Source organism: Populus alba, chromosome 1 (assembly GCF_005239225.2).
Source record: "Populus alba chromosome 1, ASM523922v2, whole genome shotgun sequence".
In the NCBI taxonomy this organism is placed as follows: Eukaryota; Viridiplantae; Streptophyta; class Magnoliopsida; order Malpighiales; family Salicaceae; genus Populus; species Populus alba.
The window spans coordinates 10,036,970-10,107,762 of record NC_133284.1 but is presented as its reverse complement, the minus strand read 5'-3'; the positions used below and the strand labels follow the sequence as shown (position 1 = coordinate 10,107,762).

Here is a 70,793-nt window from a genome sequence, read left to right as displayed (position 1 = left end):
TTATGGGTCCGCTTTGAACTTCTGGGCACGGATAATGAATGACTCGTGAGAGTGTTGAGATTCCGGTTTGCTCTTTTTTCACTAACGGAAGTGAGATTGTGTGCTGCTATATATGCTTAGGATCTCTGTGGATGAGGATGCGAGGTAAACACGAACACGGGATCGGTTAACTTTGACTGGTCTTGATGGGTCCTATTTTACTTAGCTGAGCAGATAATGTGTTAACCACGTGTGTCATGTGGGGTCATATGCCTCCTAGAAGACGAAGTAACATTTCCTCGAACTTCTTCAATTACGGCACTTGTTTGATGACTTGTTTCACTGCTGAAGCTCCACGTGTCCCTTTTTAATATCTTATCCGTTGATGTTTTCTTTTTCCCTGCAGTGACGAGTTCCTTCCTTTTAATTTAATGCATTGACAAGGGAGCCGTCAAATGTTTGTGAGCCTTCACTTCGATTCGTTCACACTACTTATTCTCACTGTTAGAGCATCCCCGATGCATAAAGTCAAATTAAAAAGTTAAATTAATAAAATAGTTTTTTGAATAGGATAAATATAACCTTTTTAATTATATACATTTTAATGGTAAAAAACTATTTAGAAAAACTATTTATATTTTAATATATTTCATGTTAAATTTATTTTTATATAATTATGTAACTAATTTAAATATTTTATATATAATATAATTATGATGTTATTAATTATATAATTAATATGATTAATTTATAAAAAATAATATAAAATTTAATGAAATAATAAAAAAGTTAAAAGATATAATTTAAAATTAAACTTAAAATTTATTTATATGAATATTTTTAATTTTTAGTTTTATATGTTACTGTTAAAAATTTAATTTTTTAAAAGTAAATTCAAATTCAAACTTTAAAAAAACCATCAATATTTTAAATTTTGATTTTCAATTTTTTTTAAAAAAAAATTGATGCTTTGAAAAAAATTTAAAACAAGAACAAGTTTCTTTCTCTGCTTTTAAAGAAGAAAAAAATATTGTTAACCAACGACTATAAAAATAACCATTAACAACGTTACTTTTTTTTTTTTTTTGCTATTTCTACATAAACATGTAGAAAATAGCTCCTCTTAATTTAAATAGTAATTTTGGCTTTCCTGTTGGCTGCTGTGTTGGAATGGTTAATTAAAGAAACAAAAGCTAAAAAGACATCTTTTTAACTTTGCCTCTTCATTTATCTCTCCGGTTGAAGATGCTCTTATGCCGCGAAGTCAACTTAATTTAATGCATGTCTTTTAGTAAAATAAATGAAAACATGTGATTGTTGATTTACTTTATTTGATATTTTTAAAAGTTACTCACACTAATGATGAAAATATTATTTAAATAAACAAATTTAAAATAGCATTTTTTTTAAATATCAAGACAACATAATATCATATTAACTTTGAGTAAAACCTAATTAATTTTTTAAATTGAGTGAACTAAATCATGATCCTTTAATAACTTTATAAAAAATAATTTGAAACAAATTATGATGAATAATTTTTATTCAAACTAATATTAAAAGATAAAATTTTTAAAACATCAATTTTAAAAAAACAAGACTGGATAAAAAAAGACTCAAGTAAACATTAATTACACTACTAAACTAGTTATTTACATCATAAAATTAAAATGACCTCATAAAATAATTAAGCTAAGGGGTTAAATTTAAAAAATTAATTAAAAACATTAACAAAAAATCTCAAGTCAACTTGGAATGAATAGTTGAATTCGCAACGAACTGAATAATCTCAACAAAATAAAATAAACAATGACAGTTAATTCATAGGAAACCAAATATTGAATTTAAAACTAAAATAATACAAAGCAGTATTATAGTGAACAATGCATTATTAGGAGACCGGCAATAATTTTTTTTTTATGAAGGAGGGAATTAAAATTTTTAAAAATATTGAACTGAAAAAAAAGAGCATTATTCTAGTTAATAATGCTACCTGAGGAGAAGAACAATGAATTTGTCTTTTTTACAGTTTTTTGATAATTTTTATTTAATTTGAATAACATTAAAAAAAAATTCTTGCTTATTATTTTATCAATTTATATAGTTATTATAAATCATATAAAATATAATATAATTATTTAATATTCACTTGTAATTAAATATTAATTTATAAATAAAAAAATTCTTTAAGTTTTTAATGTAAATGTAATTATCAATATAATATTATAGTACAAACCTAGTAAAAATCAATCACAATTTTAAATTGTATTTTATAATTAAATTAAATTTTAACCTGCAATTACGAATACATGATAATTATTAATTAATAACATGTCAGCATCTTTTCATATTATATAATATATCTTTATTGAAATGCATAATATGGGTAATTTAACAAATAATAATCACACACGCATAATATTGCTAATCAATATAAATGACTAATGAAATTTAAAAACATAATATATGTTCTTAAACATGGTTTTAAAAAAATAGGATTACTGAATACATGAAATTCATTACATTAATTTATTAAAATATAATTTCACGAGATGTTATAAAATACTAAATGAATCTTCTTCCTATTTAATTTTATCATTTTGTTATGAATGCTTTAGGCGTTGCTTGAATAAAAAATATTTTTATTTTTAAAAGTATAAAAATATAGTTTATCTTTTAAAAAATTAAATATTTTTATTTTAATATTAAGATATTAGTATATTAAACCGACTTGAGTTTCGTTCTTTAATGTATTAAATTTATAATTTGGATAATAGAATGAACTAGGTTTGAGAAATTATATGATAATAAAAATAATCACTTGTAAAATTAAATACAAACCAAATATTAGGATATTTATTTAAAATTTTGATAATCTTATTAGGATAATTTTATAAAAAATAAACAAAATAAATTAAAAATCAAATAAATATTAAAAAATAAAATGTAAAAAAAAAAACAGAAAAAAAAGGGAAAATGTTTTAAAAAAAACCCTTATTCACTATTCCCATGAACAATAAAAGAGAAGTGTTATCACACGAACATTTTAAAAATATATTAGATAATGTTGCACGTACATGAGCACATTAGAAAAAGAAAAAAGAAAAACTCGCAAGGCTACCAAGTACCACCCCTTCTTATCCATTGCATTAATAAACGAGGGCTGCTGAGAAACGACAGTGATGGCTGAATTTTTGCTTTTTAATTACGTGGATGTTTAGAATAATTTGTTTGTATTTTAATTAATTTTATAATTTTTAAAATTAGTAATTTTATATATTTTTAATACTTATTATATTAACAACCATGAAAATCAAATTTAAAATCACAAAAAAAACTAACTTTTTAATTTTAATTTTTTTATCACTATATTACCTAATAAATAGCTATGATGGATGGATTTTTATTTTTTTTAATTAGCGTGGGGTGTCCGGGCTAGCTTGCGTGCACCACAACTAGTCCCAACGGCTCACTGAACACTGAACACCTTGCAAGTCCAGTAAGCAGGTAAGGCATCGCGGGGGTGACAAACGTACGCATAGAGAATCGAATCTGGAACGACAGTAGAAGACAAACCCCCACACACCGCTGGAACACGACCCTCAAGCGTTTGATGGTTGAATTTTTTTTTTTTAGATTAACGTGGATGTCCGGGCCAGCTTGCGCGCACCTTGACTAATCCCACGGGTTCTGAAATTAACGACCATGTAAGCTTCTAGTGGCCATCATATAAGCAACTTAGGGTTTGAACCTGAGACCACAGAGAAAACAAACTTCTTAGCTTCAAGTTTTTATTATTGGTCTACCATCTAGATGGTTGTATGATAGTTGAATTTTAATACCATTAGTAGAAGACTAGCGATGTTCATTCTAGGAGGTTGTTAGTCTTAAAAATGGAGCGTGTGTGGACTCTGTGTCTGCCCAGTGTGGCCATCGCACGCACGTGTTGGAGTCTTGAAGATTGAAAGTTGAAACTAGCTACATGCATGAGTTTCAACGTGGTTAACACTTGTTCCAATTACACTCTCAAATTACAATTACAAAATTTACTATAAGTTTTTTCACAGTAACAATCCACATAATTATTTTCCAATTTTTTTCTCAATTTCTTTTTCAATCACAAACTGTTATGACCAAATCAATAATCAATTTCTGAAATTTAAAGAAAGAAAAAACTCAACAAAGAGATAAAAATGTAAAACAAAGAGAAATTCTATGACCAATATTAAATTCATATAAAAAAAACCTTTTGTTCACTTTTTTTTTTGCAGTCCTAATAATTTTTGAAATTTATTTTTAGTCTTTAAAAAATTTGTTTATTGTTTAGTGTCCAGGTGAGAAAAAGAGAGCAGACAGAGAATCGACAAATAAAGGATCAGCAAGGACACTGTCCTTAGAATTCTCCACTTCTTTCGATTTGACATGGCATCTTCCTTATTTCGCTGCGTTTCTTCTCTTTACTAAAGAAATTAACTCAAGGTAGACAGACAATTGTGAACTCCACTTCATCTTTTTGTCTCCTTGTAATGTCACTAACTGCTTATGCTTCAATATATTATTTATTCCACTACCCTCCTTTACAAAACACAATTAATGACAATAAAGTATAATTAATTCATCATGTTCTAGATTTATTTTTAAAATTTATTAGCTTGAGTTTACAAATTTTATAATTATTAGATATTTACATAAACATTAATTTCAAAATTTGTTTTGTAAAATTAATCGAGTTACATACAAGTTAATTTAAATATCTATATTAATAAAAAAAATATAATAATTAATGGCTTGTCTCTTTTGCCGGATGTTCCTTCTTGTGATTCCTTTTGATTGTATTTGTTTTATTTAATCTTGAAAGCTTTCGTTTATGGTATTCACTCCAAAGATTTCCAGGCAACCATGAATAAGCTCCATTGTACTTACATTACAAGCAAGTAATTATAATTTTGACGGTTTAATCTTTAATTGAGATTGATTTAATATATTATTTTTTAAATGATATGAAATCCAGGCTAGAAAAATCTAATAAGTTAGAAGATTTAATTAAAATTTATGGGTTTAATTAAATTTAATGATGTTATTAAGAAGTCCAAGTGAACAAAACATTTATTTTTTAATGTTGAATAGCGCTGGCATTTTCTAGTCCAGTTTTATTTTACACGATATGAGAATTTGAGAATGATATATATACAATTATAAGACCCAAATTATCTCATACTATTTTTATTTTATTTCACATTAACATTAATTCAGTCACTCATTTCCCACCAAGAAATATAAAAAAGATGATAAGAATAATATATCTCTCAGCTCTTTAACATACGTATAATTATTAATTAAAACATCCACCAAGTTAGGAACCAGGTGAATATATAATGACGTAACCAAGGGCTGAGACAAGGGGAGCCCGGGTTCCTGAGAAAATATAGATTTTTCTAGGGATGTATATGTATTTTACATCTGTAACTCTTAAAAAAAAAAAAACATAAAATTTAAATCTTGACTCCTCGCTCCGCCGTAGTTAACAAGAATCTGGAAAGCTCGTAGAAATCACCAAGGAAAGTGGAAGGAAACATCTTGATTCTAGACTGGACAGCGCGACCGGATAGGGCCTAGGGACTGTGGGCTATAGACTGGACAGCGCGACCGGATAAGGCCTAGGGACTGTGGGCTAGCAAGTGGACTGCTCCTTCGCGTGATGTTTCCGAACTCAGAGGTTGAATTACTAGATTAGGCCTGTAACTTAGCTTGGGCTCGATGGTTGTTTAAAGCAATTTTAAGACCGCACAAATCATCTACACACACACACACACCTGGAGGTGTTCCTCAGGAACAAATCATGATTATAATTTATTAAATTAAATTATAAGGTTCATGAGTTGTTAAAATTAGATACACTATATCACTTTCTTTAGGCCAATAGTTATTATATCTCTTATACAAGGAGCTTGGAGATTAAAGAGATCGAGAGCTTATTTTAAAGTAATAGTCTTTAATTCTTTTTTTTTTTTTTTTAAACTGCTTTGCTTTGAATTAAAGCATGCATGACTGCTTTTAAAAAAGCAAAGTGGTTATATTGTGGGTATTTTTCAGTTTAATTACCGTTTTTATAAAAACACAAACATTGTTTTAATTACTAATACTATTATTTTCTAATACCAAGCAAATCCCACGCCATTCGTATGCATTTCTATATTTAAAGGCTTGCTTTTCTTATCTCCTTATAGGTAGAGTTTGCCTCTAGCTATCGACAAGATAAAATGAAGAATTTGTACTGTTAAGATATATATAAAACATATATTAATGCAATCGGGATTGTGTTCAAGTTAGTGAATTTGAGAATATAATAAATTATAATAGTTTCTTTAAGATAATATCTTAATTAAATATAAGATTACAGAGATCATCCAAAAGATTTTACAATTTTTTTTTTTATACCGAAAAATCTAATATCATAAACATAGTTGATTTTTAATTGACCAAAATTAAATAGTGAATTTGATATTTCTCATCTACTGAAACAATAATTATGATCATGTCTATTTTTTATATTCTTTCTTTAATTGCTTAATTAATTTTTTAATATAACTATTTTTTTTTCAATATTAATTGACGATATTTTAGAAACAAAAAGGGTTTATTATAGTACTGGAGTGATTTTTCAAGATTTTTGTAATTTCATAGTGCTCCAAGGAACTCATTAATTAGAAGTTAGCTTTAAAAAGGTGTATTGTATCGATGCAATGCGATAGTTATGACTCAACTATACTCTCATGGAAAAGGGGAGGGGAGCTAAGAGTTTGTGAAAAAACGAACACGATAATGCAAACTGGGAAAAATACAGATAATTATAGGAATTAATATACAATTCTTTATGCGTAGCTAGAGATGTGGATTGCAATGATGTAAAAAGAGCAGAAATTCACGTCAAATCTTCATTCTAGGCCTGGGGTCATGGGCTGTCAAATTGAAGTTCGAAAAGTGACTTAAATCCATCATCGATCATGGACAATTAACAAGCAGAGAATAAAAGATAAAGATAAAGAAGGAACGATCATCATAGCTAGCGAGCCAAAAGAACATAATGATATTAGTAGCAATGGGAGGCACATCTTTGGTGGACCACTAACTCTGAGTTCAAGAAACCCTAGCTATAGTTCTGCAGAGGGGGGCCGATCGGGAAAAGATCAGCAAGAAGGTTTCTTTTTTTATTATTATTATTAAAAAAATAAAAAACAAGACCAAAAAGATATAAAATTTTGTGTCTACCACATTGGATCCTTGTCCCCTCCTCTTCTTTTGAGAACCGAACCATCCAGGTTAATTGGACCTTCGTATTGCTAATATAATATTAGTTGGCAGCTAAGTTTCCACGTTACCCAAAATGGAATGCCCATGATTGATTATTTGTTCAGTTTCCCTAATCAGATCTCCATCAGGCATGCCCTATTGCAATATAAAAATAATTTGGAGCAAACACCATCATAATACTAATACTATAGAAACCTAATTAAAGCAAGTCAAAGAAAGGACTCGCTGTGCTTGCTGAAAGAACATAGCACGCACTTGGTATTTTTTTAATAGCTAGGGTTTGGTCAGTTTTAGTGACTGGAGACTAAAAATACTTTTTCCTAACTGGATCTTAATTGGGTTATTGAAAAATGAGCTGCTGCGTATATAGCATTAAAAAAAATGTTTTGTCCAGTTATATTGATATGTTTTCACAGAGTCTAGTCGGCTAGAGAGTATCACCAAAGCAAAAAAAAAAAAAAAAAAAAAGATGTCAATTTTATAGACGACACGTAGAGCAATGTTTCGATCAAGGTTGTGTGACGGAATTCCTTGTATGTGTGTCTTTGTGATCTTGCACGCGTATTGCAATGTATATATGTGCTCGCGAGAGACAGAAGGACGAATTAAGAGAGAGACGCATCACCAACCAGGCCATGAAAGTGAAGAGAAGACAGCAAAGGATGCAATGTCGGCCATGTCTTCTTGCCTTTTGTCAAACCTAACCCCTGCTCATTCAAAGATATACGGAGAATTTCGGCTCCTTATACTTTCTGTGTCATGTATCTGCTCATTCAGATATATGTTTAGCGCCACAAAATTACAATATTGTTCGTTTCTCTTCGATTTCATGAGTAAAACATGCCTGGACGGATTAATTACGACGACTTTTCTCAACAATTGAAGGCACCCTTTTGGATTCCATGGCCGACTCACAACCACTCTGTTGATTTCTCTTTTAAATTTGTGTAAGAGACCCCCCCTGGTGTTTGTTAGCAAGAAAAGAATCGCGAAAACACTTAATTAGCTGTAAACAAAACTAATTAGGGTTTCATTAGAGCCTAGGTATGCCATACAGGTGATACAAACACTGTTTTTAATTTGAAATACTTTGATTTGACTCTAAAATTAATTAAATGATGGTTATGGCTTGAAGAAGCATCTTATCGGGTACTATGTCACCTATGTGAAATTGTTATTAAATTAGAATTAATAGTGAGATTAAGAACACATTAGCATTTTGTACATGTATTCCTTTTTTCTATCATAAGAGACTCTTCTCACACATGATAGTAGAGGGTAAAAAATCCATGCTAGCTAACAACAACATCAATATCTTTTTACTTGGATTTATTTATAGGTGCTAATCATTCTGATATACTATATGATATCATAAGAGACTCTTCTCGTAGAGGGTAAAAAATCCATGCTAGCTAACAACAACATCAATATCTTTTTACTTGGATTTATTTGTAGGTGTTAATCAATCTAATATGCTACAGTACATAAAGTAATCCAAAACTATTTTAAAATTTAATTTTAACAATTTAAAATTTTAAATTAAGATAACTTTTTTAATATAATATCAAGATTTTTATTAATCAAACAATTATGAGTTTAAATCTTTTTATTTTATTAATTTTAATTTGATAAAAATTAAATATAAATTAATATAAACCTAAATAATACAAAATTATTATTGCAATCACATCTAATAATTTTAAATTTTAAATTGAGATGGATGATTAAAAATATCGCACTGAACATTTCGAGACAAGATAATTGCACAATGAGGTCAACACTTTACAATTGTTGCAATAAGTAGGATTGTGAGGGATGCACACACATATATCTCAGGGTCCACTAGATATGACAAGAGATGTTTGTCTCCTTAAAGAGGCGAAAAAGTCTTGTAGGCCCTCATGACGCGTGTGACCACTAGAGGTGTCAAATCTTTTCCCTTCAATACGTGTTAAAGTTGTCTCAGTCAATTCAAATTTCTTTCATTAAAAAATGTGCTTACGATAGTTCTAATTAGTCCCCATCTTTCTTTAAGCTTTCAGATAGGCCCTTAGTTTTTTTTTTTAATCTATTAAGAGGACAGGACGTAGAAATCACAAATATAAATCTCATTACAGGCTCAATGTTAAAGGGTATATTTATCAATGGAGGACTGGTTTGGTAAAGAATTGAAAACCAGGGTCCTAAGGAAACTGTAAATTTGAATCTTCACTAATTAATTTGGCATGAACGATGTTAGTAAAGAAATTAAAATTAACTGCGGTCCTAAAAGGTGTTTTTTGGTGTGTATTTGGTAATACAATGTATATGTTTTTTTTTTAATTTTTTTAACTAAAAACATGAAAATTGATGCTATTTTAAATGTTTTTTTTATATCTTTATTATATTAAACCATTCAGATTAAAACATTGAAAGAAATAATAATAACTTTTCTTGATAAAAAAACGTTTTTTTGGAAAAATACTGATAATAATGTATTGCCAAACGGGCTCTAGTTGATTTAGCATTAAAGCAGCTTAATTTGTCTCAACATAACAACTAACAAGTTCCTTTTCATCGGAGGTAACAAATAAAAGAAATTGGGGTCCATCTCATTAACTCTAAACGAGAACAAATTCAAAAAAGAAAAGGAAAGGCAGGACAAAGAAATTAATGAAAAAGAAGAGACAAGAAAATTAGTGAACATCATCGCACACAATCTTAAAAAGCAAAGCCAAAAAATATATTAATTACAAGCTAGCTGGACTATTGTACAATGCACTCACATGGAAAGAAATGCAACCCTAACTTGCTGTTCTCCGTCTCAAACTCAAAAACTCACTACGTGATCACTGGTTCAGTACTCTTTGATGTATATTTTTTTATCCTGTTTTCGTTTCACATCCTAACCTCCATCATTTTCTTGTTGCTCAGTTCTTACTTCAGGACAGGAAAAATCGTCCAAAAAAGAAAAAAGGTCACAGTAATGACTTCCATATATCCTCTTGTTTCTTTCTTTATGCTGTTAATCCATTCATGAAGTTGTAAAGATCACTAGTAAGGAGCAATACTAAAAATAGCTCCACAGACTTTCTCCATCAGAATTTCCCTGTGAATCATCAGACGGTGGCGAGGTTATTCTTGGTGGCGAAAGCAGCATTCCTCCCGCCATGTCCACCAGCAAATTTGGCATATCAAACAGTGCCTCCTCATCAACAAATTCTTCTCCACTTGATGCCAAATACGCACCAATGGCGTGGTCATTTCTAGGTTGATCAACTAACGCTTCGTTGTAGCTCAGTTCAGCCTTTTTTAATGCAGCAGCAGCGGCAGCTGCATTGCGAATATCAGTGGATGATGCAGTAGCAGGCACTGGATAGGTCCCAACAGAACTTGGGAAGTTAAGAACTGCACCATTACCTTTTAGGGCCAGAGCTGCAACATCATAGGCTGCCGCCGCCATCTCCGGCTTTGGGAATGTGCCAAGCCATATACGAGTGGTTTTGCGTGGCTCCCGGATTTCAGACACCCATTTACCACCGCGGCACCGGATTCCATGATACATTGGGTGCCTTTTGGAGTTAGAAGAAGTCGTGGCCATGGTGGCGGGTTTAATTAGAATGCTGAGGAGGAAGATCTTTTGGAGATGGATTTTCAAATGTGTTTGTAGGGATAGATTGTGACAGTATAGGGTCAAGTGGGTTCACTAGTATAGGAGAATTAGGGTCAAAATGTAATGCTAACGGTGGGTGAGTTTGGTTTATTTGGGGCACATTAAAATTGGTAGAGGATGTATAAATATATCTATACGTGTAGGAAAAGGTCTAGGAGAAGATGGATTTAGAGGTTATGGGTAGATCGATAGGGTCTTTGCTACAAGGAAGAAAGAATATATACTTGTGATTTTGCGTAGATTTGAGTTGTAAAAGGTTAATGCGTGGGGATTTCGTGGGGGGTCAACTCAAAATCGTTGTCCTTCAGCGTGTAATGCAGGTAGTTGATAGCTAGCTAGGGTTTTAGTCTTAGAAAGATTAAAGTGGAAAGTGATAGTTTAGCTGAGGCTACTAGTAGTCTGCTGCTTTTGCTAAATGGAGATCAGTTTTGATAAATAATGGGCGGCGCACACGCATTCCGGGCGCCTAGCACTTAGCTGGTCTCAGTGGTGCCAAAACCATCAACGTTTTCTCTCAATATCTTCTTTACTGGTTTTATGAATCTGAGTACTAGGAGTCACGTGGTGAAATAATATTTGAAAGGGGTTTTTAATTTTATTTAAAAAATTAATAATTATAATATTGTGAATAAATATAATTTAATAGGATAGATATATTCTATATTAAAATACTTAAATTAAAATATTATTGATGAAGGGATAATGATTACATTGAAAAGCCGATCATTGAAAGATTAAGTCAAATCACTTATAATTTTTTTTAATATTTAAGGATTATGACATGTTGTTAGACGGTGCACTTAATCTTCAAATATAAATTAATCAATTATTACATTGATAGTAAATTAAATTGTTTGATTTATTTAATTTTATTTTTTTTAGAATTATAATTTATATTTTAGGTCAACATATTAGGAACCTACTTGGTCACACACATTAAAAACTAATTAGTCATAAATTAAATTGGAATAATTAATCAAATGTGACTTGATTGAAAATAATTTTAGAAATTAAGCTCTAGAATGTATTCAATTCATGTATTATAATTCTAATCCATGAATTGATCATGACACATTGTTGGATGCTCACAATCGATTCTGAGCACTCAAACTCCGGCGTTTGTGGTGATATTAGACCAATAAATACAGGCTCAGACAACCCATCTTAATAAAAAAATATGAACGACTTACTGTTGATTATAAGGAACCCCGTCGATTGATAATGAAGAAGAGATTACAGATAAGTGGTACATGTATATAGCTCCTAATTGACCTCATTGTCCCAGTAATAACTAGCCTCTTCCTCCTCTCGTGCCACATTTATTTTAGATTTATTGTATTTGAATATTCAAATTTTTAAATTTGTAGTAAATATTTTGATTTTATATTAATTAATTTTCTACTTCTATTACACACACATGGTTACCATCAAAATAACTTCGTCGTTATATTCCAGAGAGAGTTGACAAAGAAAAACTATAAATACCATTGTTACTGTTAATTTACTGACATAATTACAGATGATATTTTATTAGTGTTATATTTATTGATGGATATACCGACGAACAAATAAAACATTGATGACATTACATATAATTTTTCTGTTGGTAAAATATGAAATTTACCGATGGAGATATACTAATAGAATGAAGAGGATAAATTGTTTTTGCACATATTTTCTGTCAGTAAATCTATCGGTATATTTATGATCAACGAATTCATTGGCAGATCATTAATTATAGATGATAGTTTTTTCAATAAATTGTTTCTGTCCATGAACCTATCATATTATATATATTATATATATATATATATATATATATATATATCGACTGGTTATAAGTGTAAATACCAACATAAATTTTTATTAGTAAAACTGGTGCATCTGGTAGTATAACTAGATTATTAATAATAAATATATCGTTAATTTATTGACGGACATTTCACCGACAGAAAAATGATATGTCAATGACACTTTGAGATCTCCATTCTCAGTGTACCAAAAATCTATAACCACACCTGATCTTAAAGAACATCTAATCATACTAAAGTTAGGAATGAATTAGATTATTATGAACCAATCAACAACTCTTTCTAATGGATCGAAGAATTATACAATAGCGCCTCGTTCAATTTTTTTTTTTGCAACATATAATTAATAATGAAAGGAAGGTTACAGACCGCGTTTTCTCATTATGTGACATTAGAAATTATTCTTAATGTATCTTGGGAACTCTTTGTTTTCATGTTTTTTATTTCTAACTAGAACGTGTACAGCCAACAACAAATGTAAGGATGTTTTTCTTAGAACATGGTGGGCTTTCCAATCAAAACTTGATTGGTTAGGCGGCCGATATATTATTCCTCTGGACAATATCTAGCCAACAAGGAGCTCCAACATTTCATGCATGGTCATCAGCCCACCAGTACCTAATTCTCTGTCACACATGTTTTTGTAGTTTTGGGTCACTTCCGTTCAAAGAATCCTTAATCATTTTCCCCTTTGCCTCTTGAACAGTAGCTTTAATCATAATGGAAGGTCAACACAGAGCTCCCATCCTCCATTTCAGATTAATTTGAGGTTCTCGAGAACATTTCGATGTATCCAAAACATAAGTGTTTTTTTTTTTTTTTTTTTTTTTTTTATAAAAAAAACAGCATCGATACAAACGCAATCCATGTTTGTAAGAAAAAAAAAGGGGTTATATATATATATATATTCATTTTTAGAGTAACGAGTTCCACTCATGTTACTTCGAGAACCAAATTAAAAATCTTAAAATGTAAAACGTTTTGGTGGCTTCGCATGTCAAGGAACTGGTAACCGGCCCAGACTTTTTTTGTGGGTCCTTTTTATCTCCTCGATTCCACCGTTTTACAATCTAAATATCTTTTGATTATTGATCTTATTAGATAAGTTGGTTTGTATTTTATTTAAATCTTAATTAATGTTAATGATTTATAACCAAAAAGAAAAGGAACAGAAAGTCCAATAGGTTGATTCGTGAGCGTAATTTTAAAAAAATTGACAACAGCAAATAATATATATAAAGCTAATACCTATTAGAACAAAATTATGAAAATGAAGCAAGAAATTGATACTATTTGAAATTTCAATAGGGTGTCAAAAAGTTAACTTACCAAGCAAAGAACAATTATCCAACAAAAACAAAAATAAATAAAAAAATATAATTGATGATAGTACTAACAAATACATCTCCTGAAATAATTAAGAAAACAGAAAGACAATAAGATTTATTGAAACAAAAGGCACTTGAACCCAAGTATGCCTATGCATTTCATAAAGGTGTTCGAGATGAAGTCACATATATTCTTAAGAACTTGAAATATCAAATTAAGAAAGGAGAGAGGAACAAAAAATTAAAATATATTTATTATTTATATAATATTTTGTTACTCGCATATTCAATGCTATACTCGGCTTCTTTTTTTACTGTATCATTCAAATTTGTCGTTCATATTTTTTATCCAACAAAAATTATAGTCAATTTGCCTGGGACTCTCTAGGCATGCTATAGAAAAGAAATAAAGGCTAAAAGTGAAAAACAATCATCTTGATTTAATGGGAATCAAATTCGATACATTCCCGTATACAATAAAAATACTACAAATAAATGTTATTATCTCAATTATTATAATATTTATACAACTTTATCACAAAAAAATATTATAATTCTAAAAAGACTTATTTATTTACAAATAAACAGACTATCATGATCGAATCAAATCATACGTTATGGATGTATTATTGAACACTACACTCGGAAGGAAGTACGGAATTTAGAAGAAGAAAAAACATATAAGCATTCGTCTCTATGTTTGCAATGACCTCAGATATAATGAAGATAAAATTGATTGAGAGATTATTAATAAAGGAAAGACTTATTAATTAAATATTAAAAAATAATGGGAATGGTATAACAGAGCACCGCCTCAATGGGCGGGCCTCCTCTCAGTCCTCACTTGTTAACCTCTCTCCTTTCCATTATTCTTGTCTATGTTGTGTCCCTAAAGTTTTATGAATCGTATTTTCGATGGAGTTTCAAAACTAAGAAGCCAAGCAGCAAAGCAAGCATTGAACTTCTATCTCCGTCAAGATTTTGACCTTTAGTTCTCTATATTTTCTTTATTTTTTTTTAAAAAGAACATTGTTTCATGCTGGATAAGTGGATATTAATGATAAGATTTTCTTATATAAGATAAAATAATTTAATACATATAGTGATAAGAAATATCAACGACCCAGCTAATATGTGATTTATGATTCACACAGTAGTATTATTTCTCGCGCAAAAATATTAAAATGTTGAAGAAAGACTCGGTTTAAATTCTATGTTTTGAACTGAATTTCAATTTTAATCAAATTCTAACATATAAAATCTCAAATGAAGTTGATTTTCAATAATAACTCTATATGCATGCTGGATAAAAAATATATATAAATTTGTTAAGATATTTTAGGGATACAGATAAAGTCAATATTTAAATCTTGGATAAATCAAGTACAATATTTCCGTTTGGAGTTGTGAGTTGTAGAGATACAGTTAAATCAGATCACTATATATATAAATACATATCCTCTATAAATATAATTTCATATAGCACTCCAATACTCCCTCTTCCCATTGATTGGCTTACGAATCTCTCCAATCATACCGAAAAGAAACAAAGAGAAAGAAAGAAAGAGATGGCAGGAGGGGCTTTCGCTCCAACATCTGGTGGAAAGGAATACCCTGGAAAGTTTACTTTCAGGGTGTTCTTCACGTGCCTTTTTGCAGCAACAGGGGGTCTGATTTTTGGTTATGATCTTGGTATTTCAGGTGTGTAATAATGTAGAATTAATTAGTTTCTTTTTGAAGATGTAATAATCGTATCACTTGTTTTTGAGAATCTGTGAAATATGCACTTTCGTACTAGTGTAGTTTATGTTTACATCGCTTAAGGTGACAGCAAACCTGAATAATATATTTCTTTTTACAGGTGGTGTAACATCTATGGATGTTTTCTTAAAGGACTTCTTTCCTGATGTTTACCAGAAGGAATCCTCAGTCAAGGCGTCAGATGATCAATACTGCAAGTTTGATAGCCAGATATTGACGTTGTTTACTTCGTCTCTATATCTGGCCGCCCTTGTTTCGTCCATAGGAGCATCTATGGCGACTCGGAAGTATGGACGGAGACCTACGATGATGACCAGTGGCTTACTTTTTGCAGCTGGTGCTATCGTTAATGGCTTAGCCAAGAATGTCGTCATGCTTATTGTTGGTCGGTTATTTCTTGGTTTTGGCATTGGATGTGCCAATCAGGTTAACTGTTCTCTTCAAGAATCAATCTTCTTTTTTTGCTATTATATTTACAATTATCTTTTTCATGAAAAACACTCACTAAATGGTATTTTACTTTCAATGCTAGATTGAATCTAACCGCTTATAAACAATGTTTTCCTTTAGAGTTTGATTATAAGGAAATACATTCTTCTTCTTCTTTTTCCCCCCTAAATTTTCAATGTCCTTGTTCACGATAGAACTTTTGTTTTGTGATTCTGGCAGTTCTTAAGCTGACCGAATTCTGGAAGTGAAATTAAAGAACTTTTAAATCTTGTGTATATTTAATGTGTACATATGCCTTGAGTTTCTTTTCTAATTTTTTTTTCTTAATTTTTCTCCTTGTATTACAGTCGGTTCCAATTTATCTCTCTGAAGTGGCTCCCTCTAAGTATCGAGGTGCTCTCAACATGATGTTCCAACTGTTTATTACAATTGGTATTCTCATTGCCAATTCTTTGAACTATGCCTTTGCGAGGTTGATTGGAGGAGATATGGCATGGCGCTTGAGTTTGGGTGGCGCTATAGTTCCTGGTCTAATAATTCTTCTAGGGTCATGCTTTCTTCCTGACACACCGAATTCCGAGATAGAGCGAGGCAATTATGGAAGAGCTAAAGATCTCCTTCTTAAACTCCGCGATGTTGATAATGTCGATGAGGAGTTTAATGATCTTGTCGAGGCCAGTGAGAAAGCAAAATTGGTGAAACATGCCTGGTTAAACATATTTAAGAGGAAATATAGGCCTCAGCTTGTGTTTGCAGTCTGCATTCCCATGTTTCAACAGCTCACCGGCATGAACGTAATCGTGTTTTATGCTCCTGTTTTGTTCAAAACCATTGGTTTTGGGAGCAATGCTTCTCTTTTATCTTCTCTGATTACTGGTTTCGTTAATATGCTTGCAACTTTTGCTTCGATTCTTACGGTGGATAAGTTGGGGAGGAGAAAGCTTTTCCTCATGGGTGGTACCCAAATGCTCATTTGCCAGGTTGGTCACTAGCTCTCTTCTTTTTTTCAACAACGCATATACACTTTTCATTGATCTTTACACAGTTTTTAATTTGCTTTTACATTATGTTCATGTGACTTGCAATGTCTGCTCTTTCTTCCTGTCCTTTTCTTTCTTTTTGTAGGTTGTGATAACAATTGCCATTGCTATGAAGTTTGGAGTGAGTGGGAACCCAGGTGTGATTTCCGGTACCTACGCTGGTGCCGTGGTAGCCTTCATATGTGTTTACGTTGCGGGCTTTGCTTGGTCTTGGGGACCTCTAGGTTGGCTAGTGCCTAGTGAAATCTTCCCATTAGAAGTCCGTTCAGCTGCTCAGAGTATCAATGTTTCTGTAAACATGATCTTCACCTTCGTCATTGCACAAATCTTCACGGCAATGCTTTGTCACTTGAAGTTCGGTTTGTTCATTTGCTTTGCAGTTTGTGTGGTGATCATGAGCATCTTCATATACAAACTGCTACCTGAGACCAAAGGAGTCCCAATTGAAGAAATGACCGTTGTGTGGCGGAATCATCCTCATTGGAGCAAGTATTTTAATGAAGATGATGCTCAGTTTGAAACGAGCAAGCCCAAAGATATTGCATCTGCTTAGTTTCTTATGCAGATCAATATCATTTTTTGTTTTTGGTTCGTAGTTCTAGGTTGTGGCAAGTTTTTTTCGAGTTAAGTTTATTTCCTGTTTTTTTTCTTAGACTTTGTAGGGCATTTTATTTGTTTTATTAATTCTGGAACGTAGTTTTCATTTTTAGTACTTTTCTATGCAAGAATTGCATTAATGTTAGTCCGCCTTCAATTTATATTAGATTTTCTTATTTGAGCATTAAAATAATATATTTTTCTAAGTTTTTTGAAAGACATTTTTCCACAGCAGGCTCTGATATGGCTCATTAAAGTAGAATACAAAAGCCAAGCCCTTGAATCCCAGAATGGGACCGGTTTATATAACAACCCTAGTCTATCCTCATCCATCCACTGCACGAAAACGTTCTTCATGCCTTATGACAAGGATTATTAATTAAGGAATTCCTGCTTCTCGTAAATATTTGTCACCTGTACTCCATTGGCCACACCTTTAAGTTTCCACCGCAAAATCTCTCTCCAGAATCCGAACATCCTTTTGGGATTACTGTCCGAACATCGTGGTCGGTTATAAAGGCCATCTGGAAAGGTTTTCAAGACACGGTTAGAGCTTGGAACTCAAATATCTCTTCTATCCATTCTATTTTTGTTTTTTCTTTCTCTGTCTTAAAAAGATCACCATGTCCATAGGTGCCCCAAGCAACTCATAACTCCTAAACCTCTCCATTTAAACGTCCCTAGCTCCCCTCTTTCAAATCCATGTACCCCTAGCCATCTCTCTCTCTCTCTCAATTAAGTCCACAAGAATGTGCCAGTTTTCTTCACCTTCTGATTCTTCCAAAAGCAAAGTAGACCCATCAACCAGAGTACAAGGTTCTGACATGTTAGCTTTGATCCCCAAGAACCCAATATTTCAAGAACAACACAAAACTGATCATCTCTCTTTTGCAATCAAAGAAGCAAGATGCATAGCCAAAATATATAGCACTTCCAATGATATTAACTGGTCTTTCACTCTATTCTCGCTCCATGATCTCCAGCAATCACAGGCTACTCTATTCTCTCTGGCCTTTCCATGGGAATGGAACCCATTTGTGGCCAAGCTTTTGGTGCCAAAAGATACAAACTTCTTGGCATCACCTTGCAAAGAACTATTCTTTTGCTTTTTTTTAACTTCCATCCCTATTGCCTTTTTATGGTTCAACATTCTTCTCTTTTGTGATCAAGAAGATAATATCGCCACAGAAGCACAATTCTACATTCTTTACTCTCCCTGATCTCATTCATCAATCCATTTTGCATCCTTTGCGTATATATCTCAGAACTCAGTCCATTACTCTGCCACTAACATTTTGTGCAGCTCTATCTATTCTTCTTCACATACCTATAAACTACCTTCTTGTCTCTGTACTCAATCTTGGAATCAAAGGCGTTGCGTTATGCGCAGTATGGACTAACTTCAGTCTTGTGGGATCATTGATCATATACGTAATGATCTCTGGCGTGTACAAGAAAACTTGGGGCGGGATTTCATTGGAATGCTTAAAAGGCTGGAAATCTTTATTGAATTTGGCATCTATATCATTAGGACTATCCACCGACATATCCTCTTGCTTGTGTCATCAAATGTAGCTTCTAGCCCATCTTGGACACCACAATCACTCAATTTTCCAAGTTGCCATCTTCTGTTCCCCGAACTTTCCTGTGGTTTCTAAGTTAGAACAGTAACTAGCCACGACAATGTGAATATGGAGCGGGATCAGATTAAAACTGGAATAAAACCAAATGGTAGTCACTTCTTTTCGTATCAAATTAATATTTATCTATCATATTTGATGCAAGTCAATAACATAAAGGTGGAGTCTTGAACCACCTTGCTTTCTCTTTTTCTACCACTAAATTTATAGATATGCCTTAGATTTATAACTCAATATTTATTGACTATCTTTAAAATTTGTTTCGTGGATACCTCTTTCCATCACTTGTTTTTTAAAGGTTGAGTCAATATTAATATGGAGTGAAAGAAAAGAGTGAAAAAAAATCGAGAATTTTCTGGATAGAGAATCAAGAGAGAAAAATTTGCCACGGAAAAGTTTTTGGAAGACAGAGAAAACAAAAAGAACGATTTTTTTTAAAAAAATCTCTCTCCCCTCCATACAAATTCAACCCACCACCATGCCATCCCCACCATCTTCGATTCCAATATTGACCGTCCACCACATCGAGATAACATTCACATAACCACCGGACCATGGACATTCAACCACACCCACCACCATTTACGGCTGTTGTTACCTTTTTCTACCCTAAAAATCATATTCTTCTACAACAACAACCTATTCTCCCCTCCCTTTATTTCTCTAATCGATCAAAACTCACAATAGCCGTACCATACGTCTCTAACCATCATCTCTCTTCCCTTCACATCAGTAGAAACGATTAATAAAAACAAAGAAAGAGAGAAAACTAAATAGATAAAGAGCAAAAGAATAAACCAAAACTTTGACGGCTTCAATCTCCATTCACAATCAACGGTGGATGTCATTACCCATACATGAAGGAAGAGGAACGAGTTGTGCACCTAGCATGGTAATCGATGCACCTCTGCTCATTACCAGCACGTGCAATGACGCACCAAAAATAATGGATAAACTGGCTTTATTTCAATTAAATGAAAAAAAACAATATATGGATCAATTTTTTTTTTAAATGATTAGTATAACTTTAGAATTTTTTTTTTAAAAGAAATAAACAATTACTTGAATTTACATCCCATTAAATATGGAAGAACAAATGAGGCAAACAAAGAACATAAAAAAGGTCATGGTTTACTTAAGTTGGCATGACAAACCTATAACCATGGTAATCAGGACTGAGTTAACCTAGGATATCCCAAAAAAATCATGACCTAGATCATGTGATTGAAATAACTTGATAAAAAAAAGAATTATAAAGCTTTTTTTTTTAAAAAAAAAAACTCATGTTAACTTTTCAAACCCATAAGCAGGGTCATTAAACCAGAATCACCATATGTAGGGAAATCATGAAGTTCAAATCTCAATCAATCAAATATTAAAGGATGAAATTTGAAAAAATAATTTTTATTATACAATAAGATTAAAAAAATAACAATTAAAAAAATAAGGATCAATATCAAAATAAAAAATAAATTTTATACTTGAATTAAGGATGAAATTGAAAAAAAAATCAATTTAAGCAGAGGACACAAAAAAATGAGGATTAAGATTGACATAAACAATAAAATAAAAATTCTTGATTAAAGGATGAAATTGAAAATAATAATAACTTTTACAAAAGAATCAAGAAAAAAAATTAAAAATCAAAACAATGAGGACGGAGTTGAAAAACATAACATCATGAATTTGAATTGAGATATAGCACAAATAAATTTTTTACAAAAAAGTCAAGAAAAAAAATTAAAAAGCAGAATAATAAAAACTGAAGTTGAAATACCAACAATAAAGAGGATGAAACTATGATTTTTAGGGAGGAATGAGAAAAGAGAAAAAAAACCCATTAATGGCAAACTAAACCATCAAATCTGAAACACAACGGTCCACAAGAAAAAGGACATGGTGACGCCTTTTAGCAACACGATGAAAGAATGTTTTTGTACGTCGAGAGGCGTTGCCATTATAATAACAAAAAAAACCATTGTGAAAAAACAAAAATACCTCTTGAGGCTAGCTTAATTTTTTTTTTTTAATTCTAAAAGTATTTCAATCATTTTACTTTGCGAGATGAGAAAAAACTTATTTGTCACCGTTTAATTTAGTAATTACCAATGAGTCCTATGCAAAGACTCTAATACCTTTGAAAATTAGTGTTAAATTTTGTAGGTGAAGAGACAAAACTATAATAGCATCCCTGAGAGTGTTTTTCCAAGGCCAATTAGATTCTTTTAATATTTCATCTGTTTTAATCACTAAATATTGTAAAAGGATCATGTCATTGATCAAAGTCCTTCAGTTATAACTGAACAATCAACAAGAAAAAATTAAGCCACAACAACAATCAGTCAATGCCCAATAATCTACTGAGAAAATCAAGCCATAACAGCAAATATATCGAGCTAGAATTATGGAAATCAAGTTATAATAGTCAATATGTCAAGAGCTAGAATTATTGAATTTCTATAAATAAACAATTTGTATTTATGTATATATACTCTCAAAAACAATGATAGAAAAAAAGAAGAAGAAAGAATACAAAGAAATCTTAATCTTCTTGTGGTGTTGTTTCTCCATTTAAATATTACATGCAAATCACATGATTTGATGTTAAATCGATATTGCTAAAAATTAATTAATTGTGATATCTTCTCTTTTTATGCGTAAAGCCCCTGGTGCTCCAACTCAATATATGAAGTAAAACTAATTAGCTTTGCACCATTTTAATGGGTCGATTTAACTAAAATATTCCAACGAGTTCGCAAACAATACGGTATCATATGAAAGGTTAACTAACCCAAATCCAATCTCATTAGGGGAATAATTAGATCAGAGATTATTTTTTTTCCCTATATTATCAAGCCCATTATAGAGTTATATAATTAATTGTGACCATTCTTTTGTTTTTTGGGATTAGTTTGACTCTATACATATGTATATAAATGAAAGAAAAAAAAACGAAAAAACTGTTGCGAAAACCGGCTATTTAAGCTGTCAATGGTGATAAAAAAGAGTAGGAATAATAAGAAGCAGCAGCAGATTGACCCTGCTGTAGGACGTCGGCCGGTGAGCAGCAATAGTACTGCTCTCGAAGTATATACATGCGCACACAAGAGACTTGTAAATAAAACAAATTAAGAATTATTACTGAGTAATTTATAAGATCAACAGAGGGACGGCTAAGAATATCATGATCATTAAAAAATTTCAAAACGCTGGCCAGGATCATGATTGATATTCCTAGAAGTTGGCCGATAGCCAGTTTATGCGAAGGTATGGCTTGGCTATATATACATTAATAATACACGTAGTTCTAAGTAATCTCACTGCCATTGCATATGTATTTCATCAGAAATGAATGAATGAAAGAACGATCAATCCAATAATAAAAATAATGTTGAAATTTTAAAAAAATTCACAGGCATGCAAAATTGCGAACCCGACGAGGATGGAATCCTGATAGTGTTTAGAAAAGAAAAAAGAAACTTAGAAAGAATGGACAGTTTTGATGTTTACAGTAACAGTTTGTTACTGTTGAGAATTGCCAGATATCTTGATCTGAACAGTAGAAGTTTTTACTGTTTTATTAGCTAAGAATTGAAGAATATGATTTCACTTTATGTTGCAATCTTTACAGATATTTATACTGCAAAACAAAACAGAAATGCTATAATAAAGCATAAAAATCCTGCTACAATCTGTTAACATACTAACAGATCACCTAATTCCTAGAGACTAGGACACAGTTAATTATTTGCATGAAAACAGGAAATACAGAGCATAAATAAATCTTTAACTACTTCTTCTTTGACTGGTTCTTTGCCAGCTCATGAAACAATCTTCCAACACTCCTCCTTGCTGTAGGAGCTGTAACCTCCAATCTTTTGTCTTAAAAATTCAAACCTGTTTACTGGAAGTGGTTTAGTAAACAAATCCGCTAATTGTTCTTCAGACTTCCAATATATCAACCTGACATCACCATTTTTTTGCACCTTACGTAAAAAATAAAGCTTGATGTTAAAGTGCTTTGTTTTCCCATGAAACACAGGATTATGTGAGATTGCTATAGCTGCTTGATTGTCAACTGAAATTTCAGTTGCTTCCTCTCCTTCCATATATAAATCACGTAGCAATTTCTGAAGCCAAAGAGCTTGGTTTACAGTTGCTGTGGCAGCAATGAATTCTGCCTCTGCTGTAGATTGAGCCACCGTGTCTTGCTTCTTGGATGACCATGAAAATATAGCTGACCCTAGGTTGAAAAAAAAACCAGAGGTGCTCTTCATGTCATCAATGGATCCTCCCCAATCACTGTTCGAAAATCTATGTAGTTTTAATTCCTGACACTTCTGAAATTTGACTCCATAGCTGCAGGTCCCTTTGATGTACCTTAGGATTCTTTTGGCAGCTCTCATGTGAATTTCACTCGGACAATGCATAAACCAAGATAATAAACTTGTTGCATGAAGTATGTCGGGTCTAGTTGCTGTTAAATAGAGCAAACACCCAATTAAGCTTCTGAATTTCTCTTCATCCACCTTAGCAGTGCCATCTTCTTTGCTGAATTTGTCCTTTTGGTTCATCGGGGTAGTTGTTGGCTTGCAACTTTCCATATGGAATTTCTTTAAAATTTCCATTGAATACTTCTTTTGACAAATAAAGATTTCATCCTTGCCCTGTAAGATTTCCATTCCCAGGAAATTAGACCGAGATCAGTCATTTCAAAAACTTCCATCATATTCAGCTTGAAATGTTCAACCTGCTATGTGTTGCTTCCTGTCACCAAGAGATCATCAACATAGAGTGAAATTATAATCACATCATTGTTGATGCTCTTCACATAAAGAGTTGCTTCAGACAAGCTCTTTTGAAAGCCAGCACCTGTCAAATAATCATCAATCCGACCATACTATGCCCTAGGTGCTTGCTTTAACCCATAGAGAGCTTTTTTCAGTAAATACACTTTGTTTTCCTTCCCTTGAATTTCAAAACCAGTAGGCTGCTCAACGTAAATTTCTTCTTGCAATATGCCATTGAGGAAGGCAGATTTGACATCTAACTGGAATACTTTCCAGTTCTTTTGAGCAGCAGCAACAAGTAAAAGTCTAATGGTGTCCATTCTCGCTATAAGTGCAAAAGTATCTGAATAATCAACACCATAGATTTGTGCATACCCCTTGACCACCAGCCTAGCTTTATGCTTGTTGATGGTGTTGTCAGCATTCAGTTTAGTCCTAAATATCCACTTCACGCCAATGATGTTTTTTCCAGGTGGTTTGTCAACAAGTTCCCATGTGCAATTCTTCTCAATCATTGATATCTCCTCATGCATTGCTTTATGTCATTTTGGACTTTGTTTAGCTTCTTCATAGCCTTCTGGTTCACAAAGGGCTACATTGCTCCTTTGATAGACATCCTCAAGTGATCGAGTGCCTCTTGTTGGTGGATCATCAAATGTTTCATTTAGCAATGGATCTGCAGGCTGCTGGTTTCTTTGTGAGTGTCCCCAGTCCCATTGCTCTTCTTAATGAGGCTGATTATTCATTTGTGATTGTCCCCAGTCCCACTGATCTTCTTCTTGAAAGTGGACATCCCTGGTAACAACCATTTTTTATGTTTGAGGATGGTAAACCTTGTAAGCTTTAGATGCACCACTATAGCCAACAAAGATTCCTGGTGTAGCCTTTTTTTTCCAGCTTGTCCCTTTTGATCTGTGGAATGTGAACAAAATACAGACTGCCAAAGACTTTAAGAAATCTTAATGAAGGTTTGTAATTATACCAAGCTTCAAAAGGTGTCTTCTCGTCAAGCAATTTTGTGGGCAGTCTATTCTGAAGAAAAACTGCAGTGCTGGCTGCTTGTGCCCAAAAATCCTTTGGTAAGTTCTTGTCATGCAATGTGCATCTCACCATCTCCATGATGTATCAATTCCTTCTTTCACTAACACCGTTCTGCTCTGGTGTGTAAGGGGCAGTGAGTTGATGATCGATGCTAGCTTCCTCACAATAGAGATTGAACTCTGATGAGGTATACTCCTTGCCATTATCAGACCTAATGGCCTGAATTCTATAATTGCTTATGTTTTCCACATTCTTCTTGAATTTGAAAAAAATCCCAGCAACTTCTGATTTGTATTTCATGAAGAAAATCCAGCACATCCTAGAAAAGTCATCAGTAAAAAGAATATAGTATCGGCTACCTTTAATTGAAGGTGTGCTGAGTAGACCAGCAACATCAGTGTGAATCAATTGGAGTTTCTGTGTAGATCTCCAAGTTGATTTCTGGAATGGCTTCCTGCTTTGTTTACCAAATTGACATGCACTGCAATTTGATGGAAAGTCAGTGAATTGAGGCACTCCTCTTACAGAGTCATGTTTCTTCACGCTTATCATCCTCTGTTGATGGTAATGGCCCAGTCTTTTATGCCACACTTCCATATCAGTCAGCTTTGTTTGAAAAGCTGAATACTCCTCCTCAAATGGTAGGAATGAAAAACTCTTTCCTTTCATCTTAGCTTGCAAAATTAATTGTCCAGCAGCATCAAAGACATAGCAAAAATAATTTTAGAAGACAACCTTCATCCCTTTCTCAATCAATTGCCCCACACTTAATAGATTTTGATCTATTTCAGGTACATATAAAACTTCAGAAATGGTTTTTGTACCTGACTTTGTGGTGATGGCAATTGTCCCCTTTCCTTTTACAGCTATGCAAGCACCATTCCCAATTCTGACCTTTGCAACTTCAGTAGATTGCAAGGTTCAAAAGAGGCTTCTGTCAGGGGTCATGTGATTCGTACACCCACTATCTATCAGCCAGTGATCTGAGGTGGTTTGGACTGAAAAACATGAAGCTACGAACATTTGATCTTCATCTTCTTGACTAGCCACTTGTGCATCAACATCTTATCTCTGAATTATTATCCTGCAGATGATTGCCTCATGTCCCATTTGATTACATTTGCAACATTTTGCATCAGGCCTTTTCCAGCACTTGAAAGGTGCATGTCCTGTCTTATTGCAGTGTTGACAGGGTGGAAAATTTCTTTTGAGAAATTTTCCTTTGTTCTGGAATTTACAAGCAGTAGTGTTACTACTGCTTGAAACCTGATTTTTCCTGAAATGACTCTTAGAATCAGGATACTTTACTTGTAATGCTCCTTCTGTAACATGATCCAACCTCATCAGTCTCCTTTGTTCTTGAGCCTGCAAAGCATTTATCAATTCTGCCAAATTGATCTTGGACAGATCCTTGGTGTTCTCCAAGGTAGTTATAGATGCCTCATATCTTTCAGGCACCATAACAAGGATTTTCTCCATAATTCTGCAATCAGTAAAGTCTGTGCCCAGCAATCTCACCTTGTTGACAATTCCAAGCAATTTTTCTGAGTACTCTTTGATGGTCTCGGACTCCTTCATCCTTTGCAGCTCAAACTCTCTTATGAGGTTGAGGCTTTGCATTCCATGTATCCTTTCATCTCCTGCATACTCCTCCTTCAGATAATCCCATACATCTTTGGCAGATTTTAGGGACATGATCCTTATGAAAACTGTTGTTGAGACAGCAGCAAATAGACATGCCTTTGCTTTGGATTTTTTGGTTTTTCTCTCCTTGTGACTCTTGATCTGAGTCATGGTAGGATTAGTTGGCAGTGGTGGAATTTCATAATCCTCTTCGACAGCCTCCCAAAGATCAAGTGCTTCCAAGTAGGTTTCCATCCTTACTGCCCAAAGTTGATAATTTTCTCCATTGAAGATTGGAGAAGAAATGTGAGAAAAACTTGCTTCATTATCCATCACAGGTCCTTTAAGAAATCAGCTCTGATACCAATTGATAGTGTTTAGAAAAGAAAAATGAAACTTAGAAAGAATGAATAGTTTTGATGTTTACAGTAACAGTTTGTTACTGTTGAGAATTGCCAGAAATCTTGATCTGAACAGTAGAAGTTTTTACTGTTTTATTAGCTGAGAATTGAAGAATATGATTTCACTTTATGTTGCAATCTTTACAGATATTTATACTGCAAAACAAAACAGAAAAACTACAATAAAGCATAAAAATCCTGCTACAATATGTTAACATACTAACAGATCACCTAATTCCTAGAGACTAGGACGCAGTTAATTATTTGCATGAAAACAGGAAATACAGAGCATAAATAAATCTTTGACTACTTCTTCTTTGACTGGTTCTTTGCCATCTCATGAAGCAATCTTCCAACAAATCCTTAATAGTGGTTTGAAACAAAACAACGACGACATGAGCTAGCCTGCTCAATAGGTTTTGTCTGGCCTCAGAAATCATGGAAGGCAATGGACTCCTAGGATCCTTGGATAATGTCCCTCTAAGATACACACATCTCCTTCAAACCCAAGGAGATTCTCAAAACGAAGAGATCGTAAGAGGAAAGAGATACGATCTGCTTTATTGCCTGGTTTTGAAGCATATCTGTGGTTAGACTTCAATTTTTGAACAAAATATTGGAGCGGCACATAGTCAATGTGGACTTTGCACATGCATAGCAAAGATAATCAAAATAGAACATGTACTATGAACTGGTCATCGCTTTAATCGATCTCAGCAGGAAATTTAATGGCTCCCACGAAAGAAACATTAAGTGACAAGATTTAATTTGTACGAAAACCATGTGCATGAAAGGGTTTGAGCCTTGTTGTTGTTTTCTTTTTCTTTTTCTTTTTCAAAGAGAAAAGAAGAGAAGGTCTTGCACTTCAGGCTTGGGTTGGGAGGCAACTCGAGAGGTTATGGCGTTCTTTTTTTTATTTATTTTTTTTACGTGGGTGTTCGGGCCAGCTTGCGCGCACCACGACTAATCCCACGGCTCACTGAACATCCTGCAAACCCAATGAGCATGTAAGGCACCGCGGGGGTGACAGGCGTGCACGGTGAGGTTTGAACCCAGGATGCAGACGAAGGGAACAAGTCCCTTCAACCGCTGGGCCAAGACCTCAAGTGCGAGGTTATGGCGTTCTTAATTTCACAAGTCATAACATGTTCCCATAGGCCCATATCCAGATTTCAAAGGGCGAACTTGATATGATAAGCCATAGCCATAGCCATAGCCAGTGCCATCAGGCGACATCCAAAGTAAGTCCAAGAGGAGTCATCAAGACGGGCCACACTCTCACGTCCCAAGGCTAAAATTTTTTTTTATTTAATTTGAGAAAACCCGCTTTTTGAAAAGTATATTTTATGAGTCTAAATGAGCGAGTAAAATTCTAGTTATTCCATGTTTTTATAAGAGATTTATTTTTTAACTTGAACTCGAGATTTATTGTGCAGATTTCAAGCTTTTTACCATCATGCTACGCCTTTTAGGGACTTCCAAGGCTAAACGCATTTACCTTGAATGGTTGGTGAGGAAATGTCCCTTTGAATTCCTAATTTCGATGATAGTTTTTCTCACGGGCTGAGGAAATATACACTGACAGAATGAATCGATCATCATTGAGAAGAAATGGTTGGTTGTAGAATTAGATTTATCATCTTCATCTAGGTTGCGCCTACCATGTGTTTTCACTAACAAAAAGACGATTTGTTCTCGTGTAAGCATCATCAAAATTGTTTCTGCATCCATGCGAGTCCAACTTGTAATAAAAGCTCCCATCTATGCGATGTCATATTAACCATAAAGCTTGTTAATGGCTACCCTTTTTGCGTGTCTGCTTGGTCCCATATGATGTAAGTTGTTCATTGGAAGCACGCAGATGTTTTTATCATGATCATGTGAAGCTCTTTTTTATTTGTATGATCGTATCTGAGGAACTAAGCATCGTATAAAATTAAGAGAAGAGAACGTTCTATAAATCTCACTACTAGAAAAAATGAAAAAAGAAGAAGGGTACTAATAAATTAGAGAATGATAATCAAGCACATGAAGCCAATACTAATAAAGTTGCATAATAAGGATACTTGCATAATTTAATTATTCATGATAAACTTAAAATTACTATATGGTCTCTTGGCTAAATATTCTAATTGTTTATTTTCTAAGAACAATATAATAATTATACTGTTATTAAAAAAAATAAAAAGACGGTGCTGCTCCCAAATAAATAAAAAATGACAAATTAATCACATACTAAGAATATCCCATGCCTCAAGTAAAGCTTTAAAAATTAAAAGATAAGAGGTAAAAAGTTAATTTCAGTATAACCCTAGACATATTTTATAATAGATGACTATAATGAAAAACTCACGGTGTTTAGTATTTTACTTAATAGTTTGCAACAAGCCTCATTAGAGCTTCATTCTCACTGTGTTCAATTGGAATGACATTAAAAATATGAAAATCCATGCAAACAAGATTTGGAAAACCTCATGTACCAAGACTCAATCAGCTGGAAGAACATTTCTCCTCCTGTTAATATCAATAAACTAATCTATATAATGCACCATCTAATATTACTAAGCCATTTATTGTACTTGCAAGTAAGCCAATAGGCTGAGGAGGGTTTGGAAATAGAAAAGGGAAAAAGGAAAAGAAAAGTGAGGCATCGAATTTTCACTTTGGAAAATCTTGCCCTCGCCATTAATTAAAGAAGGGAGAGAGGGAAAATGTTATAAAGTATAAGATAAAATGAAATGATAATGCCATGGAGAGCTCGAGAAAGCAATAACATAATCACCAAATACAAGTTGTGGACCAGAATTGCCTTTGCCCCCACTTGGTACAGACAAAAATAATCGGAAGTGGCCTCCTCTCCAGCCTCCAATCGGATTCTTAGATCTGAGCTTGCTGCTACCGACTGCTAAAAGTCTAACATATCAACATCTAAATTTAATGTCAGTGGTTGTCAAGGAAGGAAATTTGCGACTTGCTTTCTTGGGGTACCCTCTAGCACCCTCCTTTCCAGTTCACAACAGGCCCATTTCCCAAGGGTCAGTCACAGCAAGACCTATGAAAAAGCAAAATATTTGCTTTCCCCTCTTGGCATGAAGTAAAGTCAGGAAATGTAAGCACGCCCCGTCACACAGAAGGGAATTCCGATGGATTTGTCCGCAAGGAAAATGAAAGGAAGAAGAAAGAAAAGACGGAATCAGGATGGCCCCTTCTTTTTTCTTTACTCCAAAGCTAATTAACTGGGAGAATTCAGACGTGTTTGAGAGAACCTCGAGTCGGCAAATACTCTTTAGGCATCACATGAAAAGAAATCCTTAGTATTTGCAATTCTCATCCCTCGTATTCTTCTCTCCATCTGACTCCTTCAGTTCTTCATGGATGTTTTGCAATGCACTCTAGTGACCATTGAGCCTCTTTTCCTTTCCTTTCCTTCTTTTTTTTTTAAAAAAAAATAATTAAAAATTTCAAAAATATTAAAAAAAAGGGACTAATACACCATTATTAACAACTGGCTGGCATTAGAAGTACAATTATTGCTGAACTATTTACTAAAAGTCTTCATAAGCACTGAGCATGAAAATTGATTTTCCTCTGACGAGTAACATTTGACATGATGTCACCTCACCAAACTTCAGTAAACCCTACTCTTATTGGAAGAGACTGTAAAAATAAATGCAAATGAAGGTCTTTGAATTCTCTGGTGTTCCCATCATCTCAAGCCAATAGTTTCCTAAACCTATACAACATGACATATATATATATATATATATAAGAGCAAGAAAGAGGACTGCTGTGATGGAGATTTTTTCAGGAGTAACTTAATCTGGGTTATTAAAATTTTATATTAACCAAACAGTTGAACATGTTGGCTTCCAAGTGATTAAACCACTCTACCTGCTTCCAATACTCTAGTGTATATCCTGCATTCCGAAGTCAAGTCTACCTTTCTATCATTTTGGAATGATTAGTTTAACCTTGTTATTACAAAAAGATTATCCCCCTAGCCCCCCCCCCCCCCCCCGGCATGTACCCCCCCCCCCCCCCGCATGTAGAAACAAGGAATTTTACGATCCAAATCGGAAATAATCTACTTCTCCACCGACCAGTACCGTATATTTATAAGATGCTAGAGGCAATAAATGACTTGATAAAGCGGGATTGATTGGGGCAATGGTCCCAAGACACAAGGATTATTTATTTCTCTGTTAATTACCAACGAGTATAGGCTATGGAGTCAACAGCAACCAGTTTCTGCAACAAATACATGAAAATATAATTCTACTTGCCCCAATTTCTAACTACTCTTGTAACATGTTGCAGTGCATAAAAAACAATCCTTCCTTTGCTATGCACCATATTCTGCTATATGTTATATACAATTTGCAAAGAGCCAATTTAGTTTATTTTTTTTTTTAAAAAAAAAAACAGATCATAAACCTAAAACAGCAAGAATGAGTGAAGGAACCAGAGAGACTGACAACACCTAAGAATGGAGACCCACGCATCGCTAACCGTTTTTTTCTTTTTACTGTTCCCAATTCGCTTAGAACTCGCAGAAACATTAGCTCCGCGGCTTAATCAAAAGTTTCCCATGATGTTGTCACCACAAAAGATTCAGAATGCCTCAATATTGGTCGCTGCTGCTGTGTTGGCATTTGCATTGTAGCATTCTGCTGCTTGGATTGAACTGACTCTTTCTGCCTTGGTATTGGCATTTTCCCAGTTGAATTTTCATGTTTCTGTAATGGGATTTTGCCTCCATTTCTCTGAATCGACTGCTTTTGCATTGCTATTGGCGTTGTGCCTATTGAATTATCTTGTGGCTGCAATGGGATTTTGCGTCCTTCGCTTTGAATTGGCCTTTGCTTTGGTGTTGGCATTTTACCCATTGAATTATCTTGTTGCTGCAATGGGATTATTCCTCCATTGCTATCAGCAGTAGAATAGTTTAACTTCAGCTTGTCAAGAGTTTCAATGTACTGTTGAACTCTCCTTTCCTTCAAGAAAGACAAAGGAAGGCAAAAACTTGAACATTACTGGAAGTGAAAAGTATGCTAGTTGACCAATTAGAAGTTGCATAATACCTGCATTCTCTTCTGCAACTTCAAGTCTCCCTCAACAAAAATTCCATCCAATGCTACTAATTTTTCCATCAACATCGCAGTAAATTCATCCACATCTTTCTCTGCAATTTTTCCTCCTTTAGAGGCTGTTGTTTCCAAGGATGTCACCTACCAAATCGCAATAAAAACAATTTTGATCTTATCAGAAACTTAAATCTGATTTCTGCCAGAGGCAACCATGTATGTTTTCAGGTAAAATTTACTTGCCTTTTCGCCAAGTCGGTCAACATCCACGGTGATCTGTTGCAATGACTTTGAACCCTTTTTTATTTTAGCAGTTTTAAGCATCTCAAGACACCGCCTTTGGCGGCTGGTAATGTCCTCAGTTAACACAATTTTGGATCCATCTTTGACTCCTGCAGTATCTAAATACGCCTTGGAGTTTCTCTCCTTCTTCTTGTATATCAGCTTTTGATCCTCATGGTGCACTCCTGTGTGTTGTGCTAGCATTTTCTTCAGTTCCCCTGCAGCCCAAAAACCAACTCCCTTAATCTCCATCATTCAAAGAATTTGAAGTCAAAGCATCATCAATTAAATAAAGACATGGAGGTTTAATTAAGAATTATCAAATTACCAAAGCTTGCTTGTGAACTGATACTAATCTCATGACACGAAGAACCATATTTGACTCTAACTTTAATAGTGGAAACAGGAACAGAATTGTGATTGGAATCAGCAGTAGTTCTCTTTTGAACTAACATTCCTCCTGGCCTAATTTCCCATTCGTCAACAATATTCATATTGCCTCTGCCAACAAAAGAGTCCTCCTTATTCCCCAGAGTAAACATCCCTCTAATCTTTGACTTCATTGGCTCCATCTGCATATATTCCTGATCTTGCCTTGAGGAGAAGAAAGAAAGAACCTTACCTTAGATCTGTAGGAAAGTTCTCTTCATTGATCATAAGAAGTGGTTTCAAAGAAACCCAGTTTGACAACTACTGAGTTCAAATAACATGGTGTGTAATATTTGGGCTCAATAAGCTATAAATTACAAGACAAAGGTATTTTGCATGAAAGAAAACTGGTTTCTATAAGAAGACAATGAGTGATTATGAAAACAATGACCAAAAACAAAATAAACTTTTATATAATGAGAAATCGCCAATGAAGAAATACTTGCGAGAGAGAGATGTGATATCTTTGCTGAAGAAAGCAAGGAGGAGAGATAAGAAAGGAAAAAAGGAAATGGAAATGGAAAAAAGGAAAGGAAAGGAAACGAACGGCCAGCGAAAGATATGAGTGAGCAGAAGAATCTATCCATATATATAAGAACGAACAGAAGGATGTTCTTAGTTTTGGAAACTATTTTTTTTGTAATGAAGAAAGACGATATGGGAATGGAAACGGAAACTTTGGCATTTGTGGTTGTTTACGACATTTAACCTCTTTTTTTATGGTACGGTGAAAACAAAAGAAACAAAAATTAATCTCCTCTATGATATTTAGTGCCCATCAAAACTACAAAAAGAACACTTAATTCTAGAGGTGGATTTTTTTATATACAAATTTCCATCATGAATTAGTCTCAAGACATTTATGGAGTCTAAATTGCAGATGATCTTCCTATAGCCTTGGTTCCAAGCTAGAACTAACCCGTGTTTAATAGCCAGAAGCTCTGGAAGCAGGTTAATGTCAATTCCTCCAAAGCCCGAAAAACTCACAGGCCACTTCCCTTCATTATCCGTAATGGTCTCCAAAACCAATCTTCCCCGGGTTACCTTGCGAACTGCCATCAACATCCAATTTCACGAATCACACATCAAGCCTGCACCATGAGATATATAGTGAGCTCTTTTCTAAGTTTGACAGCTTGCTTGACCCAAGCATTGCACAAAGATCCTTCTTAAAAAGATGAATTTGCCTCGTGAGCCAATTATCACCTACATAATTCTCCCCATAATAAGCAATGATGTTTCTACGCCTTGGAAACATCTATCTAAAGCATTCCACAACATCAGAAGAAAAAGAAAAAGGAACGAATCATTAGAAGAAACCATCTATCTAAACCATTCCACAACATTTATGTTCCAAAACCCATGAGCATTTACTAGTCCCATATTTGTCCGTATGATTCTAGCAAGGTGACAATCCCGCAGGCAATGCAAAACACTTTCCTCCTCCTGGTTGCAGCAGCCACGGATGGGAGTGTTAGAAATGTGACGTTTATAGCGTAGAAAGGTATTTGACACATTCTGGAAGCATTGTCATCAGGTTTATAAAGCTCCGGTAGCTATTTTGCCACGAGTCTTGTACTTTCAACTCGGAGTCACTGATGTGAACAACATCAACCCGTGAACCAACCGAACCCACATCCAGCCACTTATCAAGCCAAAAGGAAAACTCCCCATTTCCAACCTTGTACGAGAAGCCATCACGTAGGTGAATGAAGGCTTTAAATATAGCATTCCCTCATATTTGAGGCATTAGTGTAGGGAGCTGATCTTTGGAACAGGTACGAGACCCTCGAGTATTTATGCCTCAGGATGCTGACCCACGGTTTCTCTCCACCACTTGAAAAGTTGCCACGCCTGCTTACCTAGCAAAGCCACATTTTATTAGCGAAATGCAGGGAAGCAGAGGAAATCTCTTTTTATTTTTATCGTAATGATTAGTGAGTTTTAGGATAAAACCTGTCCAATTTCCTTCTATTAATTAAGAAAAACTAGATTTACGTTCAATTTGAGTGAATAAACATGTGCTAGTATTGTGATTGTATTATCAGTTAAGAAGTGGATGGATTGGCACAAGGATCTATTTAATTCTCAAATTTTATTTAGAAACTAATTGCTGTGAGATTATTAGCTTGTTTTGTGACTATGACCACTAATGCAGGGATTTTGGTCACCATTTATCCAAAGTTTTATACAAAGGAAAAGGAAATAAAGAAGGAAAAGGAAAACCAAATTAAGAGGCGGTCGTTTTCTACGAACTGGAAGCCAATAATCAAGGAGGGAGAAACAGGCAAGGCAAAGTCTGAACACACACACAAACACACATCTGTAGCCAGTTGGCACCTGTCTGTATGTTCGCTTAGTTGTTGGGTTAGAGGAACGTTGTTGTCATCATTAATATCGTTCAAAACAGCAGCAGAAGAATGAGGTGCTCAAATTTTGTAATTTTATTCTTTGGTGAGAACTTTTAATAGCAATTTTCTTCTACTTATTTTATCGTAACCCAACAAGGAAAGAGGAAATATCCTTAAAAGCTTTGATATGCATGTCCAGCTTGAACTAGCCATTCTCTTGCAGAAAACAAAATCTCAAGTATATTACTTATTTGGACAAGTAAAGGAGAGCCTAGAGATCAATCAAACCCTTTATAATCGAAACTATAGAGATTAGCCCACAATAGATGGCCCTGCTAAGATCTAAGAGCAAATTCCTGCTAATAAATAGCTCCCTTTATATATAACCCTTGGACCCTCGGTAACCATTTTCCGAAGCAGGCTGTCCTGTACATTACTGCCGGAAACTGGAAACCATTTCCAGAACAATCTACACAGCTACTGAGATGACTGATAACTGGAAAACAGACCTAGAATTCAAGATGATGAGGCACCTAATAGCTCAGCAGAGAAATAAAAGTGGAAAAGGAAATAAAGCATTTTAACAATGCTACAGGCACTCAACAAATCGATGACAGTAGTCAGTAATACCACTACTGTCTACAACAGGATCCGTCCTCTCTAGGATCATAGATCTGTTCAGTCAGTTCTGTTGTTGCAAGTGAAAGAACAAGATTCACCAGGAAAACAACTGGACTAGCATTTCTATAACAGGGTGGAGGAGAGAATGCGAAATTAGATACAGAAGACAATTATAGAGAACAAAACAGTAAATAAATGCTTGCTACTTCCAAATGTTACACCACCTTGTTGACAAGATCAACAATCTGCTTCAAATAAAATAGGGGAAGGGAGGCATCATAGCATCTGCCAACCAAAAGTCTTTCAAACAAGATAGCTGTAAGAGATGGAAGACAGGTCTCTGTAAATTGCAAATATGAACCTTCCATTTATACATCCAATCCCCACACCATAATGACACTAAAACAGGCGGAGGGATCCAGTCTATTAAGAAGCTTGCAACTTCTGCATCATGTGATACTAAGAATTCAAAAAAGTGACAATTGGGCACATACAAGCTACTAGTACTGCCCCACTCACCTCTCTTATGCGCAAAAACAATAACACACTACCTTGACACTAAATTTGTCACTCTATTTACTGCAGAAAACTTAACACTACTTTGACATTAAATTTGTCACTCTATTTGCTGCAGAAAACTTAATAGACAATACATGCCGACTTATACTTACAAACCGACTGGTCAATGGCCATAAAAACATGTGAACAGGAAGTGTTTTGTAATCTAAAAATTGATTTTTCTCTAGGACAGAACAACAAAATGTAATGAAGCTCACTTTCCCCTCATTGTGAAGAACGAATGGGAGAAAAGACTGCAAAAAAAAATTAAAATGAAAATAAGCAATCAGGCAAGACCACAAGAGAAATCCTTTAGATTAATGTTTGAGTCACACTTCCACAAAATGGGTGGTCTGGAGTTCAGGCCTTGGGAAACAGAAGATTTGGGTTTATATATATTAGGAGATAAAGGAGAGGGTGAGGGAGACAACTCTACATGAAATTGGTGGAGTATAGCCAGCATAAACAGGCTTGTTTAAAGATATGAAGGTCCCGTCTGACAAGAAGGATTCATTGGAAACTAGGGAACCACACTTCAATACCAAGAGCCTAGAGCTCCTCCACAATCTGTGGATACACTAGTGCGAAAACATATGTCCAATCTCTAGAAAAGCTAGCTGCTTGCTATGTAAACTAACTTGGGAGTTAATCGTGGCATTGCAAAAACATGATATGAATGCCCCAAATTTTTGTCTTCATATTGTCTTTCGTCCTCCCAAACAAACTACAAGTAAAAACTTTACACTCCCTCGGTAAAAGAAAAAATACCCAATCTAGAGAACCTATTTTCTCAAGTACAAAACCAATCTTGTTATGGACCATTTCAGTCAAAACTATACTCTGAAGAGATATTTTCATCTCACAAGTACCTTTATTATAATGACAGTGGACAAGCTGAATCAAAAAGGCAAGTGCAGCACATTGAACAAATGTATTCACTATGAAAAAATAGTAGCAAGTTGATATGGTTCCCCAATCCATCACACTATCAGATTAAAGACTGAGTAGAAGCGCATCAAGGTAATATAAGTCTAATCAACAATGACATTCACAATTATGATGTCAATAAAGCTTGAGAACAAAAAAACAATATGCACCAAACCACCACACTAATTGAACCAAGCAAATGAAACAGCACCATTAACAGAGAGTTTAATTTTTTTTTTTAAAAAAAAAACCTAAAAATAACGGGAGGATGACATCAGCTACCTTAGCATCTCATTCCAACTCATGCAATCCAAATTTGTAGAAACCACGAAGTTAGAAGCCAAAGCAAGAAAGGATTACGTTATCACATTGAATTTTCACAAGAATGATATCCAACTAAACTAACCATTAAGGCAAAGTGCAAAAGAACAAAACTGCAAAATATATGGCATGGGATTCGAAAGTTTTGCTAAAATGGAGAAAAACTAATTGCACAAGGCTGAGGGTATGAAGTTTGACACCGCCATCCATCCAAAAAGTACCAATAAAGCATATTTCCTCTGGTGTGTTACCTACTCAATAATGGCCTGAATAACACCAGCTCCAACAGTCTTCCCTCCTTCTCTGATAGCAAACCTCATGCCTTGCTCACAAGCCACGGGCATAATAAGTTCCACTATCATCTTCACACGATCCCCAGGCATAACCATCTTTGACTCCTCATCCTTATCATTCATAATCGTAGCCACCCTCCCTGTAACATCAGTGGTCCTCATATAAAATTGAGGCCTATACCCAGCAAAGAAGGGAGAATGCCTGCCACCTTCTTCCTTCTTCAAAACATACACAATCGCCTCAAATTTAGTATGTGGAGTAATTGTCCCTGGCTTCGATAAAACCATCCCTCTCTGAATATCAGCCTTTTGAACACCTCTCAACAACAACCCAACATTATCACCTGCCATTGCTTCATCCAATATCTTTTGAAACATTTCCACTCCAGTAACTGTTGTATTCCTAGTCTCCCTTAACCCCACAATATCTACGGTATCCCCAGTTTTGATAGCACCTCTCTCAACCCTCCCAGTAGCTACTGTCCCACGACCGGTAATAGAAAAAACATCCTCCACAGCAAGTAAAAATGGCAAATCAGTTTGCCTTTGTGGAATTGGTATATAATTATCAACGTTATCCATAAGTTCGTAAATTTTATCAACCCATTGATTCTCTCCTCTCTTAATAGCAGGATTTTCCATCAAAGCCTCTAAAGCTAACAAAGCAGAACCAGAGATAATTGGAATATCATCACCAGGAAACTCATAACTAGACAACAATTCTCTTACCTCCAACTCTACCAATTGCAACAGCTCCTCATCATCAACTTGATCTTGTTTATTAAAAAACACAACCATGTTTGGAACCCCAACTTGTTTTGCCAACAAGATATGTTCTTTTGTTTGTGGCATTGGACCATCGGCGCCAGACACAACCAAAATAGCTCCATCCATTTGAGCAGCACCAGTAATCATGTTCTTAACATAATCGGCATGACCAGGGCAATCAACATGAGCATAATGGCGAGATTCTGTCTCATATTCAACTGTAGCAGTGTTAATTGTGATTCCTCTAGCGCGTTCTTCTGGTGCAGCATCGATTTCATCGTATTTTTTGGGTGCACTGCCACCCATAGAGGCTAGAGCCATGGTTAGAGCAGCAGTGAGAGTTGTTTTGCCGTGGTCTACATGGCCTATGGTGCCTATGTTGACATGGGGTTTCTTTCTTTCGAACTTCCCTCTAGCGGCACGGACAGTGAAGGTGCGGTGGCGGGTGGTGGTGAAGGGGGAGTTTGGGGAAGTGGGAGTGAAGGGGGAGAGGAAAGAAGAGGAAAGGATGGATTTTGAGGGGAGTTTGGAGGTGGGTTTGAGGGAGAAAGTAGGGGAGGAGGTAGAGGATGTGGTGGTTGTGTGGTGGGGGTAGATGAGGTTTGTGGAGGTGAAAGTGGTTGCTGAGGCGGAAACAGCCATTATGAGTGGCGGATGAGAGAGTGGCGGAGGGATAGGGGGGAGTTTTCTTGATTGGGAGAGGATACGAGAGGATGTGTTTTGTTATCTCTTTTTGGGTAACAAAAGAAGGGCTGTTATTGAGAGTTTTATCCACTGCTGCTTCTCAGACTGTAGGCAAGTTGTCCCTAGGGTAGCATGGGGAGTTCATGAAACGACCGCTCAAATTGTAACACGTGGTTAAGAGAGAAGGTTTCTAAGAATTTTAAGATAGTAGGAAGGACACTGCTTGCTCCCAGTTAAGATTTAGGCACGACTGAGGCTAACTGGATGAACGGACAGTGACTTCTAATTAAGGAAATAAATTTTGAAGTAAGTTCACACTTTGCGGCATGAACACATTCGATACTACTAGCTCAGGGTGTTGTGTTTGTGTCTCGAGTGGAGACTGGAGAGATTAAAAGGGGCATGATGTTCTTGTGCTATTGTAGGAGTTTGAGGCCCATAATCATTAATTATTAAAAATAAATTTTAAAAAATAAAAAAATATATTATTTTATTATGTCACCACTCGTGCCCATCATTTTCCAGCCAAAATTGTTTTGAACGGCCTTTTGTTGAAAAACGGGTGCTGAAAACTCCCCCCCAAGGCATGCAAACTCTTCTTTTCCTATTTTCCTTCCCATATCACCGAAAATTTATATCAAGCCCCAACATGACTGCAGTAAACCCAAAGGGGCTTGTCGATTTGAAATATGCAATGCACAGAGCTTATGTTGAAATTAAAATTTAGACAGAGCAACAATGTCAAAGATCAAAAGAAATTTACAAATATTGGGCAACAATTAAGGAAACCACCGGTTATCTGCCACTCTCATTGCAAGAACTCCAAAGAGAAACATCAAATAAGAAAATGCTACACCTCACTGTTCCTTCCGGGCTTTAGATCTGGAAGGCTTTGCTGGTTTAATCATGTTGCCAAGGAGAATCAATACTATGGGCGCAATGGTTCCAATGTAATATACACTACCATATAAAGCAAGTGTTTCTTGCAAGGTTAATACCTGTGCCATACGAGGAGAGAAACATTAGGCTCAAGAAATATCAGTTTCAGCTTCTAAAATGATTTTTTCCAATAAGAGGAGCTAACCATGAAACCAACAGCGGAATAGTTTAGAACCAGAACGGTGTAGGCAAAGCTTATGAACACAAGCAAATTCTTGACCACATTCATATTTGAAGGTATAGCTTGTTGCCATCTGTATAGGACTGCTCGGTATGGGGGAGAAGGGTCAGCAATTTCTTCCAATTTATTTATTTATTTCTATATTTTTAACTATCTACAAAGAAAATAGCCACACACAAGAAAAGAAAAGAAAAAAACTTCCGTGTCATACCCCTTGAACCGGCAATCATCAATGCTGACTGGACAAAGAATATTATGTACCCAGGATATAATCCCTGTAATTTGTACAGAGAGAAGGCAGGAAAAAGTTAAAATCAATTAATAATATTATACAAGAAGACTTCATGAAGATTAAAATAAACATACAAAGTCATTGGTATTTCTAAAGAGATGCAAAATGCTAGGAAAATTCCACAGATAATGAGTGCAGGAAAACAGTCAAAGATCTGAGATATTGAAATATGGAATCCATGTGAATGATCATGTTGCTAAACAAAAGCTATGGCAGACTCCTTTGCTCTTGTAAAATTTACCTTTGGGGTCTTTACTGTTCTTTTCAATTTGCAATGACTTGCGAAATTGAATATGGAATAGTATGAAAAGATTAGGCTGGTAATACAAAAGAATGGCACAATCCTTTGCTCTCTTCAAAAAATTTATTTACAGGTGCTTTACTTATCTTTTCGATTAGCAACAACAGTGTATAGCAGCAGTGCTGTACACGAAAGCTACATGGGGGACAAATACATAATTTAAAAATAAGTTTCCTGACCACCCACACAGATAGGAAAGATGGTTGCATGTTATACTCACATGCCAAACGGCACTAGTAGTCTGCGTGGCTAGCAACTGAAAGAAACCAGGTTTCTTCCCCTTCTGAACAAGTCTATCATAAACATCTACAACAGCACAAATAGCACATGAAGTTAGCACAACAGATTGTGTCTCATATTCCCATATGTTCATAGGACATTAATATAACCATCACTTTTCATCTAGAGGTGCTAAGAATAATACCAACTAAGATGCATATACAACTAATAAAATTCAGCGAGGACTGGAAAGAAAAGCTGAGATTTAGAGAAGCTGATTAACTCACAATGACGAAGCCAAGTGCTGACTTGTATGTTCCATACAAGCGGCAGCTGAACTGAACTCTTAGCAAACTCAACACCTAGTACGTCCACATTTTTTGCACGATCCCATTTTGGCTTTGATGGAGAAGTGTCTGTCCAACCACTGAAACCCAGGCCAGAGATAATAACAGCTGCCTCTGAAATCGACCAGATGAAATAATATTTCCAACGTGCTGTGAATCCTGACATATACTGGTAACTCAAACGTTTCCAGAAGCCCCATTCTTGGTATGCGGGACCATTGAGCCCAGATATGTTAAAATGGGGTATCAGGTACAGATACAAGGCCATGCAAACAGTAGCTTGGAGAAGAGCTTGAATTGTTGCCCCAAAAGGAGATGGTGCGGGTCCTTTCTCAGTAGGGGCCCAAATCTGCAAAGATAGATTAAAAAAACTAAGAAACAAATATTCCCAGCTAGACAAGGCATCAACTCAATTTGACTAACTAAAACTAAGCCTCTGTTCCAAAAGTTGAAAAAAAATTAATAGATCTGTTCAATTTTCCATTCTATTTTGCAATACCAGACTGCCTCCATCAAGACAAAGCATGTACAAGCACGAGATAAACACGGTATACCTACCCCTTTCCTTTCAGTCCACTCAAGATAATCCTTCATTTCAAAAACTGGACCTGCAAAGTGGCTACCACAGCAGAGGCAGAAACCAACATACTCAATAAAAGAAGGCAGCTCAATCAAGCGGTTTTTCTTCTGAGCCTCTCGCAATTCTTCCTCTTTTAATAACCCATCATTGTAACTCATGGCACATGATATGACTTTCAGTGTTAACACCATTAAAGCCCCTAATAATAGAAGAAAATGATCCATCACACAGCAGTAAATAGTTCTCACAGAGCATACCAATTCTCATTATCTTCATTGTAAAATCTGAAATCATGCTTACCAGTGGCATCGATGCCTCCTTCCTTCCATGCATCCCCGCTCATGTAATACACATGGCTACACATGGACACCAATAATCAAGAATTCAGAAATAAAAAGGGTATATACTTTTCCAAAAAAAAAATCTTTAGTCCCATTTGATTAACATGAATATACTTCAGAAACGTATTCAAAAGAACATCAAATAACAAAAATGAAACAAACATGGTCACTTGAAATTCATAAGGCAATACCATATTCCACATACACAGCAAACAGGTGCACACTGAAGATCAAACTCGGCATTTTCACGATAAAACTTTTTTTCTAGCAAAAAGTAGATGCGAATCTCTACTTGTACATTGAAACCCTTCTTTTCTAAAAATTAATTACTAAATAAACAACACTCGACAGCTCCTACTTCCACCAGCATAAACAAGGTAAAACAAAACGTGCAGCGTTTGAGCTTTTCATCATTTCAAACCAGATATTTGCATCCAATTAACAGCAATGCTATCATTTACCCTCACAAACAAAGTAATTTCCAAATTCAAATGTTTTCTCTTGTGTTACATTCAGCCTGCAATTAATGCATTAATTTGTAACAGAAACCAAAGATTAAAACTTAAAGAAAAATGAAAATAATTAACACGTCAAATTCATTTAATCAAGCAGCAAATCATCACAGCACAACAATTAACAATTCAATCAATTAAAAATCCTATAACTCAGCTCCAATTAATAAAGAAACAATTAGTTCATAAAAAAATGAGCTTTCGATCTCAAAAATAAATCAAGTTAAAAAAACATACCAGCCAATTAAATAGCCGAATCCCAATAAAAACGTAAGGAATCCACAGTACGGCCGAAACAGGACCATTGAAAGGTAGCCCAGCAGCATAGGCACCAAAAAGAGAAGATTTGAAGAGAACCCAAAAGACAAATACGAGAGGAAAGCCCCTGAAAGGGCAGCGTACAAGTGCTTGCCAAATGGACTCTGTACGAATCGGTGGGTGAAACTCACTGGAATCGTCGCCACAAAGCATAGGAGGAACCTTAACACTGGGACCGAGACCCCGATTGCCGAGGCCATGGATTCCATCTCCAAAGCCATGGTGGTTTTGGCAGTCGAATGTTTTGATTTAGATTGACTCGGGAGGGTCTGAGATTTTGTATTTGCCTGTACAGTCGATTTTCAGATTTCCTAGAACTTAAAAAGTGGGAAATTTTTGTCAGTGGTTCTTTGCAATGCTGTGAGGTGTAGGGTCGGTACCTTTTTCTTTCTAATTTGAGGTCGAAATAAATAAAAAGAGGGCGACGGTACACTATAATCAAGCGATAAGGGTGGTGATTTTGATGGCAGAAGGCAACAGACCCGAGATATTTTTATTGGCTGTGCCTGTTGAGTTGACATCGGCTTTTGTTACCTTGGAATCATCGACAATACAACATTAATTGTTATTCAAGGATCTCTACGGTGTCTTCAAAAACAATCGAATAAAAGAGTAGCTGTTCATTTGGATTTTGGACTGGATTGCTGTTTCTCCTTCTCCGCGCAAATATGTACGCATTGTGTTGCGTGTTATATATATATATATATATATATATATAAAAATCTTAAACATAACAGAAAAATATTATCATTATTATTAAACCTCGGTCAATAGCTTAATTTTAAAACTCCCGGCACAACTTTTTATTTAATGTCAATTTAAAATTAAATTATATATAAATTAGCTTGATATAATTTAGTTGACATTGCTAATTCAAAAACAATTCTAGCCAATCATTTAAAAAAATATTTTTATTTGAGTATATATCTTTTATTTTTTATTTAGCACTAATTTAAAATTAAATTATATGTAAATAGCGAGCATATTTAACCTCTAATATAGAATAAATAAAAATATATAAAACAAAACGTCAGTTGAATTAATTGTTTTCATTTGCATGTATCCTTTACTTTCCTAAACATACCATTTATCTTATATGGCCTCTTATGAACTATTGCTGAGAGTTTTAGGTTGTCGTCTTGCTTTAAAAAAAAAATAGAAATTCAACATGACCACCACTTACATCATGCCATGCCAACCTAACAAATATAACCATCACTGCTTTTTAAATATATTTTATTTTTTTTAATAAATATAAATATTTAAATCAACTTATATATATCTTAATTAATCTCACAAATTCTAAAATTAACTATATAATTTTCGAATGAATAATCCTAAAAAAAAACTCAAACTTATAATCATTAAATACTAAATTTAAAAGTTGACTGATTGATCTATCATCTATAATTTATTCCATTAAATCCCTTGCATTAACTGGTTTTTGCCTTTATTTTCATTTTATTATTTATTTTCTTCAAACTTCGCTTCTAATCTCATATGTTTTCAACAATACTTAACCTATGAAAAACGCCAACTCAAGACTTCTCAACTTCTCTGCACTTGTTTTATGTGTGACGGCATCAATGCTTGGAAGGCATGCTAGTAAGAAAATATCAAGAATTTCCCAATTTCTACAACTTTGCTATTCATTTTGGTCTTATCTCTTAATTTGATTAATAAAAAAATTATTTAATACAATAGAAATTGATAGATTTGTTTTAACCATTCACCAACTTAATTGAATGATTTGAACCGGCAAAATCATATAAAGTTGATGTGTTTTGTGATTTAGAAAAAGTAAAGGAAGCAAATCTCAAATGTAGATTAATTTAAATACAAGAATACGGAAATTAGTTTAATATGTCCTTAATTATAACTTAGATATAGTATTTAACATGTCTCTATAAATCCAATCACTCTCAATTTGTCCTTGTGTTTTAGGTTATTATCTTAGAAAACAAACAGATATATCCTCACATCCAAACTCATATATAACTTGATTTATTAAAAAAATAAAATTAATTTAAAATAATAAATTATCACATAATGTTGTTAAAATGCATTTTTTTTGCTCCCCCCCCAGGATAACGCAATTTTGAGTATCTAAATTAACTTGTATGAATATTATAATTGAGTGTCTGATTTTTAGTTTAGTTCATATAGATGTTTGATATTTTTATTTTACATAATAAAGTGTATAAATGAATTTGTGTTTGTCCATAATGATGTGTCCATTAAGTGATAAGATGGACACTAACGTCTAAAATAAGATTTAAGTATGGTGCCACTAATAAATTTTCCCATCATTGAGTAAATTCTCTTAAACCTAATTGGAGATTAGAAAATAACTATATCATATTGACTTTTGTTACATTGTGAGATCATTTTTTTAATATAAAAAATATCTAGGTATTATTAATATTTTTTCTAGTAAAACAAAATTTAAATCATGTGAAAATTGATTTGATATAACTTAATTGACTTGATAGATCAAAATATAACTTCTACAATTAATAAAAATATAATTTGATTTAAAATAAATATTCAAGATGATATTTGTTTATATAAATATTAAGCATCAACGTATAAGAGATTGGTATAACCTCGTAACAAATAAATTAAGAAAATTTATTAAGTTTAATTTTTAATAAATTTAATTTTAATAAATTTAATTTTAAATGATAAAATTAAAATTAAAAAAATAGAAAAAATTATTATAGTAAATACTGTTTTGGGAGTAAGTTTATAATGGAATTTATTTAATTTATTTTTTATTTTTTAATAATTACACACACGCATGTCCCTTCTTTACAATAAACAAATACCTGTAAGTGGCTCGGCCTTCATCCATCATGAATTAGCAAGTGATATCCTAAATAAACACTATGGAAATTGGAGTACATACTACGGAGGGCTCTTTAGTCCAGTAATGTTGCGTAGAGATCATTAAGATGCAAAAAAAAATATTTACTATGTCAAAAATATTTTAGAAAATAAGTTATTTCGAAAGAAATTTTTATTTTTTAAAACAATAAACTATATAATGTTAACAAATTTTTCATTTTTTTTTTTAAGTTCAAACACAATCAGAAAATTGAATTACACCGACATATATTCTGCGGTTTTTGAAGTTGTGTTTCTATCAATAGGAATATCATTCACAGATTTATTGAAAAAACCTTTTCGTCAACTAGTGTCACGCCAATGATTTCATGTCCATCGGTAATTTCATTGTTGGTTTAAACACGGGTGTTTGAAAGTGTAGTAGCAGTTGTTTTTTAAATAACTTTTCGTGCCGAAAAGCATATCAATAATATTTTTTTTATTTTTTAAAAATTATTTTTGATATCAGCACATCAAAACGATTTAAAAAATACAAACCGCACTCTATTTTAACAAAAAAAAATTTAATTTTTTCAAAAAACAGGTTGAACCACCAAACGGGCATACAACTGATAGGCCAACATAATATTATTATCGTTGATAAAAATATCTGAGTCTAGGTGAAAAACAAAAGGCCTGAGGCATGTATTTCCCCTCTCTTTTTTTCAAATGATGGCACAGCGTCTAGGTATATCTACAGCAAGGCTTCAAGGTGAGAAGCTACACTAAAAACAAAAAGTCTAAGAATTGTTAATGGTCTCCAACCGTGGTTTTTTTAGTAGAAGATCTGAGCAAGTCGACAGAAAGAACTGATCAAGAGGTATCAATGTATCCCATTTCACTGTCTTATTAGAATATGTTCGGAGTCTAAATCTGGTAATCTTGGAAGCAAGGTCGAAATGTGCAGGGCAACATCAACCATTGTTATGTTTGGTGGCACAGTAAGGATAGCGATAATCATTAAGAACATGGCCTCTCCATGAACTATAACAGCGTAAGCCAAGGTAGAATTCCGACATTCAAGAATACAAGGACAAAAGGTGACGTGCCTTCTTACCCCATTGTGCCACCCGTGCACGTTGAGCTGATACCTAGTTAAAAATTGTAACTTGTTCTTTTATTTGGTCGTAATCTACCATGCCTAATCATTATCATTATGGAGATCCCTAATGCCTTCAAACAAAGTAGCCCTAAAATGAAGGTTTGCTTCCTCTGTAATCTTAGATTTGAGTCCTGGAGTTGCTCATATAATGGTCACTGTAGGCTTACGTGGTCGTTAACCTCAGGGCCCGTGTGATTAGTCGAGGTGTGCGCAAGCTAGCCCGGACACCCACGTTAAACTAAAAAAAAAAAAGTAGCCCCTAAACTCCTCCACCTATACTTTATGAAATTTTAATGTCACCCTTCTAGTGTTCAAAAGGTTCCAAGGATACCCTCAAATGTAAATAACGTTTTGAATTTTTTTTTAAGGTTTTTTTTTTTTTTTTTCCTGGATACTAAGCAATTACGGGCATTTGAAAGGAAATAATTACAAATAAAAAAGAAATTTTTTTATTAATTCTTTAATAAAGAGAAAAAAATGAAAGTTTTTAAAAATTATAGAAGTTGGGAAATTCATATGATAGGAGTAAAATATGAAACTATAAAAAAAAAGTTTATGATTGAGGAGGATCGTTCCATAAAAAAAAAATTATTTCTATCTTTTACAATTTTCCGCCCGAAAAACGCTGCTGAAGGAGCGATTCGGGTCCAGCCCAAAGGTATTGGATAGGGCCTGTGTTCATTTGTGTCCTTAGGCTTGGTCCATATATGTTGGACGTGCCACACGTCGTCTCTGGTCATAGCATGATGTCTCTGTAAAATAAGCAGCATGTCGTCTGCTTACTATGTAACGTGGTTCCCATCCTAGGGTTTGGGCAGTTAAATAATTTATTTATTTCTCTTACAGGCAGAACGACCATCCTTTCTTCTTAGCTTCCAAGATCAAAATGAAGAAGCCCAGTAATGACTTTGGCATGTCAAGCAAAACGCATGATGTAGAAAGTGAAGAATTGTCTTCTTCAGAGGAAGATGTGAGTGTTCATTACAAACTGAAGAAACCTCTTAATCGTTCTGTTTCTTCTTCTTCTTCTTTTATCAAATCAGTTTTTTACATGTTGTGTTTCCTTTTTTATTGGAGTAGGAGAGTGAAATAGAGAGAGAGCTGGCAGAAGTTACTTTTGAGGATCTTCAAAAAGCGAAGTCTAATGGGTCTCTTACAGTTTTTAAAAAGCCTGACCAGGAGAAGAAGGGTGGCAGAGCTAACAAGAATAGGCCGACAGAGGTGAGCTGCAAGAAGCCGGTGAGTCGTTTTCGAGAGGTTGTCCAAGCTCCTAAAAAGGTATGCTTTATATTTTCGTTTTCAATTCATTATTACAGTGTCTTGCAAAGCACTATGATCAGGCCCTTAGAAACAGCACCTCCAATTGTGTACCCATATACTACGTAAACTGTGGAAGCAAGGCTACTTCAAGCCTGTTTACAAAAAAAAATAAGTCACGAAATCATTCTACCTGAACGTTATCCCTACTTTAACAAAATGACTTCTTGCATAAAGCCTGCGATTTTCAGCAAACTTGATGTGACTGGCCGCAAAGCTTCTTCCAGGTGCTCTGCGCTGTTGGCAAAATATAATGTGCATGGATATCGCTATTTTCCAAGCAGTCTCATCATTCTTGTTTAGCCATATGATGTGGAGTTTTAATGCTTTCAATTTGGTATTTCTGTTTACAGGTAGTACGCGATCCCCGCTTTGAGTCTTTGTGTGGCAATCTTGATGTTGAGGGGTATGTCTCAGTTGCCTTTATTTATTTTTCAGTAAATCTGCCGAGTGCTTGTTTTATGGTATGGTGTTCCTGTTATGGCTTCGAGGCTACCTTGTGCAAACGTATTGAATCTAGTCTGTATGGAACCTTTTCTTTACTAGTCCTTTGTTCCCCATGTTGTGTGGACAGATAATATTGATCAGAATGGGTGGATAGTTGTCCAAGATACTAATCTATTTCTCTGTGGTGTCCCCACTCTAGTATTTCATTCAACATTTTTAAACGAGGCCATATCCCTTTGGAGTCCAAAATTCTGATCTGTCCATCATTAGTGCTCTCAGTCTGCTATTTTATAGAACTCTTTAAACAAGGCCATGCTCTTGTTTTTGCATATTGTCGTATTAAATGGTGTTGTTTATAAAAGCCCACAGTTGAATATTATTGCTTAACCCATACTTTGGATGCAAATCTTTTACTTGTGGATAAATTTGATGAATAACAGTGAATAACTCTCTTTCTCCATCATGGTTGTGTAATTAATAGCAGTGGAATTTTAGCAGGTTTAGAAAAAGATACGACTTTCTGTTTAAGAATAATCTTCCTGCTGAGAAAGAGGTAATTTCTGTGAATTCATCAATGACAATTGTTTTTCTAACTTTTTGTACCTAAATCTTAAATTACTTCCCCTAAAAGTGACTTTTTGGATATGAAGGAACTCAAGAAGCAACTGAAGAAATCCAATGATCCGAAAGTCATTGATCAATTGAAGGAGCATATATCTTGGATTGTAAGTACATGCCTTGTTGGATGAAACTTTTACTCTAAATCTGGCCATTTGTCTGATCAATTGATTTGTTTATCTGGTCTGTCTTTTTCATCGTCTCATAAAATTAATAGGAGAAGCAGACGAAGTTTGAGTCAACAAAGCAGACTGATGCAGCTATACTGACTGAGCACAAGAAGAAAGAGAGAGAAGCTGCGAAGCAAGGGAAACGGCCCTTTTATCTTAAAAAATGTATCTCCACCTATCTCTCACTCTCTGTTGCATCATTATTGATAATATCCTCTTTTTTTGCTTGAACATTTTAATCTTCCGCTCTCAGGTGTACTATTTGTCAATAAGAAGGAATCGATCCTTAAGCACTGGTTATAGCCTGAGACAGTAGTTAAATTGGTTATTCCTAATTTATGTCTTTAGACTGGCATTTGAATATAATTAAATTGGTTATTCCTAATTTATGTCTTTAGACTGGCATTTGAATATACTTTAACTATTCATTGAGAAGTAAAACGTGTTTGGGAATGCTTTGCGAAACAAAACTGTTCTTTAGAATGCTGAACCAGAATGCATGGGACATTTACGACCGATAGTATTAGTTTGTTTTAGTGGTGGATCCTATGAGAAATAGTGAAAGCATACAAGGTGTTGAGAGTATTGGATCTGTGTTTGATCTGATACTATGTGGGGCAAAAACTAATTATTATCAGAATCTGTAATTCTTGATATAGGTACCAATTTGCATGTGTGGTGGACAGTTCAGTTGTCTTATCCATTTGTTAATGGTCTTTTATTTTGTATGTTAATTTTTATTATTTCTCATGGTGCTTGGATAAATGAATCAACCAGCACTCAAGCAGTCTACATGAATACTAACTTGTGTTTTTTGCAGCGGAAATACGAAAACAGAGGCTTACTGAAAAATACAACAAACTCAAGGTACCTTTTTTGGATGAGCAAAATGCTATGTGATGTGAAACTATAAGATATGACAACTCATTTCATCTGTTACATGGTTTTGCTGACTAATGAATCTTATAACATGACTAGGCATCTGGCAAGCTCGAATCCTTCATTGAGAAAAGGAGGAAAAAGAATGCCGCAAAGGATCACAGATACATGCCATACCGAAGATCAGCCAATAGCGAGCAACAGAGCTGATGATCTGCGAGTTTTTTGGTTGCTAAAGAAATGTATATCGTTCTCCTCAATTTTCTGCTAGCATGTGAAGACATGCCTATGGTGTTCTGGTTTGGTGGGCAAGTTTAATGGTTTGTATGTACTCTGGTAGTGTTGTGCCCTTTCTGGACCAAATTAGAGAAGCCATATTTTTGAAATTATGATTTCTATTAGTCTTCAAGCTTTGGATATGGTTGAATTTATTTAATCATAATCCAACAGTTCTATTACATGGAAAAACTACGAAGAAAAATATGCTTCACGCTTCGGTTCTCTAAGGCCTGTGATGGAGCCCATCTCTAAATTAACTACGAAAAATGCAATGAAATAATGGAGCCCATATCAGTGTTGTACCATCCTTACCAATTACTCCAGGCCGACACCATTTTTCTCCCTGATACTTGATTTATTATTCTTCCTGAGAACATGTAAAATGTTGCTGATCATATTCTCGTGCTAGTCGAAACCAAAACTTTTGCAGTCGTAATTAAAAAGTGTGGTCACGATGCACTTGTTGTCCAGATTGTCACAAGAAAGTAGATTTTCGAACATTATATGTAAAATTATAAATTCATTTTTGCAATCATAACATAAGATTTATATGAAACAAATGTTAAGTTATACATAAAATATTGAAATTAATTCCTAGAATGCAAGCTAAAGCATATATTTAAATGATACCTAAAATAGAAGCATGTAAAGCATTAATTTATTGGAGCTCTTAGAATTTGATTAAGCTGAAATATTTGTTGTTGATGAAGCTTAATAAAATTTTTAAAAAACTTTTACTCTTTATTGGTGAAAAATGATTTTCTTCAATGAGCCTAATAGGATTTTAACATTACCATCTTGTTTAAATTTATTCTCAAATAAGATCTAATCTTTTATAATAAAAAGAAAAGAGTAGAAGAACAAGGAAAACCAACAACAAAAAAGGAAAAGAACTCAAGAAATTTCATATAATTTTTCACTGACACCTATTTATTAGGACTTGGAAGCTAAAATATTAATTTTTCATAATCCATGATTATTTATTGTTTTTGATGAATGTTCATATTTCAAGTTTGTTGCATCCGGATTTTTTTGTTCATATTTATGTTTTAAGAGTTTCGTGTGTGAATTTGATCAAGTCTTCAATTTCATTCTATAAGCAGCAACGGAATAGCTGGCTTTACAAGCTAATTGGACAATTAACTGTTGGCACTGAGCTCCATGGATTCGTGTCAGGTGACCACAGACTTGGTGAAGTTCTCAAATCCTGTTAACATACTACAAAGAGGTCAAATCTAGGCTGCACTAGCTTCTTGCTCAAATGCATCATCTGGAAATTTTCCTGGGTCTTTAATGAAGATTCCAGATTTCATTGTGGGTGCCATGTATGAGGATAGGAATCAAACTGTTTTAAATAATATGATTAACTCGGAATTGAGTCTCGCAGCAGGTTCTTTACCAACTGGGGCTAACTCAGCTGTTCTGAAAGGTCTTAACCATCTTGATTTACCCACACTCTCTTGATGTCAACTAATTTTAACTGTTCTGGATCTTCTACTGCCCCCTGCTCGATAGCAGAGGAAGATGCCCATCGAGGACAAAATAGACCACAAAAGCTGAAAAGGAAACATCAACAAGGAGGTCTTAGTACCACATTTCAGTCTGATTTGTTCAATTGATGTTGCGTTGTTCTCTCTTCTTCCTTGGGTCTTGCTTTAAATAGGAAGATCATGGACAAAATTTCACCTTTTGATGTCTAAAGGGAGGGGCTTTCCACTTCCCAGCTACATAAGAAAACCAGATTAGACAGTAAGAAAAATGATATTCTACAAGGGATTCTTATTCAGCAGCTACCACCAAGTCAGGACTCTGTCCATCTGCAAGGTCAACGCCAAACTCTACATACATCAGTACCATAGAATAAGTTGGGGAATCAGAAGCAGCAGAATACTTTGCAGTCACACTACAGTTTCTGGGAGTTAACATGAAGCAGCAGCAGCTACAAACGAGGGACTACCTGCAACGGCGGGCCTTGCCACAAGTCCAATCTGTGCACCAATGGATGTTCATGCAGGCTAATGCAATACGTGTATCATCTGCAGCAATGACCACCTGTGAGTGACTATGTGATGAAGAATGTAATCATTTGAGTAGTAGTTTAGATGTTAATGTTGACTTGTGTCAGGAATCTTGCTGATGCTTTATTTCCATCTTAACATCATTTTTCCGCCTGGAGCAAAGAAATACACCTTGAAGCTGTTCTAACCCCCCCCCCCCCTCTATCTCTGTGTGGGACAATCGTATTGCTTATTGGAGAAAATTTGTTGCTGAGTATTATGCTCCTTGTGCTAAGAAACGATGGTGTTTGTCTTCATGCTATAGTGCTAGATTTCATGCCTTTGGTGTGTTCTCCCATGCAGATGTGATCAGCTGTCAATTTGTACTTTTTTCCACCGTCGAAATACTGATTTTTATGACATATTTTTTTTATTATCCACCATAAACATAAATAGATGCGCACACTTGTTTCAGTTCTTTGTGCATAATACCCCCTATACCCATTTCATATAATCTTTCCTCACTTATTCTATTTGTTCCCTGTTTTTTTTCCCTTTCCCAGGCTACATGGCATTGTGACTTGAGCTGGGCCAAATCTGGCGGAGGATTTGGTAAGCAAATCAGCACTACATGTTTTTCAGTCAGGCAATATGTTGCTTTCTAAATCAAAAAACAGTTCATTATTGCTATGTTGCTAAAATTTTGTAAATTATAATGTCGACCTTCATCTGTCACTGACTGTCTTAATTCGTTACTGTTGGAGACCCTCATGTCTAACTTAAAAGCTTGAGGTATTAGCTGAAGGCTAAAGTTCTATATTCTTAAAAGTTTGCAATGGAACATTTTATCATTTTTTTTCTTTAAATTCTTGGAAGAGGCAACATTTGAAGTACTTTCCAGGCTGAATAAGAAGCAGAAAGGCAGTTCATGAGACTGTTAATGACCAGCTTCATGTTGTTCATCAGGGTAAACTTCGTATCATTATTGTTCATAATTTAAAGGTGAGCTATGGCCCACTGAATGAGAGCAGTGGATTTCATAACACATTGATCTTATTTTCTCGGCATGCTTTGCAGATACTTTCCTGGGAATTTTGTTCAAGGGACCTTGAAGAGCTGTGTTGCCTTGAAGTTCAATTCTATCTAAGGTACATATGACCTGCAATATCTGAACGATCATGTTCGATCTATCCTGGTCCTTGTATGTTGTTTATTAATCATTATTTACAGGTCCTCTTGTATGCAGGTTAATGAGCTGGTTTATGCTTCAAAAAAGTATCGAACCACCGTTGATGATATTGGATCAGATAGTATATCACCATTTGATTTACAAGAAAATTGCAACATATAAGAAACTCAAATTGATATTGGTTCCTCAATGTTTTCCAACTGACCCAAATAAGTTGTCTACTTCTCATTTTCCTAGTGGAAACAGCAATGATAACTCGATTATGAGCAAGGGTGGACTCTTGAATAGCTCTGATATGGTGCGTCACTGTATATTTCCAAAGTCTTGCATTAGCTCAAATGTGGGTAAACTGGAGCAGCCATCCCTTTTATACGAGAGGTGTGAAAGAAGTGCATCTTCCACACCATCTCAAGTTCCCCAAGACTTTGAGTACAGCGTGGGCATTTCCCACTCTCCAACCTGCGGAGGTAGCCAGCATTGACTGGAGCATGCAGTCCAAATTTTGCTTGAGGAGAACATCATTAGGGTCGAAGCTCTAAGATTGATGATATTGTATCTGGCTTGCAAACAGGTGCCAAGAGCAAGATGCTGCAACGGATGGGATGACTTTTGATCACAAAACATTAGTTGCTGTTGCATCAGGAATGCATCAAGTGGTGTTGTGGAAAATACCTGGGGCCGGGTTCATGGTTGCCTCTAATGCGGATTCTCATACTTGGTGACAATCCTAGTTTCATCAACTTTGTTACAGTCGTTAGTTTTCTGAGATCCTGAAAATGCTTTTCATGGATATAACATTCTTATATGAAGTGGCAGCATGAGCTATATGGTTGGGATAATCGTTAGTTTTTGTTTTAGGGTACTTTTTGTTCCATCTTTCTGGGTAATGACTCAATAGAAGATACAAATAGAGCCTTAAAAGAGTTTCTTTCCTCAAGCCCGTTTGATTATAGTTACAGTTGGGATAATCGTAAGCTTGACGATGAAGATTATATGCTGTAATGTCGACATGAACTAATTTCAGATTTGTTGCAAGACTTGGCTGTGAACTCCTAACTCTTTCTAATTTACATAACCATTGGCCAATGCTCGACACGTTGAACTCTGACCTGATATTTCTGTACTTGTGACTAATAATAGACTGTTGGCTAGGTGGTCCAACCACTGTAGAAAAGAACACTCATACAAGGTAACAAGGCTGATGCTGATGTTTTGGGTTTGAACGAAGTTTAAAACGATGTTTTGGCTCTGTTATGGGGCTGACAGGCTGATGCTGTGGAATGTCCCTCATTTTTGACGTATCAATCTGTACCTTTTTTTTTTTTTTTTCTTGTCTTGGCTTGTTATTCGTCACACATTTTTAACAGTTACTTTGACTGCAGCTCAGATGGTAAGAATGAGGTCACATTCTTTGCCATCCAAATTGATGAATTTGTCGAGCAAATTAGGAAAGTATTATAAGAAACTCTAGAAGACGTGGCTAAGACACTTGTAGCTTTTGCTCAATATTTCACTGTGCTGTGTGACTTTTTTATTTTTTCATTTTAATCATCAAATTTTATTTGTGGATGATTTCATCCTTTTGTAGCCTAATTGAAGGCTAATTAATTCATATTTGGAATGACAAAATTAAAAGAAAAAATAAAGTAAAAGATAGAGAACATGAGTGGTTATTTTGAAATTAGTTAAAAAAAAAAAAAAACCTTGGCTTTCGAAGTTTTACCTTTCACCTTTCAGATTATGAATTTTCAATCCCTTAGTATTTCACAAAATCATGGTTCGAAAACTTTATTTTTTTTAATTTTTTTATTTTTTATTCCAAGAGATAAGAGAGAAAATGATTGGATTTCAGTGATATAAAAAGATAAACTCTTGGTTGATAATGATTACAACCACGATGGTTTATTTTTCGTGACTAAAAAATTGATTTTGGTGTCAAATAGTTTTATTTAATCAGAGGAGTATAACTTGGATGTTCTTTAACCTCAAGAAGTTTTTAGGTTTGAAGTTACTTTATTTTTTTTTTTTTTTAATTGTTTGAAGGCATAATGAGGTTTATGTGGATTTAGGTTGTTTTGTAGGTATTTGTGTAAAAACAAAATTGAAAAATGAATACTTGGGGCTGAAAACCCTTAATTGATTTTTTCATGACTTAAAGGTTATTGGAATATGGGTGGAGCATTTGACACGTTTCTTGTTTTCTTTTTAAAAATACAATTTGTCATAAAAAAAAAAAGCTCAAATACGCGGGCTACCCTGAAACATATGTATCTAGGTTTTTATTTTAGATTCAGTAATGTTGGGCCAACCAAACTTGTATGTCTTGGGTCTTTATTTATTTATTTTTTATTTTTTAAAAATTTGATTATTCACTATGGGGTCTTTATTGATTTTTTTTAGATTTTTTTAATTTTATACTTTAATATTTTATTTATTTTTAATCAAGTAATGTAATCTATTTTGATTTGATATTTATAAGTTTATTATAATCTCAAATAGACGCCATAATATTTAGTTAGTTCTTAATTTTCTGAATGTTTATTTTTCTTAACAAATAGTTAAATAAGAAATTATTAAAAAAAATTATTGTATCAAATTGAATCTATAATTCAGATCATGAGTTTAGCAAGTTAATTTTGGTTGATTAGGAATTGGGCTTTCTAATTTGTTTGGTTGCATAAATAATTCTTAATTTATTTAATTAAATACATGTATAAATTTTTAAATTTACAATTAAATTTTTTATTGTCAAGAAACTTATATAAAATGCCATCAATTTATTTTTTTAATTGAAATAAAGATTTATTTAACTCATTGTAAAATACAGATTAATTAATAATTAATGGCATGTTTATAAATATAGTAAATGTTTTTTTTCAAAGGATTTTTTCCTTTGACATCCTTTGAAAATAAAATTAAAATAATATATTTTTTTTAAAATTTATTTTTATTATCAAAAATATAAAAAAATTTAAAATAAAAAAAACTTTTAAAAATATGATTAAAACGCAATGTCATGTCAAATGATGAACAAATCCAACCGACGATCACCGAGGATCCAGAGGTCAAATCCATCTGTGAGTTACATAAGACAAAGAAGTACGAATAAGTGCAATGTGTCAAAAATATCTTGAGCCAAGGAAACTTGAGAGCTTGTAACATCACCATCTTGCCTGTCTCCCCGACTGTTACTGTAGTGTACTGTATATTGGTTGGTGTTTTGATGGGCATAGAAAAAGTTATTTTTTATTTAAAAATATATTAAAATAATTTTTTTTATTTTTTTAAAAATTATTTTTAATATTAATATATTAAAAAATTTTACCCCACCTTCATTTAAAACACAATACCCCAACCTCCAGAACAAAATACTTAAACAGTAGCAAAACCTGAAACTAAGAAAGCAGCAAGCTCTCTTCATCCATATGATATCAAATTTAAGCGTATAAGCAAAATTTCTCGCTAATATTCATCCATATGCTTTTGATCCATGGAGCTATTTTACAGCTTCCACTGATAAAAAAGAGTGGTAATGATTTCCTCGAGAGAAACAATAATAAAAAACTGCACTCTTTATCAACAACCTTAAAGAGGACAATATATACATTGCTTGGGTACAAATGATACAAGGCCTGAAGAACCAACAAATACTAGATTCCGCTTCGTCTCAAAGATGTCCTAGCTCACTACAACGCCGAACTCTACCCTAAAAAGTTAAGTGCGGTTTAAAAATGCCTTAATCCTTCTTTTCATTTACATGGATATACTAATATGGAGTCCAAACATAGACCACCTTTGGTGTGTGTACAGTCTATCTGTGTCATAGAGAACTTGAGCTTTGTTGAAGCATTGGTGCCGTCAACCACAAAGTCCCCGGCATGGTAGAGGTTCCATTTACCAGGATCATCCAAAAAACACTGGGAAGAGGCATGCTGACCATCTGAAGTCCATAGCTGAAACTGTACAGGTTTTATATCCCAACCATGGACATGCTCAGTGTTACAGATGCGGCGTCCGAACCTCTTAGCAGCCCGCCCCAATTGTAGTCTGAAGAACAGGCCATAGGTCCCTGCTGGAAATGGGAATTCAAATTGACCATCAACCTCAAACCACCAGATTTGCTGAAGATATGCAACTGAGTTGAAGCTGCATGCAAAACAATGGAAGTTCAGATCAATTCCAACACTATTTTCACTATATCTACACAGGAGTAATCATCAATTTGAGCACAAACATAGAAACAACCAATTCAATTAACGCCAAGTTGCCCACTTATCAAAAGCATTAGGATGCAGGGTATCAACAGAACCAATTAGCATCCTTTAAATCAACTAGCATTGCCATGTGAAGAAGCAGTGGCTAGGAGAAAGATGAAAGCTACTCGATTAGATCTTGGAATTATCTGCCACCCACCCCACTCACACACACACACACTACAAAATAATGCATAGTTAAGAAAGGAGCGACACAACCACCATCCAATCAGCCAAATCAGATGCAAGTCTAATGATTGATCAGCTGATTATGAGTACTCCCCTCACCCATAGCAACCTATTAATTGTTTCAAGGAGGAAAAAAGAAAAATGAACTTAGGTCCAGGATTCATACTTGTTGACCATACTTCATGGGGAAGAAGAAAGAAGAGGATACTTGGTTGGGGACAGAAAGGCAACCACAGAAGGTTCATTACTGACAAGGTGTTCAATAGCTTGTAGCTTCGAGGATATGATCAAGAGTTCTGGAAGTTAAATTATCAAATTATGCTCCTCAGTCACATTACTGGTTTCAGGCTCAGGGTCGGACGAATCTACCTTACGTAAAATAATTTCTGATACAAGGAAATGGAAGTGACAAACTCTAATGTAATCCAAAACTCACTTACCCCTTGAAGGTCCAATCATATAACCTCCAAGCTCATATTTAATAAGACACAACTGCAAAACAGTTGCTGGATTTCAAATTCTCTCGCATCATGGACTAGAAATCTTGATTCAGAGAATCAAAATGAACATGAAAATAAATATAACTAAAAACCTCTTTGAAGAAGTTCGACAAGAAAATGCTCGGATCAACTTGGACTTGACCAGCCAATCTAAGAAATAAATAATGAAAAACTAACCATTTTGCAATTCTAAACAAAATTCCAATACATAAATAAGAGTTTCAATAATCTCACCTAGATTCCTCTGTTGGAATATGATTCCAATATCTTCGATCATCGATTCCTGTTATCGCTAACCCCTTGGAAGCAATGGATAAGCATACACCTCCAGTTCTCTTATCCAGCCATGCTTTCTGCACAAAAACAAAATCTTAATTCAATAAGTTAAAAAGCTAAAACAATAAAACTTGATAGAATTGAACAATCAAAATCCACAATCCTCCTACTCCTTTTCTCTATTGCGATCCATTTCTAAGTAACTGAACTTCAAAATCAAGCCAAAAAAGGAAGTCTTCCCCCGTGCAGTACATGAAGTTAAGAAATTTTTATTTTCCTTCTGTTGAATATTCTCATAAACCAAACAAACAAAATCAGAATCAAGATTCCAATATCTTCGCTTTCCTTTCTTAATTAAAAAACATGCAAATTCCATAATTAGTTGCTGCAAAAACCAGAGAGAAAATCTACAACTTAACAAAACACCTTTTTCTCAAAGTTTCCATTTTTGAATGTCCTAAATAACAAAATAACCAATAAACCAGAATTTCTTTTACTTCTATTACCCAAACAAATAAGAGCCAAAAGATCATACCTTGGTGCCATCATCAAAAGTATTAGCTCTACAAAGCCTGGTATAAACCTCTCTCTTACACAACTTATCCTCAAGACCCTCACCAAAAACTCTTTCAATCAAATCTTCATAATTCACAGGCAATTTTGACTCCCAAATAAAATCAGCCCAAGAAGCACCACGAAATGCCCTGTTTAATTTAGCCAATCTGCAAATCTCTGATGGGTTTAAATATTCAAGAACTAAAGCGACACAACTCTCTGGTAAATCACCAAGACCTGGCTTTATCCTTGGCGGCGGTGGTGATGGTTGTAAGCATAAAGACCCGACAAGAGAATAAACATTGGGGTCTGCAAAGCTTGAAGAAAGATTAGCGCCCATCAAGAGAAAAGAAAGAAACAAAGAGGAACCCAAAAACAGAGAGACTAGAAAGTGGTATATAATAAAGAGATTGGGGATTGAAAAGGAAACGAAAGAGAAGTGGCATAGAGGAAGGTAAAGGGAGCTTTAAAGAGAGACACCAAACATTATTCCTAGATTTGTTTGTTTCTTTTGATGACAAGAAGCAGAGAGAAGGGGGAAAATGTTACAAAAATACAGTTGTTTGTTTTTTACGGATAGAAAAAAAAACAGAGTGGATTTTTGTTTAGATTTATTTTGGATTTGGTTGGTTTTCAATATATTGCTATAAATTTTATGATTTTCTAGATATTATTATTATTATTTTAACACCTTTTGGATTCTGGATTTTCTTAGATGCTGTGCTAAATTCATGGCGTGATTTATTCTAACAAGTATTTTTGAGATGTTTGAAAATTTTGCCTATTATTGAGTTTTTTCTTTTCTCCTCTTTTTTTTTTTTTTTTTTAAAGCTCAATTCTGTCAGGTTTGTTGAGCAGTAAAAACCCTCGTGAATTTCTGATCGAATACGCTAGCCTGTGTTTAGAGGGTGTTTAAAAATATGATAATAATTTTTTATGCTGAAAATCATGTCAATAATATTTTTTTATTTTTTTAAAATTATTTTTGATATCAGCATATCAAAACGATTTAAAAAATACAAACCACACTCAATTTTAACAAAAAAAAATGAATTTTTTTAAAAAACAGGTTCAGCCAAACAGGGATAAAACCTTAATGTAAAACGAGGAGATTGTTTTAGTTTAGTAAGCAAAACTTGACAGGGATAAAACCGAAGAGAAGGTGGATTTCTTCAGTTGAGATGAATAAAGATTGAAGAAATACTGTTCGCGACTGTATTAAGTTTATATATATATATATATATATATATAACCTGATAAAATTTTCCTTCAAGGAAAGTAGGTTTTATGTTTCTCTTTTTGGATAAGATAAGATTTAAAAGGAAGCTATCTATTCTCTTAGGACAACTTATTGACAGATTTGAACAATTTATGGTAATTGGTATTTAACTAAAATTGATTGGTTGTTAAATGTCGTGACACTCAATATCTTGTTGTGGTGGTTAATTCATATATGATATCTGGGTAAGGTAGCATTGTAGGGTTAATTACCAATTGTCTTTAGTCCATCTTCCAAATCTGAGGAAGCAATGCCTCGCCAAGGTTCGAAATCTATTCCACCACTTTTTTTAATCTCTTTTATCCCACAATCGACAAGAAGCTCTTTGATCCTATATTATACCTTTTCAAGGTTAGAAATTAGAACCAAGTTGATAAATTCTCTCTTATTATCAAAAGTTTTTATTTAACTCTTAAAAATTTATAATGATAATTTTATTTCTACAACAAACTCTCTTAGCAGAGTAAATATTACAATTTAAAATTTTAATGTCTCTATACATCACTAGATAACACTTATAAAATATAAAAATGTTTAAGTTTAGTGACAATAAAATTAAATATCCTTTATACTAATATGAAGTTTTAATAGTATAAACTAGAGTATGATTAAGAATCCATGATTTTGATGTTGTTTTATTTTTAGAATAGTTTGTATATTATATATGTTTGAATTCTTTTTTTAATTTTGCAATTAGACATGCTATGTATATGTTTTTAGGAAAAACTAGTTATTTATAGTCATGCTTTAAATACAACTAGTTATTTTTTAAGAGTTAAATATATCTATACATCCTTTCATGCATTAAGAAAAACAAACATAAAGGACCTTAACAAATTGTGTTTCTTTAATCACGATCATGCTTATGATACTAAGAAATGTCATGCTTTAAAAACTAGATAGAAGCATTGATCGTTAGGGGTCACATCTTATAATTTATAAGGAAGGAAAGACAATCTAAAAAATAAGAAAAGATTCGTGATTCACTTTTCATGATTAAATAATCTCTAAAAGTTATACATCCACTTACATGAGAAAATATTTTAAACTTTTCAATAAAAATAATAATATTTCTCTATATCTCTGACGAAAATCTCATGTCTTCAACAAACATGAAAATCTTTGTCTTAAATGAATTCTCCATGTCTAGAACTCCATATCTTCAATGAAATATCAACATCTTCATGGACATTTTTCTATACAATGCTTTGACATTGTTTTCATGATCATAAATCATTCTCAACTTTATTAGTGAAAATGTTGTCCGCTCTAAGAGGAATAAGTAAGCTAATTGAACTATTATCTTGTTTTTGCTGACACGTTAATAAAAACATGAGAAAATAACATGATAGACATGAGATAATAAGTGTTTTTTCTCCCTCTTAAATCTAGTGTTAATTATTTCAAAAGGTGCATTTTTTTTTAATTCAAACTATTTAGGCTAGCCCACACGACCTGTCATTTCCATATGTTCGAGCTCGAATGACCTGCTCTATCTAGACCATTTAGATCAAGGTTGAAATGGTTTGCCTCGTCCATTCCTCTCCCGATACGACCTCAAAAAAAGTATTGAAGCCTCAACCTAGTACCAAGAAAATTCTCAACTACTGACACACATCTTAATGCAGAATTATGACCTCTAATAAATTCAGATGCTGCATTAACCTACACTTACACATAAATGATGGGCTACCTCTCCTTGTCAAAGGCCATTTCCTTCCTGCATGTTGCCTTAAAAGCCACTTGCTAAGAACCAACCTCTCCACCAATCATAGATCAAGACGCCACAGCTAATGGCAAATATTAACTTTTTCACTAATAGCACAATAAGACACAACAATCAATAATCCAATTTTTTAGGTATTCTTCATCATTATACTAATCTCCACGAGGTAAGCTAAGATAATCAAGATTTATAAATATCTTTATTTATTAGGTAAATATTTAAGCTCAACCAGTCTAAAGTTTTCACAATTACATCAGCATCAAACATTTTTTTCCTTATCTTTTCAATTTTATCTCGATTGCAAAAGTAGTTAAAACTAAAACTGATTAAAAGGATACATATTCTCACGGTAACACACACATAAACAAGTTGTAACAAAAAAGAAAAAGAAAAAGAAAAAGAGACAGGTTAAAAAGCAAACCTTGCTTAAGCTTGAAGTATTTGGCATTTCTCCAGAGTACTGTGTGGGTGTGTTTTTCTCGTAAGGATCCTTAAGTTTCCAATGCTAATGCATGCTGGAGAGTGATTTCCTTTTTTGAAAGGGATAACATATTTTTAAGTGTCATTATTTATTTGATTTTCACAATTGGGTTTATAATCTTTAGTTTTATTTAAATAGGTGTTTGAATTTTTTATTTTTTAGCTTCATTAATGAGATGTCACATAAGCCAAAAATAAAAGAAAAAACTCCATCCAAAATATAGTTGAAAATTTAAAAATAATAATTATTTAATATATAAATTAAAAGGAAAAAACATACACAGATATATAAAATTTAATAGCTTAGATAAACAAAATAACCCAGTTTCTAAAATCATTTGACATTTCACACTTTCCATTACCCCTATTTCCACTTTGTCCCTTAAATGATTTACTAATCAATAACATATATATATATATATATATATATATATATATATATATATATATAAACACAATTCTAACATTCATTAAATGTCATCAGTATTCATATTATTATTACTTAAGGAACACAACACATAACCATTTTATTAACAAACATTTACTTAAACACTTTATTATGGAAAATAAAAAAATCAGATAGCTATTAAAATTAAATTAAAAATTAGACACTGAAATATAAAAATAAGATAAATTAGATATTCATAATCGCTTTATCCTTTTTCAAAATAACAAATTAAAATGCTAATGAGAGTAATATAGAAAGTAGATTAAAAAAATGCTATTAAAACCCCCTTTTTTTTGGAAAAATATGTAGACATGTATATTTTGCTCAGGAAAGAATATTATGTCCTGAAAATACTCTTATCTCATGGGTGAACATGGAGAAAATCAAAGACCATGCAAGCTTGCACAATGGTATGCATGATGATTCCACATTCCACCACTCACTTAGAAGATAAAAGAACGGGGAGAGGGAGAAAGAATATCTTAGTACGGAGGCAGTCACCGAAAGGCAAAGAAAAGAAGGTAGCCAGGTAGTCTTATCTCTAATTAATTCCATTATTATGATTTTAAAAAAAATAAAAACAAAAGAGTTTAGCACCGAATTTTGTTTTATCAACCTAGTTTTGAGCAGATTCTCCACCCATTTTTCATGAAAGAAGCATGCGATATTCAGGATTAAATTATATACTTCTTCAATGCTCCTACTAGGGCAAAAAAGAAGGGTGGTTGGGCTGTTATGATAGACTAAACACAGAATTAAAAGAAAGGTGGTAGCACATCTTGTAGTTTAGTAGTATTGATCACGCAGGAGCTGGAAATCCATGCGGGTGAAGATTAATAATGAGAAAAGGACAAGAACCATAGGACCAATTAAGATCGATATGGAAATTAAATAGAAGGTCGTTGTTGTTGTATGAACCAAAAAACAGGTTCGCATAAAATTTCTTTGATCTTGTGAAACTCATCATTCAAGGGCTCTTGTAAGATTCCCGCTTTTACATATATTAATTGTTCCTTGCACTTTCCCCTTCATTTTCTAGTTGTTTTCTGACCCTTTCCTGCCTTTTCTTTGGTATCATCACGTTAAGCAAATAAAATAGCAAAATGGGAGGCAATTAAATAGGGTTAGCTTTTCTTTATTATAATATGTATGGAACGAGTAATTATTAATCTATTAACACTTGGCATTAGGGTACGTATGGATATATAATTTTATCAACAAATCAATGTCCAATATATATTAATTGAACATATTCCTTTCCATCAATTGTGCCTAGAATATATATAATAGAAACCCTAATGTTTCTCATAATGCGAAACAAGTGGCCAGCGTCTTCCCTTTTGAGTGCAAACTAGTCCAAAAAATGTATGAGGGCCCGTAGAAACACGTACAATCAGCAAAAAAGTACAGCCACATCGACGTGTGTCTGACTCAGCTCGGCATGTCAACCACGCTGGTGGCCATAGCCATATTACAACGTATGTTCTGTGATTAATTAAAAAGTGGCCTCTCAAATGGATAAGGGATCAAGAAGAGAGTGAGGACATGGCTTAATGATGCATTAGTTGATAATGCATGCATTGTCTCAAGTTACAAACTAAAGCAGGATTAATTTAAGTTAAGCTGTCAAAGGACCCCTCGTTTAAATAATGAAAAGGGTCTTTCTTCAACTTGTTTCTTGTTTCAACCAAAAAAAAAACTTGGTTAAAAGAACAAAATACCATAATATTTTGGAGTTTTGACATTATGTCAATTATAATACCATAATATTTTAGAACTTTTTCATTGATTAAGTTTATGTGTATCTGACTTAGTATGTAAAGTATTATTAACTATATTAACAATGACATGTATAGTGTCATTTGTTAAATCCATGAGGGAAAATAAAATCATAAGAAAAATTTATAATGTTTAACATAATTCTCTTTTAAAAAATCATTAGAGTTTGGCTTGGCATGATTAAGTAAAAAACAACGACGGTAGATTAAAGATAATAACTTTAACTTGCAAAATTACACCCTATACTTCATAAGTTATAGTTAAAGGGAGGAATTAATGAATTTTAATTGCATGACCACTAACCTTGTAGCCAAGTAGTACTTTATGTCCTTTTCTTAAAGAGGTAATTAGAAAGGTGTATTGATTAGTACTTAAAAGTGCATGTTTATCAAGGGTTTATATCATCATTTAGCACTTAAAGTATCAATAACGCCTTAACTAAAGCATGTTTTATAATAACAAGTCTAATACTATAAAATACCCTAATATATGGTAAATGTTCATCTTAAATGCAGGCATATCACATAAATTAAAGGATTGATTGATGAATTCAACTATTGAAATTTTGAAGATAAAGAAGGGTGAAGCTTAGAAAAGAGACGTTGTTGCAGTCCAAACTGGAACACTGTTCGGTAATTGGGTCATATCTCGAGTTCTAGATATTCAAATGATCTGAAATTTTTACAGAGATTTGATAAGACATAGGCCTACAACTTTCATTTGGACATCAAGATCTAAGAAGGCCGTTTTCAAGTCCAAATTATAGCAACAACAAAGAAGTCTGAATCTGTCCTGCAGCCCAAACACTATTCAGTGTTTGACCCATATCTGAAGTTCTAGAAGTTCAAATCACCTCCACTTTTTTTTCCTGGAAAGCTGAGTCAATTTCCTACAACTTTCATGCTTTCAAGTGGACCCAGTTCGGATGCTAGCATTTTCGTTTTATTTAGACAAGATGATAAGGATTTTCACTAAGTCAAAAGTTGGCCACCCACTCAACAATTAGTCATCAAAGCAATAATTCCGAATTTTGGCCTATAAAATGAGGCATTTGCCATGTATTTGGGGGCTTGGTTGTTCAGATCAAGTTCATGCTCTTTATTTTCTCTCTTTATATTTTTATAATTCTTAAGTTTTGCTTTCATTAATTTCTTGTTTATGCTTTTCATTTCCTTTCCTTTCCTTAGTTAACTTGTATTTTATTTATGTTCTTGTTTTGTTTATTGATGTTTCTCTTCTTCATTATGTTTGGCTAAGTTTACTATGTCAAGGTTAAAAGGTTACACTAATGGTGTAAGAACAAGTATGGTATAAACTCAATATGAACCTTAATGTTTAATATTAACATGTCTTATCTTTTTATCTTACTAATTCTTAATACCTTACTTGTTAAATGGTTAATCTAAATTTGTGTTGTATAATACTTGGTACAACAAATGCTTGGCACTCTCATAGCCCAACCGTATGGTATTACCTACACCTGGGTTATGAAAGGTACTTGATTTGTTGTTAACATCAATTAACATCATGAATTTCTGATAATATTTAAAAGTTTGGTGTTATGTAAATGAGATAATTAATATGATCATGTTAATAATTTATAATGAGTTATTAATGACAAATCATCCGAATGGAACCTCCTTCGTGTGTGGTTTTCAAATTGAGTAATAAGAGTTTATACTATACTTGTTTGAAATACCATTGGTGGATCCTCTAACCTTGACATTTATTTTTATCATTGTTTAATCCTTACATTAATCTTCCATCTCAAAGTTCTCATTAATTTCTTCCTCCTCTTCTTTTTATTGTTATTATTACTACTACTACTAATATTATTACTATTGTTATTATTATTATTATTATTATTATTATTATTTACATTCTTGTTATATTTTATGTATGTTAAGTATGCTCTGTGTTTGATCAAGGATCCTGACATTGTTGGTCTTGCCTTGTTCATTCGCATCAGAAATCTGTTTATATTATATAATATATCTCTTTGATCTTTCCATAAACTCAGTATATATGCTGGAAACCTGTGACCCGATCTTTTAGATCATTCTCAGGTATAACAACGTCACGTACTGAGTATTATTATTATTATTATTATTATTATTATTACTATTACTGTTATTGTTATTATTATTGTTGTTATTGTTGCTATTATTGTTATTGTTGTGTTGTTATTTATAATTTATACAATTAACCTCTCTATGGTTCGACCCCGGTCTTACCGGGTTATTTATTATTTCAACACTCCTGCACTTGGGAGAAGACATCAATCTTTTGGTCGTGTCATGTATCATCTCATGCTACCATAGGATATATAAAAAAAAAGCTAGTTAAATAAACAAAAGTTAATTAAGGAGTTAAAAAGATTGTTAATTGTGAGAGGATTTATAGTTTATTGAAACTGTATAATGACAAATTTATTCTTCTAAAAAATTGATGGATTGGCTATTAGGGGTAATATGCTCCTTTTATAAGATCCATTAGTTATTATTAGATTGATTAAAAACATCTTTTTGCATTTTAAAAGAATAATGAAATGACTAAATTACCCTTAAAAGCAAAACTTATTTAACAAGCATCCAAGGGCTTTTTTATATTCTCACCTTGGTTTTTAGTTATTTTCAAGTTGATAAAGAGAAAATTTGTTATTTTAATAAATATAATATATAATTTAAAAAACAAGGTTAGATGGTACGTGCAATGCATAAGCTAACAGGTGGGAGGCGCACGTGATCTTTTAGTGATGGTTTCTTAGCGTTCAAACAACAACTTATATGATTGTGCTAGAAGTGTCAAGGCGTCTCCTTTAGTGTAGGGTAATGTGTGTCATTGTTTATATGATAGTGTGTCGTCGACAACCTCTTTTTTTCTCTCTCTCTTCCCCTTGAAATTCACGTTAACCATTCTAAATTTTAGAGTTGTACTCTCATTTATTGATATTTCAAATTTGATCCATAACTTTTTATTTATAATTTTTGTTCTTCGCTCTTTTGTTAAATTTTGATTTGTATTCAATAACAACCTAGCTAGAATCTATAATTGTGATTTTTTTTAATATGATCCTCATTCTTTTAATTTTGATTATTTATTTTAAATCCTTTTATGAATTTGATTTTTATTTTTTATTTTCCCCTTCAATTCAAGATTCTAATTTGTCCTCTCCTTTATTTTTTTTTATTTCAAATTTGGTCATCATTATCTTAATTGTTATTTTTTTATTTTAGATTCTTTTATATAATTAATTTTTTTTAATTTCATCATTTAACATTTAATTTGTTGGGAATTGGGTTTTATGGTTTTTATAGATGTGGTGCTTTGTTTAGTGATTCGGGTCATGGGTTTGAAATATTAATATGGTTTGACATTGTTTTTTTATTTCATTATTCGATGTTATATAGATTGAAAAATTAGCTTCGTGACTTTCTTTAGGTTTCTTTCAATCAAGTTATGTCAATCTCATCACTTGGCCAGCAAGTTTGGCCAATTACCTTGGGTATTTTTTTGGGGTTGCTTTTTTATATATATATTTTCAATTTCATCTTCAAAATCAGGTCTTTTTAAAATTAAGCTTTGTTATTTTTTCTATTTTTTTATTAGGTTATCTCATTCTCATGATCTAGCTCACAAGGTTTGACGCCTTTACCTAGGTTTGCATGTGTTTTTATTTTCTTAGACTTTTTTTATTGACTGGTTTTTCTTCGCCTACATTATTTTACATTTGGATTGTTAGAAATTGATCATCTTTACTTTTTTTTTATAAATTTTCTTTTTAAGAGGTTAGCCTAACCTTATAACTCAAGTTACGAGTTTATCATGCTAGCTCGGGTTGACTCAAGACACTTTCCTGTCTTTTTATATTTTTTTTCAATTTCATCATTTAACATTGAGTTATCTTGGAATTAGCTATGTAATGTTTTCTCTTTTGACAAGTGTTCTTTTTCTCTTGGACATCAATATCACCTTTTTCTTTTAAAATTCAATTCATTTACTATTGTTGCTTTTTTTTTTTTTTTTGTCATGTAAATAAACGAAACCATCTTATTAGACCCAGTAGAGTCTATGATTTGAGTTGAAGATTTTCTTTCTTTCTTTAAAATACACTAGCAATGCCTGGACATTGTTTTTTATGTTACAAAAAAAATTGGTCTATTATGCGGTGAAGTGCGAGCCACCTATCTAGTGGTTATCTATATAACAAATTGATGCTTGTTAACTTTTTTAATTTGACTACTTTTATTGACCAACTTGTTATAATATGAAGACGACAACATCAACACTAATATAGAAATAGGCAATTAATAAGTTTTAATAATTATCCCTAGCCTAATATTACTCTGGGTATCAAGGTTATAATCTTATAATAGTCTTTACTAGCCTCGATGCCTATGCTTCATAGTGGGGCCAAACTATATATATATATATATATATATATATATATATATATATATATATATATAATAATAATAATAACTTTTACAAAGGGAGCAAGAAAAAAAATTAAAAATCAAAATAATGAGGACTAAATTGAAAAACATAATACTATTAATTTGAATTGAAGGATGAAATTGAAAACAAATAAAACTTCTACAAAATGATCAAGACCAAAAATTAAAAATCAAAAGAATAAGGATTAAAGTTAA

The 70,793-nt window shown here is 33.6% G+C and overlaps 8 protein-coding genes across 9 annotated transcripts in view; 2 read left to right on the top strand and 6 right to left on the bottom strand.

Annotated features, from left to right (window-relative positions):
- LOC118033810 (dehydration-responsive element-binding protein 1E) overlaps positions 1-89 on the bottom strand; it is a 1,083-nt gene extending 994 nt beyond the window's left edge. Inside the window, exon 1 of the mRNA XM_035038929.2 lies at positions 1-89. This exon is cut by the window's left edge and continues 994 nt beyond it. The gene's annotated coding sequence lies outside the window, so the exon portion shown is untranslated.
- A 9,798-nt stretch (positions 90-9,887) lies between these two features.
- Positions 9,888-11,117, bottom strand: LOC118033811 (ethylene-responsive transcription factor ERF026). The gene has a single exon (XM_035038930.2). It carries the CDS (start codon positions 10,868-10,870, stop codon positions 10,340-10,342), a length of 531 nt encoding a protein of 176 aa, XP_034894821.1. The 5' UTR covers positions 10,871-11,117; the 3' UTR covers positions 9,888-10,339.
- Positions 11,118-15,559: 4,442 nt separating this feature from the next.
- On the top strand, positions 15,560-18,105 carry LOC118033812 (sugar transport protein 1). The gene is made up of 4 exons (XM_035038931.1): positions 15,560-15,782; positions 15,943-16,268; positions 16,640-17,272; positions 17,418-18,105. Exons 1-4 carry the CDS (start codon positions 15,650-15,652, stop codon positions 17,883-17,885), a joined length of 1,560 nt encoding a protein of 519 aa, XP_034894822.1. The 5' UTR covers positions 15,560-15,649; the 3' UTR covers positions 17,886-18,105.
- A 13,635-nt stretch (positions 18,106-31,740) lies between these two features.
- LOC118033813 (BAG family molecular chaperone regulator 2) lies at positions 31,741-33,929 on the bottom strand. The gene is made up of 4 exons (XM_035038932.2): positions 33,119-33,929; positions 32,752-33,008; positions 32,506-32,652; positions 31,741-32,418 (listed from the first exon to the last, which is right to left on the bottom strand). The coding sequence occupies exons 1-4, from the start codon at positions 33,366-33,368 to the stop codon at positions 31,996-31,998; spliced, it is 1,077 nt and encodes a 358-aa protein (XP_034894823.1). The 5' UTR covers positions 33,369-33,929; the 3' UTR covers positions 31,741-31,995.
- Positions 33,930-38,009: 4,080 nt separating this feature from the next.
- Positions 38,010-39,811, bottom strand: LOC118033815 (elongation factor Tu, chloroplastic). Its single transcript, XM_035038933.2, has one exon. It carries the CDS (start codon positions 39,698-39,700, stop codon positions 38,249-38,251), a length of 1,452 nt encoding a protein of 483 aa, XP_034894824.1. The 5' UTR covers positions 39,701-39,811; the 3' UTR covers positions 38,010-38,248.
- A 583-nt stretch (positions 39,812-40,394) lies between these two features.
- On the bottom strand, positions 40,395-44,421 carry LOC118033816 (lysophospholipid acyltransferase 1). Its single transcript, XM_035038934.2, has 8 exons — positions 43,692-44,421; positions 42,902-42,957; positions 42,580-42,800; positions 41,962-42,370; positions 41,676-41,761; positions 41,074-41,137; positions 40,827-40,945; positions 40,395-40,740 (listed from the first exon to the last, which is right to left on the bottom strand). Exons 1-8 carry the CDS (start codon positions 43,991-43,993, stop codon positions 40,600-40,602), a joined length of 1,398 nt encoding a protein of 465 aa, XP_034894825.1. The 5' UTR covers positions 43,994-44,421; the 3' UTR covers positions 40,395-40,599.
- Positions 44,422-48,570: 4,149 nt separating this feature from the next.
- On the top strand, positions 48,571-51,649 carry LOC118033854 (uncharacterized). Its single transcript, XM_035038983.2, has 8 exons — positions 48,571-48,730; positions 48,841-49,038; positions 49,431-49,483; positions 50,023-50,077; positions 50,175-50,249; positions 50,360-50,477; positions 51,133-51,179; positions 51,291-51,649. The coding sequence occupies exons 1-8, from the start codon at positions 48,647-48,649 to the stop codon at positions 51,399-51,401; spliced, it is 741 nt and encodes a 246-aa protein (XP_034894874.1). The 5' UTR covers positions 48,571-48,646; the 3' UTR covers positions 51,402-51,649.
- Positions 51,650-58,210: 6,561 nt separating this feature from the next.
- Positions 58,211-61,005, bottom strand: LOC118033860 (F-box protein PP2-A12). 2 transcript variants are annotated; one of them, XM_073409657.1, is made up of 5 exons: positions 60,410-61,005; positions 59,833-59,951; positions 59,691-59,748; positions 59,539-59,590; positions 58,482-58,802 (listed from the first exon to the last, which is right to left on the bottom strand). In XM_073409657.1, exons 1-5 carry the CDS (start codon positions 60,767-60,769, stop codon positions 58,627-58,629), a joined length of 765 nt encoding a protein of 254 aa, XP_073265758.1. In that variant the 5' UTR covers positions 60,770-61,005; the 3' UTR covers positions 58,482-58,626. The 2 variants fall into 2 exon arrangements, with proteins under 2 accessions (XP_034894881.1, XP_073265758.1); XM_035038990.2 differs by lacking the exons at positions 59,539-59,590; positions 59,691-59,748 and having other exon boundaries at positions 58,211-58,802; positions 60,410-60,981.
- Between the last annotated feature and the right edge of the window lie 9,788 nt (positions 61,006-70,793).

What these genes read in the sequence shown, in the direction of transcription:
- LOC118033811 (XM_035038930.2), bottom strand. Translation starts at nt 10,870, where the DNA reads ATGGCCACGACTTCTTCTAACTCCAAAAGGCACCCAATGTATCATGGA.
- LOC118033812 (XM_035038931.1), top strand. Translation starts at nt 15,650, where the DNA reads ATGGCAGGAGGGGCTTTCGCTCCAACATCTGGTGGAAAGGAATACCCT. An exon ending in TTATGATCTTGGTATTTCAG is followed by an intron (nt 15,783 to 15,942) that starts GTGTGTAATAAT and finishes TTCTTTTTACAG; the next exon opens with GTGGTGTAACATCTATGGAT. An exon ending in CCCAAATGCTCATTTGCCAG is followed by an intron (nt 17,273 to 17,417) that starts GTTGGTCACTAG and finishes TTCTTTTTGTAG; the next exon opens with GTTGTGATAACAATTGCCAT.
- LOC118033813 (XM_035038932.2), bottom strand. Translation starts at nt 33,368, where the DNA reads ATGCAGATGGAGCCAATGAAGTCAAAGATTAGAGGGATGTTTACTCTG. An exon ending in CAGTTCACAAGCAAGCTTTG is followed by an intron (nt 33,009 to 33,118) that starts GTAATTTGATAA and finishes TTTGGGCTGCAG; the next exon opens with GGGAACTGAAGAAAATGCTA. An exon ending in AGTTGCAGAAGAGAATGCAG is followed by an intron (nt 32,419 to 32,505) that starts GTATTATGCAAC and finishes TCTTTCTTGAAG; the next exon opens with GAAAGGAGAGTTCAACAGTA.
- LOC118033815 (XM_035038933.2), bottom strand. Translation starts at nt 39,700, where the DNA reads ATGGCTGTTTCCGCCTCAGCAACCACTTTCACCTCCACAAACCTCATC.
- LOC118033816 (XM_035038934.2), bottom strand. Translation starts at nt 43,993, where the DNA reads ATGGCTTTGGAGATGGAATCCATGGCCTCGGCAATCGGGGTCTCGGTC. An exon ending in AGTGGACTGAAAGGAAAGGG is followed by an intron (nt 42,371 to 42,579) that starts GTAGGTATACCG and finishes CTATCTTTGCAG; the next exon opens with ATTTGGGCCCCTACTGAGAA. An exon ending in GATGATTGCCGGTTCAAGGG is followed by an intron (nt 40,946 to 41,073) that starts GTATGACACGGA and finishes CATACCGAGCAG; the next exon opens with TCCTATACAGATGGCAACAA.
- LOC118033854 (XM_035038983.2), top strand. Translation starts at nt 48,647, where the DNA reads ATGAAGAAGCCCAGTAATGACTTTGGCATGTCAAGCAAAACGCATGAT. An exon ending in TGTCTTCTTCAGAGGAAGAT is followed by an intron (nt 48,731 to 48,840) that starts GTGAGTGTTCAT and finishes TTATTGGAGTAG; the next exon opens with GAGAGTGAAATAGAGAGAGA. An exon ending in ATCTTCCTGCTGAGAAAGAG is followed by an intron (nt 50,078 to 50,174) that starts GTAATTTCTGTG and finishes TTGGATATGAAG; the next exon opens with GAACTCAAGAAGCAACTGAA.
- LOC118033860 (XM_035038990.2), bottom strand. Translation starts at nt 60,769, where the DNA reads ATGGGCGCTAATCTTTCTTCAAGCTTTGCAGACCCCAATGTTTATTCT. An exon ending in CTTTTGATGATGGCACCAAG is followed by an intron (nt 59,952 to 60,409) that starts GTATGATCTTTT and finishes GTTTTTGTGCAG; the next exon opens with AAAGCATGGCTGGATAAGAG. An exon ending in ATTCCAACAGAGGAATCTAG is followed by an intron (nt 58,803 to 59,832) that starts GTGAGATTATTG and finishes TTTTGCATGCAG; the next exon opens with CTTCAACTCAGTTGCATATC.